General features: G+C 37.3%; 5 protein-coding genes, 2 long non-coding RNA genes, 1 other non-coding gene and 1 pseudogene across 15 annotated transcripts; 7 read left to right on the top strand and 2 right to left on the bottom strand.

Annotated features, from left to right (window-relative positions):
• Positions 1-21,878: 21,878 nt before the first annotated feature.
• Positions 21,879-22,089, top strand: LOC118490783 (annotated as a pseudogene).
• Positions 22,090-23,184: 1,095 nt separating this feature from the next.
• On the top strand, positions 23,185-23,380 carry LOC118490732. Its single transcript, XR_004889982.1, has one exon. It is a non-coding gene; the product is annotated as a U2 spliceosomal RNA (small nuclear RNA).
• A 2,184-nt stretch (positions 23,381-25,564) lies between these two features.
• Positions 25,565-32,415, top strand: LOC110929726 (protein TORNADO 1). Its single transcript, XM_022172911.2, has 5 exons — positions 25,565-26,420; positions 26,803-27,567; positions 28,403-28,812; positions 29,052-29,894; positions 30,866-32,415. The coding sequence occupies exons 1-5, from the start codon at positions 25,673-25,675 to the stop codon at positions 32,231-32,233; spliced, it is 4,134 nt and encodes a 1,377-aa protein (XP_022028603.1). The 5' UTR covers positions 25,565-25,672; the 3' UTR covers positions 32,234-32,415.
• LOC110929727 lies at positions 28,394-33,574 on the bottom strand. Its single transcript, XR_002587350.2, has 3 exons — positions 33,263-33,574; positions 32,562-32,677; positions 28,394-28,713 (listed from the first exon to the last, which is right to left on the bottom strand). It is a non-coding gene; the product is annotated as an uncharacterized LOC110929727 (long non-coding RNA).
• A 1,617-nt stretch (positions 33,575-35,191) lies between these two features.
• LOC110929725 (40S ribosomal protein S8) lies at positions 35,192-37,281 on the top strand. The gene is made up of 5 exons (XM_022172910.2): positions 35,192-35,346; positions 35,458-35,530; positions 36,180-36,510; positions 36,671-36,840; positions 37,065-37,281. Exons 1-5 carry the CDS (start codon positions 35,343-35,345, stop codon positions 37,138-37,140), a joined length of 654 nt encoding a protein of 217 aa, XP_022028602.1. The 5' UTR covers positions 35,192-35,342; the 3' UTR covers positions 37,141-37,281.
• A 1,449-nt stretch (positions 37,282-38,730) lies between these two features.
• Positions 38,731-40,184, bottom strand: LOC110929724. Its single transcript, XR_002587349.2, has 3 exons — positions 40,020-40,184; positions 39,190-39,444; positions 38,731-38,997 (listed from the first exon to the last, which is right to left on the bottom strand). It is a non-coding gene; the product is annotated as an uncharacterized LOC110929724 (long non-coding RNA).
• Positions 40,185-40,941: 757 nt separating this feature from the next.
• LOC110929723 (FAD synthetase 2, chloroplastic) lies at positions 40,942-45,325 on the top strand. The gene is made up of 7 exons (XM_022172909.2): positions 40,942-41,099; positions 42,331-42,448; positions 42,532-42,612; positions 43,170-43,228; positions 43,381-43,516; positions 44,358-44,533; positions 44,778-45,325. The coding sequence occupies exons 2-7, from the start codon at positions 42,399-42,401 to the stop codon at positions 45,275-45,277; spliced, it is 1,002 nt and encodes a 333-aa protein (XP_022028601.1). The 5' UTR covers positions 40,942-41,099; positions 42,331-42,398; the 3' UTR covers positions 45,278-45,325.
• A 3,570-nt stretch (positions 45,326-48,895) lies between these two features.
• Positions 48,896-56,662, top strand: LOC110929721 (sodium/hydrogen exchanger 4). 6 transcript variants are annotated; one of them, XM_022172908.2, is made up of 15 exons: positions 48,896-49,328; positions 49,485-49,621; positions 52,535-52,653; positions 52,746-52,843; positions 52,926-52,985; positions 53,272-53,318; positions 53,419-53,613; positions 53,742-53,788; positions 53,927-53,993; positions 54,109-54,209; positions 55,149-55,250; positions 55,612-55,756; positions 55,835-55,897; positions 55,977-56,060; positions 56,210-56,662. In XM_022172908.2, the coding sequence occupies exons 4-15, from the start codon at positions 52,792-52,794 to the stop codon at positions 56,498-56,500; spliced, it is 1,254 nt and encodes a 417-aa protein (XP_022028600.1). In that variant the 5' UTR covers positions 48,896-49,328; positions 49,485-49,621; positions 52,535-52,653; positions 52,746-52,791; the 3' UTR covers positions 56,501-56,662. The 6 variants fall into 6 exon arrangements, with proteins under 6 accessions (XP_022028600.1, XP_035844390.1, XP_035844388.1 ...); XM_035988497.1 differs by having other exon boundaries at positions 52,535-52,658; XM_035988495.1 differs by having other exon boundaries at positions 49,485-49,810.
• Positions 56,663-63,621: 6,959 nt separating this feature from the next.
• On the top strand, positions 63,622-68,342 carry LOC110929720 (rho GDP-dissociation inhibitor 1). Of its 3 annotated transcripts, none has more exons than XM_022172905.2 (6): positions 63,622-63,881; positions 65,708-65,876; positions 66,818-66,884; positions 67,053-67,271; positions 67,357-67,481; positions 67,994-68,342. In XM_022172905.2, exons 2-6 carry the CDS (start codon positions 65,721-65,723, stop codon positions 68,066-68,068), a joined length of 642 nt encoding a protein of 213 aa, XP_022028597.1. In that variant the 5' UTR covers positions 63,622-63,881; positions 65,708-65,720; the 3' UTR covers positions 68,069-68,342. The 3 variants fall into 3 exon arrangements, with proteins under 3 accessions (XP_022028597.1, XP_035844386.1, XP_035844387.1); XM_035988493.1 differs by lacking the exon at positions 63,622-63,881 and adding an exon at positions 65,363-65,445; XM_035988494.1 differs by lacking the exon at positions 63,622-63,881 and adding an exon at positions 65,471-65,606 and having other exon boundaries at positions 65,707-65,876.
• The last annotated feature ends 2,734 nt before the right edge of the window (positions 68,343-71,076 follow it).

Raw genomic sequence — 71,076 nt, 5'->3', positions numbered from 1 at the left:
GTTCGCCTCCTGTACTGGACTTAAAGGTCCTTCTTCTTGTAGTGGCGGGTAGTGGCTACTACTAGAGTGTCGAGGGGTGCTGAAGTGGAATTCCCCTCCTCGGGTGGACATACGAGCACCCGATCTTCTACGCCTTGGCGGATCAGGCATTACTGGTTGAACCAGTGGCGGAGGTGGTGGCGTAACTGCCACGAAACGTGGATCCTCGGAGGGATCTTGTTGTTGTTGCTGCTCGTGTTGCGATGTTTGATGGGAGGGTGTGAAGTACCACTCATGCTGGTTGAACAGCGCTTGAAAGCTATCTGGCCCTTGATAAGGTGTGCCATGAAAAGAAGATCCATCTGAGATCTCGATAGGATGTGTGGGCATACCACGAGCAGGTTCTATTGGATCAGTTTCCTCATCCATATGGTCTTCTGAGAAGTGATCCTGTGGTCCTAACGGGACAAAGCCTGCAGGTTCCTGAATGTAATCTGCTGGGTTAAACTGACTTCTGAAGTAAGGAGTGGGATCGTCAAAAGCACGGTGCGATACCGAACGCTGTAGAGGCATGTAGGAGGGTTGAGGGTTATTGGGATCATTTTCGGAATCTGGCCCGAATGAGTGACGGTACGATGGTGTTGAGCTGTGCGAGGTGGAATGTCTCGCAGGTTCGAAAAGGTTTCTCCGTCTTTGGGGTTCTTCACTCCTTGTGCTGGAAGGAGCTCGAGTGTTCGAAGGCCCAGCTTCGTGATGATTGTGAGTAATGTCCGTTCCTCTGCCTCTTCTTCCCCTTCCTCTTCCTCGGAAAATTACAGGTGCCATCTTTCCTGCTTTTAAAACTTTAAATAATAATAATAATAAAAAGACAACTTGGAATAACAATTCGAATTTGTCCTAGGTTCTTGTCTAGACTCAAGTATGTGCAATTGTGTCACTGAGATTAAACACATTAGGATAGTGTTTAATTCACTCAATGTTGGCTCTGATACCAACCTGTCACACCCCGATTTCCACGTGTCTCACCGGTGGGCCCGGTGGGGGATTACCGTGACGTAGTTGGCAACAATATAGTCAAACCACACAATTATATGAATGCACAGCGGAAGCATAAAAATAAATATAATTCATCCATTGATTGTAATATCGAATGTATCACAAATAGTCGAATGGTATCCACAGGGGATCAAAGTAATAAAAGTATTGTTCAACAGACAAGGCATCAAAAGCTTGCGAGACTCTTTAGGATGCTAAGGAGTTATAGCCAGCCGATTACGTTTAGTACCTGCACTTAATCTTTTTGGGGAAAATACGCCAGTTTACACTGGTAAATACATTCAACCGACACTTTTGTAAAATGTTTATTAAAATTGATTTGAATGCACTAGGCACAAACTCTTTTATAACTTGGGATAATTTATAATTAAATCTTGTAAAGAATTACATGCTTGCTATGCGTTCGGTCGCCCGGGTCGTGCCGGGTTAAAGTTTAATAGACACGCCACATAGCATATAACAACGTGGCGGGTAACCAACGGCTATGATTTTAATTAATATAGACATAATGCCGGGTGTACGCCTACACCGGGATGTCAAGGTCGTGGCCATTCGTAAATGCTGCCAAGGATATCCGGGACATGGTCATTAAGCCCCCAAAGGCGTTAAGCCAACAAAACAAGTTTTAAACGGGTCACATCGATAATACCCAACTACAAATGAGTTGGGGTCAATTACCCGACCAAGCGGTATTTTAGATACCGTAACCCAAGCCCGTAATACGGAAAATAAGTTAAAAGTATTTACCTTTGCAAGTACAGTCCTTAGTTGATTAAATCATAGATATCTTTTACTGGGCTCCTATTCTGGAACGAAGGTTTTAAAATAACCTATTAGAATCCTAACGGGTCCTTATATTAGTCGTAGCCTAGACCGGTCAGTTTCAAAGGATAGATACGGTTTAATCGCGTGAAGGGCGAAAACCGGGAATGGAATGTGATTCTGACCCAACAAGTTTGAAGGCTTGTTTTATATGGGTTTAATATTCACACTCTGGATTTTGGGGTCAAAATTGTATGATTTGACCCGTATCGGCTAATTTATGTAAACTAGTTACATAAGCCGAACCGTGCGCGCAAAAAGGTGCAACGGGTAACCGTAAGAGTCCTACACTGATTTCCTAAGTCAATATGCCTTAAAGAGGTTGTGGTATCAGTATGATACCTTCCGTGATGCCCGTAACGAGTTTAAGTTCATTTTATGCCCCGAAGGGGTATTTCGGTCTTTTTAAAGATTATAAAAGAGGTTTCTGAGTTCTATAGGAAATATGAGTTTCCCGATCAGTTTATAAAGTTCAAAATACTTTATTTATTATTTAAAATTAGTAGCAACTGGAATCGGGTCAAAAGACCTTATAGAACTCAAGTTATGGCCGAAAAGGGCATATTCGGTATTTACCGAACCGTTGCCATAACCGCAGGTTATGAGCAGGTTAAAAATAATTAAAAATATTTAAAAATCCCAAAATATTATTTTACATCAGTGAGTAAAAGGTTTGGTGTCGAAATCCGGGTTTAGATAGGCGTTATGCTAATTGCGCTATTTAATTACTAAAGTTTCGCAATTTGCGCTATTTAGCATAACTCCTATTCTAGACCTCGGATTGACATGAAATTTTAGGGACATGCTTAGAATTTAGTAAGCAAGGTTATGGTCCCTTCACGTGTCCGAAATACTCGTTTTATTTCGATAAGGGCGTTACGGTCAACTTTTAAGCAATTAACGGAAATGCGTAAAAGACTCGGACAAACAACGAACCGGTCACAGAGGGTGGTACCATCACGTGACCTGGTCCTAAGAGAGTCCTAAGGCATATCTACATTGCACTAAAACGGGTCAGAACTGAAGTCAAAGCAAAAGTCAAACTTTTGCGACATTCGGCTCCGAACCGGGTCAATATAGCAAATGGCCGAATCAAACGAGCTTAGACAAGTTAGTATACTTATTATCATGTTTTATGAGTGTTCAAACAGGTTACATATCACCTACATTACAGATTATGCAAGAATCGCAAAAATGGCTTTCTGTTAACTTTTTCTAAGCATGTTTGACTCGTTATTTGAACTAGCTAGAGTGGTGATCAGAGGGAACCCTTTTAGGAGTTTATTACCCACATAAATACCAACACATAACTACTTTTGATTCGACAATTCACTGGACCATTCGTGATTTATCGCAAAGTCAATCGTTAGTTACGACGGATTGACTTTTAGGCTAAACTAAGCAAAAAACAAAGCCATAGAAGGTTTGGCATACTTACAGAGGCTTAGTGCACGACTTAGGATTATAGAAGAACACTTGGGAGCTTCAGGAATGATCAGAAGATGTGTTTTGAGGTGTGTTTCAATTGTGAACTATGTATGGCCTTTTATAGTGCAAGAATGGCCTCTAGATCATTACAACTCAACCTATAAGTGAGCATGGATGTCCAGCAGGTGTCCTAAGGTGCTAGGGGTCAGGTAGAGGGCGCCCATACTTCATTGATTGCTCACAAGATCGTTTTGAAGCCAAATCATTGGAGTTGCCCATGTTTTCTGTTACTGTGTGGTTCACGCGGCCCGCATGAAAGTTCATGCATCTTGTACGCGGGCCGCCTGAGTTTTCATATCAGAATGCGTAACTGCAGGAGGCTCGCGACCCGCATCAACTTACCCAAGACCTTTACGCGGCCCGCATTAGGTCAGTTTTGCAAGATTTCTAAATCTTTTATAATCATTGACTAAATCTTTGTAATTAATAATGAAATATTTGGTAATTAATAACCTGACCTTTCGGGTTTGAAGGGGTAACTTTGCGATTTGGCCCTTGATTATTTACAACTAAGGGCTTCGTGTTATTTACCCGCATTGTTAAGTCCCCGGTTAGTTTGTTAGTTATCCGGAAAGCCTTAACTTTCATTGTTGACGCTTTTAACCCCTCTCATACGAATTTGATCATAACTTTCTCGTTTTAAAACGGAACTTCGCGAAATTTATACAGTACATTCTAGTGAGCGTATTTTACTGTTACAAAGCCTCGGGTACGTCAAAGGGTCACTCAGAGGTATAATTAAACATGTTGACACAGTTAACCCCTGCAGCTTGTAATCTCTCACTTTCTTCCGCGTTTCGCTTCCGTACGATCCATGATTTATTCGTTTGAAGGTACGAGCATCGTTTAGGGTTACTATACAGTATACTTACCCTTGTTTGACATTTATAACCCTCGAATTTACATACTTTCAAGGTTTGTCAACTTTAATCCTTTATTTAATATTAAATGCCACGTGTAAACTCAAGACACATGTCAATACATTATTGGACACAAAATTTCGAGGTGTTACACTGCAGGAAGATAAAAGATGCGACTTGCTATAACTGTAATGAGAAGGGGCACATTAAAAGCAACTGCCCTAAGTATGCCAAGAAGCCTGAAGAGGCCAAGAAGAACAATGCTAGAGTCTTTAGGATGGAGGCGAAAGAAGCAGTGCTGGATGACAACGTAATCACAGGTACTTTTCTCGTAAATGATATCTTTGCAAGAGTACTTTTTGATTCAGGCGCTGATAAGTCTTTCGTAGATCATAAATTTTGCAAATTGCTGGATATGCCTGTCAAAACCTTAAATGTGAATTACGAGGTAGAGCTAGCAGACGGCACAGTAGAAACCGTCTCCACTATACTAGATGGATGTGTGATATCCATTAAGAACCACTCTTTTCCTCTATCTCTACTTCCCTTTAAACTGGCTGGTTTTGACATAGTTCTGGGTATGGACTGGTTATCCCACAACCAGGCCCAGATCGTCTGCAACAGAAAACATATAGTGCTAAAGACTCCGACTGGTGAATCGCTTACCATTCGAGGAGATACGCAGTATGGATTGCCCGAGAACGTAACAATGCTCAAGGCTTCAAGATGTTTAAAAAGAGGCTGTGTCATCTACATGGCACATGTGATTATTGAAGAGCCTAAACCAAAGATAGAAGACATTCCCGTCATTTCGGAGTATCCAGAAGTTTTCCCTGAAGATCTACCTGGGTTGCCACCAGATAGACAAGTGGAATTCAGGATTGATATCATCCCTGGAGCAGCACCTATTGCTAGAGCGCCTTACAGGCTAGCACCGACCGAAATGAATGTAACAACCCGCACTTTCGTGCGTTGTTACTACTCGATACACTCGTTACGCCTAGCACCGGAGATTCGGATCATAATGTAATCATACCAATTTTATCGCTAAATCGAAGTACAATCGAATAATTACGCATATTCTATCGCTATTACAAACCTATTTTGCATAACACTCACGATGATGTCGAATATGGGCCTAAACTACCCTTCTCGATAAGCGTGAGGTGTCAAAATGTGAGTAATCAACGCTAACGAGGGTTATCGGGTGAGTACTATGACTCTAACCGTCATGACGATGATGGCAATATGAGTAAGTGGTGCCCCGATAATCATTGTGGCACATCACATCGAAGAACGCACTCGAAGGCACGCGTAACTCGATCACCGCACTGAGAATTGGATACATAAATACGTATATACGGCCCTTTTGTGATTAATTATAATAAATAAATTAATAATTATATAAATATATAAAAATATGGCTTAAACCGTCGAAATCGCACCAAAAACGGGATCAAAAGGCTTCCGAACGGATCAATTCGATCAGACTAGTCCAATTGGTCAGACCGGCCCAATCAGATAGGCCAGTCCGATCGGATGGACCAGCCGATCGGATGGACCAGCCGATCGGATGGGCCAGCCGATCGACTGGGCCAGCCGATCGACTGGGCCAGCCGATCGACTGGGCCAGCCGATCGACTGGGCCAGCCGATCGACTGGGCCAGCCGATCGACTGGGCCAGCCGATCGACTGGGCCAACCGATCGACTGGGCCAACCGATCGACTGGGCCAGCCGATCGACTGGGCCAGCCGATCGACTGGGCCAGCCGATCGACTGGGCCAGCCGATCCAACTGCTGTTTTGCCTTCCTTTCTCCTTCCTTGCCTATAAATACCCCTCCATTCCCTCCCAAACACTTGTGTTGCTGCTCCTAACCGACCAAGACGTTCCAGCCCTCAAATCTCTCGATTTCTTCCGATTCTTGTAAGTTTTCAACCCGAATCTTGTACTTTCTTGATCCAAATGCAATCCTTCATCTTTCTATCTTTCAAATCCCAATTTTCAACCGTGAAATCAACGGATTTGGGCTGTTCTAAGGTGATGTCACCCCAAAGTTCTTCAAAGGTGATGTCATCCCATGAAGAACAACTCAGATTCGGATGATTTACGTACGATTCTTCATGAATCTCAACCAAATCAATGTTTTTCTAATCAAAAGGCCACGGATTTGGGATGTTCGGATAGATTTCATCACAAAGTTCTTATGAACTTCAAGTGTTGACCTCATATCATCAAGAACAACTCAGATCCAGGGCATTTCCTAAGTAAAATCAAGGTTTTTACATCAGATCTAGTGATAAAATGATCGATTTCGAGTTAAACACGGAAAAACCGACAAAAACGACCAGTTCCGACGAACGGGGTGATTCCCGGCCGTTAAAACAGGTCGGAATTGACGGGATTTCAGTTGCTTAACACCTCATCGTAACGTCCTAACCCAAAACGCCGAAAAACGCTCGAAAAATCATCGAAAACAGCCGAACAGGATGGCCAATCGAGTGGCCCAATCGATCGAACAGCTAGTCGATCGAGCAGCTAGTCGATCGAGCAGCTAGTCGATCGAACAGCTAGTCGATCGAACAGCTAGTCGATCGAACAGCTAGTCGATCGAACAGCTAGTCGATCGAACAGCTGGTCGATCGAACAGCTGGTCGATCGAACAGCTGGTCGATCGAACAGCTGGTCGATCGAACAGCTGGTCGATCGCTAGTCGATCGAACAGCCATTCGATCGATCAGGCTGTCCGATCGATCAGGACCAAGTCCAACCGATCGACCAGGCCCACTCGATCGAGTGGCCTGTTCGACTGGGCCAGCCCAATTTCACCATTTTGTCCAATTTTAACCCAATTTCGCCCGATTTCACGCCAATCGATACCGTTTAACGCATAGTAACCTATCACTCATGTAAATTATCTGAAATCAGGATATTCTCCGGCACCGGTTCCGCTAACCTAATCGAATACGCACTGTGAGTATACTTGACCCCTTTTATCGAATTTTGGGTGTAACATACGTTCCATAAAAACCAAACTTATCAAACGAATGATTTAATTGGACTATTTATCACTTGCGAATAACTGTCTGCATAGATATACGTGATGCTAGTACATGTATGCTAGGACTTATACTCGTGACGTCCCACCAAGACTAGTATAGTACTATTTCGCCCGACGGGGTCTAGTTATGCCATCAAGAGTCGAGCATCGAGGACTTAGCTGGTAGTATCAGTTTTGTGAGTATATATGTCGTGTATTACGTTTATGCATGTGGAAATTCGCAGCACTTTTATTCTATCACACTATCACATATCAAACCTGTATACTCGCCAATACTTTTGTATTGACAAAGTTTTAACGTATGTTGCAGGTTTAGCCGAAGTTTACATCAAATCAAGCTAGGAAGTCTAGATACTCATCTAAATTATAGGTTGTCGGATTTGAATTGTTCGAGAGGACAAGAAATCTGTGATAACTTATGTGATTGTATTGTTTGTTAGTATGGGATGACAAATGTAATAAATATTATCGCAATATAGTTGTTATGGATTCTCTTGAGCAATCTGATTCGCCTAGTGCCGCACCCCGATGATTCCGCCATCGGTTGGGGTGTGACAGATTGGTATCAGAGCCATAACTATAGGGAATTAGGCAAAGTTTGAGACTCGACCTAGTCCGGGTCGATGTCTTATGAAAGTGACCTAGTCTATAGTCTAAGTACCAACAGGCCGACTCTTACGAACTCGTTAGGGTTTGTTTGGGCCAACTTGCTACTCTCGATCGAATTTGTTGAAAAGTTACAACTATTGTGTGAACACCGCATACTACAGCTTCACACAAAGAGCCTTTCCTAAGGCTAGAAGGTTACTTAGCCTTTCCTAAGGCTGACACAATACACATGTTTTCAAAACTACTCGCATAACAAAACCGAGTGATCTAGTCGAGACCAGGTGTGAAAACCAATAACTCTCGATAGGATCACTCACTCAGCGTATTTTTCTAGCACGAGAACTCTTCGTTGAGCTAGGAGTGACATCCACATCTCGACAAAAGGTCTCCATCTCGAAATTCTGGTGGAACTCTCGGATTTATTCGATGAGCACAACCACAAATGGGAACGAAGTTGTTAAGCCAGGGGTGAAACCCATACCTTAATCAACTGTTCCACTCTATAAAATGGTTTACAAAAGCTCTCACCAAGGACACGACCATAACAACGACTCAGGCTGCACGAAGACTAGAGAGACGAATGTTAGGAGCTGCATCCTAGTGGAAGCGTGAGTCCTCTAGGTCAACGCGTATGCCCGAACCTGTTGGTTATAGTCGGGTTACTTGGGTAGTCAACGCCTAAACACCCAAGGCATTCCATCTAAATTTTACGTGTATGGTTTACGTCTATGAGTTTTCAAATTTAAGCTTTACGATTTACCGATTTCTCGATTTATCGAATTTACGAACCTCGATTTACAAAGCGCACAACCTGCACAGCCATCGCAATCTAAAACAAAGACCGAATGATCGCAACAAAACAGACGCCTAAGTACTCGAATTCGCTTACGCTACTTCTCTTGTCGCGTCCTCGCAAATTCTGAATCAATATCTATGTGTAACCTACAGCTATACCTATACGTACTATATACAAAACGAATCAATTATGTGAGAGTTTAGGAACCTAGAATTTTCCTATGTGGCTCCTATGTGTTTAATTAAATTCTATACCGAGTTTTGATCGAATCAAATCGCATCAAAAGCTCAAAAATCATTATGATCGAATCTCATTCCGAATCCTTCTGTCTAGATGCCTTCCAACAACTCGATCTCGAGACGAGTAGCTAGGAGAAGAGCCCAACGACGCGCCGATAAGAGGATTGCCTCAATTGTGACCAAGGAAGTGGTCAAGCTCATTCCTCAAATTGTCGCGCAAGTGCACTCTCAAAGCCACTCTCGAGCCCCGGAAAACGTCAAGACGGAATCTGCATTCCTCTACAAACACTTCAAAGCCTGTGATCCGATGCCTTTCACAGGTGAAGGAGATGTTTCTCAATTACTCCAGTGGTTCGATGCCATCGAGGTTACCCTTCGTCAGAGTGGGTGCCCCGAGGACCTTCAAACTACTTGCGCCACCGGAGTATTCCAATCCCGAGCACTCGATTGGTGGACCGCCGAACGCAACAAACGTGGGATCTCCGCAGCTTACGCCCTCTCATGGGGTGAGCTGAAGGAACTCATGAAGGAAGAATATTGTCCTCCTCACGAAGTCCAGAAGCTAGAGAACGAATTTTGGGAAATCAAGCAAACCGAAGGTGACAATGCGAGCTATACAGCAAGGTTCAAACAGCTTAGCTTAATCTGCCCAAGTCAAGTCGACACTCCGAAGAAAGCTATCGCGAAGTATATTCGTGGCTTACCAGAGTGTGTGGGTGATTTTGTCGAAGCTGCAAAACCTACTACCATCGAAGAAGCCTACCGACTAGCCGCAGAGCTCAACAGCAAACGAGTCGTGGACGGATCCTTCTCCAAGAAGCCTGTCACACGAGCTCATCAAGCAATCATCATCAACTCATCCGACGATTCCTTTGGAGAATCGGTCGATGGTTCATCTGACCGCGCCTCGGAGGATTCTTCCAAGAATCGCTCCGACAATGCCTCCGTTAAATCGTCAGGCGAATCCGAAGACGACACTGCATCAACTCAAGAAGCCCAACCGAGCCGCAAACGAAGGACCGTGAGCCCAGACTCTTCAACAACTGGACTGCCGCAACCCGAACCTCTCCGATCAGTCCCAGTTCAGTCACAACGCGCTTACAATGGATCTCATCCCCTGTGTTTCACATGCACGTATCATCACCCGCTAGAAGCAAAATGTCGCTATTGCGCAAATTGCAACTGGTATGGGCATTATACGTCGCAGTGCCGTACAGGACCGTGACCTGGAAGGAAGTCATCAGCAACCGCCGTCTCCGCAAGTATCCACAACAACGTTATTTTGATCCTAATGTTGTTGTAATAATCCGACTTATCGCTATCATTTCTGGAACTTATTTCATATATCATCGTGTGTGGATTCTATTTCTCTTACAATCGAGCACTATCTAGACGCTAGCACTATGTACTATAATATGTATTTTATCCCTATAACACTCTTAGAACGAGGTACGGTATACGTGCAAGGGACAACTAATCACGGGTGCACACGGGATTATCTTGGTCAGTGCACGGAGATCGTAGTGAAGTTCTAATGGTGCCATAACGTTTAAAAGCACGGTCAAGGCCGTGTCAACAAAGTGTGACACCAAAGCACGGGGCATAAGTAGTAGGGGTGACGCGGGGGTACGCTTTACCATACTACCGAAACTTCGTGAAGAAAGTGCCATGTGGAGTTGGACGTTATTAGACCTATTATACTATTATGGTTAATTTGACACTCTACCATCAATCACAAGGCGTAACAAAACTAAATCGCATCACTGCGAGGCTTCACGTAAGTCCGCGTACACAAATTGCCACATCGATGAACTTAGGTAAGTTCACCCCGAAGAGCAATTGGAGCAACGCGAGACTGGTCGTAAAGTCTAGAACGCAACTTAATCGCAGTTTTGCCGGATCAATCTCGCAATCAAATCATTCGATAAGTGGCTCGAAATCGCAATCGCATCATGTGTTTGTCTAGAAATCTCTAACGCTAGTTGTTGTCAATTGTGTGAACTTCTATCAGCTGGTGTGGATCGTCTATTGTGGATTCGCTAGACGAGTATCGAGAATCACTCGCCGCCTTCCACTCTTAACGCGCCTCGCACCTAATCCACCAACTCGATACTCTTATCATGGTTCGCTATTACTTATCAATGCACGCATTCTACGTGTCATGTTAGCGCACAAGACCTCGCTTCACGAGACGAAACTAACAAGGTTGAAACATGGTGATGTTTTGACCATATTAGTTGACTTTGTGGAAAAAGGCCGTGTGGGCTAGCCTTAGTACTATTCGTGGTGTAATCAGTTCAATCAATCGTCTATCACTCGCAACGCAACAATCGTCTCTTATCAATCTATTGGAATCTATTGCCTATCGATATTCGAATGCTACCTGGAAGTCATCGTCGATCGTGTAACGTTAGGGAACATGACATCGCTTCACAAGATGAAACTAATATGGGAAACACGGTGTTGTCATATTAGCAAGTTTTGTGGAAACGTGCCATGCGAACTTTGTGCGGAATCAAATCGAAATCTCATTTACTCGAATCAAAATCGTGCCATTCGTTATCCAGCCAAGCATACCATATCAGCGTGTGTGACCGAACTACTCGCACCCGCTGTCTATGCTTGGTTTGCATCCAACTTATTCTATTCAAGACTCGGTCTAGCACCCTACCGCTAGAACCAAGGGAATCGAAATTCTGTATATGTCTTATCGGCACACATGACACTGCCTCATGAAACAGAGTTAATATGGGTAAAGCATGGTGGATACGCCGCTGGTACTTCCTATATATAAGTGTTTTAACCATACTAACGAAATTTTATGGGAAGGTGCCACGTGGGGCCCGATGTAAGTTATTTTTCCATAATATTAAGGAAAACCTATTTTTATAAAATTTTTACTAAAACCGTTGGACAAGTGAAATTCCTTACAACATGGAGAAAACATTGAATCAGTTTGGCTCCGTGCCCAATGGGAATTTCATAAGTCCCATTTTTTCTTGAAAACTTTTGCAATAACAGGAAGAAATCTTCCCGAGAGCGAGGGTTCGACAATCGAGTTCAGCTCGAACCCACGTTGTAGGAAAGTTCCTTAAAACTTAGTTTGCCGCCTAATTCTTTTAAAATATAAAACTCAAAACCTGTTATCAAGACCCTCCCTATAGCGCTGGTGTGGACATCGGAACGGTCAACACCGCGCCATGAGGAGATCTTTCTTTAATAACTTCGGAGATTAATCGAGTATTGGTAAGTTTAAAACTCTATAGAATTGCTTTTGTGTGTGTGTTATCACTTCTAAGTAATCGAATCATATGCTCTCTCTATTTTCACTCGCCAATTCGTAATCGATCGCTCGTTATCTAGACGCTAATAATCTCTACTCTCAATCGCATCAACTTCTACGACCCTACCATTGGATTAATTTCGGGACGAAATTTCCTAAAGGAGGGGATACTGTAACAACCCGCACTTTCGTGCGTTGTTACTACTCGATACACTCGTTACGCCTAGCACCGGAGATTCGGATCATAATGTAATCATACCAATTTTATCGCTAAATCGAAGTACAATCGAATAATTACGCACATTCTATCGCTATTACAAACCTATTTTGCATAACACTCACGATGATGTCGAATATGGGCCTAAACTACCCTTCTCGATAAGCGTGAGGTGTCAAAATGTGAGTAATCAACGCTAACGAGGGTTATCGGGTGAGTACTATGACTCTAACCGTCATGACGATGATGGCAATATGAGTAAGTGGTGCCCCGATAATCATTGTGGCACATCACATCGAAGAACGCACTCGAAGGCACGCGTAACTCGATCACCGCACTGAGAATTGGATACATAAATACGTATATACGGCCCTTTTGTGATTAATTATAATAAATAAATTAATAATTATATAAATATATAAAAATATGGCTTAAACCGTCGAAATCGCACCAAAAACGGGATCAAAAGGCTTCCGAACGGATCAATTCGATCAGACTAGTCCAATTGGTCAGACCGGCCCAATCAGATAGGCCAGTCCGATCGGATGGACCAGCCGATCGGATGGACCAGCCGATCGGATGGGCCAGCCGATCGACTGGGCCAGCCGATCGACTGGGCCAGCCGATCGACTGGGCCAGCCGATCGACTGGGCCAGCCGATCGACTGGGCCAGCCGATCGACTGGGCCAGCCGATCGACTGGGCCAGCCGATCGACTGGGCCAGCCGATCGACTGGGCCAGCCGATCGACTGGGCCAGCCGATCGACTGGGCCAGCCGATCGACTGGGCCAGCCGATCGACTGGGCCAGCCGATCCAACTGCTGTTTTGCCTTCCTTTCTCCTTCCTTGCCTATAAATACCCCTCCATTCCCTCCCAAACACTTGTGTTGCTGCTCCTAACCGACCAAGACGTTCCAGCCCTCAAATCTCTCGATTTCTTCCGATTCTTGTAAGTTTTCAACCCGAATCTTGTACTTTCTTGATCCAAATGCAATCCTTCATCTTTCTATCTTTCAAATCCCAATTTTCAACCGTGAAATCAACGGATTTGGGCTGTTCTAAGGTGATGTCACCCCAAAGTTCTTCAAAGGTGATGTCATCCCATGAAGAACAACTCAGATTCGGATGATTTACGTACGATTCTTCATGAATCTCAACCAAATCAATGTTTTTCTAATCAAAAGGCCACGGATTTGGGATGTTCGGATAGATTTCATCACAAAGTTCTTATGAACTTCAAGTGTTGACCTCATATCATCAAGAACAACTCAGATCCAGGGCATTTCCTAAGTAAAATCAAGGTTTTTACATCAGATCTAGTGATAAAATGATCGATTTCGAGTTAAACACGGAAAAACCAACAAAAACGACCAGTTCCGACGAACGGGGTGATTCCCGGCCGTTAAAACAGGTCGGAATTGACGGGATTTCAGTTGCTTAACACCTCATCGTAACGTCCTAACCCAAAACGCCGAAAAACGCTCGAAAAATCATCGAAAACAGCCGAACAGGATGGCCAATCGAGTGGCCCAATCGATCGAACAGCTAGTCGATCGAGCAGCTAGTCGATCGAGCAGCTAGTCGATCGAACAGCTAGTCGATCGAACAGCTAGTCGATCGAACAGCTAGTCGATCGAACAGCTAGTCGATCGAACAGCTAGTCGATCGAACAGCTAGTCGATCGAACAGCTGGTCGATCGAACAGCTGGTCGATCGAACAGCTAGTCGATCGAACAGCCATTCGATCGATCAGGCTGTCCGATCGATCAGGACCAAGTCCAACCGATCGACCAGGCCCACTCGATCGAGTGGCCTGTTCGACTGGGCCAGCCCAATTTCACCATTTTGTCCAATTTTAACCCAATTTCGCCCGATTTCACGCCAATCGATACCGTTTAACGCATAGTAACCTATCACTCATGTAAATTATCTGAAATCAGGATATTCTCCGGCACCGGTTCCGCTAACCTAATCGAATACGCACTGTGAGTATACTTGACCCCTTTTATCGAATTTTGGGTGTAACATACGTTCCATAAAAACCAAACTTATCAAACGAATGATTTAATTGGACTATTTATCACTTGCGAATAACTGTCTGCATAGATATACGTGATGCTAGTACATGTATGCTAGGACTTATACTCGTGACGTCCCACCAAGACTAGTATAGTACTATTTCGCCCGACGGGGTCTAGTTATGCCATCAAGAGTCGAGCATCGAGGACTTAGCTGGTAGTATCAGTTTTGTGAGTATATATGTCGTGTATTACGTTTATGCATGTGGAAATTCGCAGCACTTTTATTCTATCACACTATCACATATCAAACCTGTATACTCGCCAATACTTTTGTATTGACAAAGTTTTAACGTATGTTGCAGGTTTAGCCGAAGTTTACATCAAATCAAGCTAGGAAGTCTAGATACTCATCTAAATTATAGGTTGTCGGATTTGAATTGTTCGAGAGGACAAGAAATCTGTGATAACTTATGTGATTGTATTGTTTGTTAGTATGGGATGACAAATGTAATAAATATTATCGCAATATAGTTGTTATGGATTCTCTTGAGCAATCTGATTCGCCTAGTGCCGCACCCCGATGATTCCGCCATCGGTTGGGGTGTGACAATGAAGGAGTTAAGGACCCAGCTGGATGAACTGCTAGCTAAAGGTTTCATCAAACCTAGTTCGTCTCCCTGGGGAGCACCTGTCCTGTTTGTAAAGAAGAAGGACGGATCGATGCGTCTGTGCATCGACTATCGCGAACTTAATAAGGTCACGATAAAGAATAGATATCCCTTGCCGAGGATCGACGATTTGTTCGATCAGTTACAAGGGGCAAGTTATTTCTCAAAGATCGACTTGAGGTCAGGCTACCATCAACTGAAAGTCAGAGATGAAGACGTACATAAAACAGCATTTAGGACTCGCTACGGTCACTACGAGTTCCTAGTGATGCCTTTTGGGCTCACAAATGCACCGGCTGCGTTCATGGATCTCATGAATCGCGTCTGCAAGCCGTACTTAGACAAATTCGTCATCGTGTTCATCGACGACATTCTTATTTACTCAAAGAACAAAGCTGACCATGAGAAACACCTTCGTTGTATTCTCAAATTGCTGCATCGCGAGAAACTCTATGCCAAATTCTCTAAATGCGAATTCTGGCTTCGAGAAGTCCAATTTCTTGGACATGTCGTCAGCGAGCGTGGTATCCAGGTGGATCCCGCTAAGGTAGAGGCGGTCATGAATTGGCAAGAGCCAAAGACGCCTACTGAGATTCGTAGTTTCCTGGGGTTAGCAGGATACTACAGGCGATTCATTGAAAATTTTTCAAGGATTGCTGCGCCCTTAACTTCCTTGACCAAGAAGAAGGAAAAATTTGTTTGGGGCCCTAAGCAACAAGAGTCCTTTGATATTTTAAAGCAAAAGCTAAGCAACGCCCCTGTGCTGACGTTACCAGAAGGTACCGAGGAGTTCGTAATTTACTGCGACGCGTCACACACTGGCATGGGGTGTGTGCTCATGCAAAAAGGCAAGGTTATTGCCTATGCGTCGAGACAGTTAAAGGTGCACGAAAAGAATTACACCACCCATGACTTGGAGTTGGGTGCCGTTGTGTTCGCACTAAAACTGTGGAGGCATTATCTGTACGGAATCAAGTTTGTGATCTATTCAGATCACAAGAGCCTTCAACATTTGTTTAATCAGAAGGAATTAAACATGAGGCAACGCCGTTGGATGGAAACCTTAAATGATTATGATTGTGAAATCAGATATCATCCCGGCAAGGCGAATGTAGTCGCTGATGCCCTGAGTAGAAAAGAAAGGGTGAAACCCATCCGAATCAATGCTAAGAGCATCGAAGTAAAGAATAATCTGATTGAAAGGGTGTTAGCTGCACAGAGAGAAGCTGTGTTGGAAGCTAATTATCCTAAGGAGAAGCTGGGAGTGACTGAGGAGCAGTTAACTCTTAGCAAGGATGGAATTTTGCGATTGAATGGGCGAATATGGGTTCCAATTTATGGAGGACTACGAGATGTTATCCTCCAGGAAGCCCATAGCTCCAAATATTCTGTCCATCCTGGAGCAGATAAAATGTATCAGGATCTAAAGGCAAATTATTGGTGGATAGGCTTGAAAAAGTCTGTAGCCGCTTATGTAGCCAAATGCTTAACTTGTGCGCAAGTCAAGGCTGAGCATCAAAAGCCATCTGGCTTGCTACAACAGCCTGAACTTCCTGAATGGAAGTGGGAATGTGTAACTATGGATTTTATTACCAAGTTACCCAAGACGAGGAAAGGAAATGACACAATATGGGTTATAGTCGATAGACTGACTAAGTCAGCTCATTTCTTACCCATCAAGGAGACGTATAGCTCCGACATGTTAGCCCAGTTATACGTTGATAAGATTGTAGCCCTACACGGCATACCTGTGTCTATTATCTCTGATCGAGATACTAGATACACGTCTCATTTCTGGAAAAGCTTCCAGCAATCTTTGGGCACACGCTTGAATTTTAGTACGGCTTACCATCCTCAGACAGACGGTCAGAGTGAGCGTACTATTCAAACGTTAGAAGACATGCTGCGTGCATGTGCTATCGATTTGGGTGGTAGTTGGGATAAGAACCTACCACTAATCGAATTCTCCTACAACAATAGCTACCATACCAGCATAAAGGTTGCGCCTTTCGAGGCATTATACGGTAGGAAGTGTAGATCGCCTGTTTGTTGGGCGGAAGTTGGAGAGGTCCAATTATCAGGACCTGAGATAGTCTTCGAAACAACGGACAAGATTGTCCAGATTCGAGAGCGTCTCAAAGCTGCCCGTGATAGGCAGAAAAGTTACGCCGATCCAAAACGTAAGGACTTTCACTTCGAAGTAGGTGATAAGGTGTTATTAAAAGTATCACCCTGGAAGGGGGTGATGCGTTTCGGTAAGAAGGGCAAACTGAGCCCGAGATACATAGGACCTTTCGAGGTTATCGAACGTGTCGGGTCAGTTGCCTATAAGTTGAACTTACCGGAAGAGCTCCATGGAATTCACAATGTGTTCCACATCTGCAATCTAAAGAAGTGCTTCGCTGATGAATCATTGGTAATACCACATACGGATGTGCATATAGATGAGAGCTTGAAATTTGTGGAGAAGCCCTTGTCAATTGAAGACCGACAAGTAAAGAAGCTTCGAAGGAAACATGTACCGATAGTAAAAGTCAAGTGGGATGCCCGGAGAGGTCCCGAATTCACGTGGGAAGTTGAATCCACGATGAAAGAAAAATACCCTTATTTGTTTGAGTAAATCTTGGGCCGAGATTTATTTTAAGGGGGTGAGGATGTAACACCTCGAAATTTTGTGTTCAATAAATAAATGACACGTGTCGAATACGACAAAAATAATATAAACCCGGATTTAATTAAGATATACGGTAGGATTTTCGAATGTGTCGACATGTTAATTTTATACCTCTGAGCGACTTCGACATTATAAATCCCGAGACCCCAAGCAAATTTATAAGCACCAAATATATATTAAACGGGTCATTAATAATAATCATAAGTATCCAAGTTACTAACCTTGGGTGCTTAAGAAAATAACACAATCCAAATAATTGTTCTTTTTAAAACCCCAATGTGCAAGCCCATGTTACATGACAATATCTGGCCAAGCATGGGTTAAATAGGGCCTCATACTGACTTATCCCATACCCAAAATTATATAATGCAAGTTGACCGTTCAATGCATGAAAGGTTATTAGCATTTCTTTTTTATGTCTCAAAACCGCCTTTCTTTGTCTTTTGTGTTTATTTTTTTTGCCACTGATGATCGCTTACGGACCATAAGGGTTATGCCTTACGGACCGTAAGGAGGGTGAAGGGGTAAAAGTTTTCCGCCACAGGCTTACGGACCGCAAGGCCCAAGCCATACGGTCCGTAAGCGATGCCCAGCGACAGAAAGTTGGCTGTTGGCTGTGTAAAACGGTAAACAATAAATGTAGAGATCTTCCAAAGATATGCGCGACCTCTAAACACCTCCTAGGACCCAGGGGACACTTGTACATGATCTAGAATCATTTTAGGCCTTGTTGTCATGATCACAATGGATCAAAGTGCCTATAAAAGGCCTCATTGTGCAACAAGTTTCCTCACACCTTGTTCTGCCTTCATTGATCACTTCTGGAACTCAACATTCATCTCAAGTGTTCTCTAATCAAGCTTAGGACTTCAGTAAGTATTCAAGTCCTTTCTATTTTGAGTTTAGCTTAGTTATTTAGCTAGAAATCAAATCGTCGTAATTACGGTTTGACTTCGAGATTAGTCTACAATGGCTCAGTCATATCTCGAATTTAAAGTAGTTATAAGTTGGTATCTATGTGGTAATAAACCCCTAAAAGGGTCCCCCCTGATCACCACTCTAACTAGTTCAAATGTCGAGTCAAACATGCTTAGAAAAAGTCAACAGAAAACTATTTTGCGATTTTACATGTAATCTGTAATGTAGACGGTATACAACCTGTTGGAACACTCATAAAACATGACAATAAGTATATTAACACGTCTAAGCTTGTTTGATCCGGCCATTTGCTATATTGACCAGGTTCGGAGGCCGAATATCACAAAAGTTTGACTTTTGCTTTGACTTCAGTTCTGACCCGTTAAAGTTCGATTTAGATATGCCTTAGGACTCTCTTAGGACCAGGTTACATGATGGTATAACCCTCTGTGACCGGTTCGTTGTTTGTCCGAGTCTTTTACGCGTTTCCGTTAATTGCTTAAAAGTGGACCGTAACGCCCTTTTTAAATTAAAACGAGAATTTCGGACACGTGAAGGAATCATAACCTTAGTTACTGATTTCTAAACATGTCCCTAAAATTTCATGTCAATCCGAGGTCCAAAATAAGAGTTATGCTAAATAACGCAAATTACGGAATTTTAGTAATTTAATAGCGCAATTAGCATAACGCCTATCTAAACCCAGATTTCGACACCAAACCTTTTACTCACTGTTGTAAAATAATATTTTGGGACTTTTAAAGATTTTTAATTATTTTTAACCTGCTCATAACCTGCGGTTATGGCTACGGTTCGGTAAATACCGAATATGCCCTTTTCGGCCATAACTTGAGTTCTACAAGGTCTTTTGACCCGATTCCAGTTGCTACTGATTTTAAATAATAAATAAAGTATTTTAGACTTTATAAACTGTTCGGGAAACTCAGATTTCCTGTAGAACTCTAAAAACCTCTTTTTAATCTTAAAAAGACCGAAATACCCCTACGGGGCATAATATCAACTTAAACTCGTTACGGGCATTATGGAAGTTATCCTACTGATACCACAACCTCTTTAAAGTATATTGACTTAGGAAAACAGTGTAGGACTCTTACGATTACCCGTTGCGCCTTTTGCGCGCACGGTTCGGCTTATGTAACTAGTTTACATAAATTAGCCGATACGGGCCAAACCATATTGTTTTGACCCCAAAATTCAGAGTGTGAATATTAAACCCACATAAAACAAGCCTTCAAACTTGTTGGGTCAGAATCACATTCCATTCCCGGTTTTCGCCTTTCACGCGATTAAACAGTATCTATCCTTTGAAACTGACCGGTCTAGGCTACGGCTAATATAAAGACCCGTTAGGATTCTAATAGGTTATTTTGAAACCTTCGTTCCAGAATAGGAGCCCAGTAAAAGATATATGTGATTTAATCAATTAAAGACTATACTTGCAAAGGTAAATACTTTTAACTTATTTTCCGTTATACGGGCTTGGGGTACGGTATCTAAAATACCGCTTGGTCGGGCAATTGACTCCAACTCATTTGTAGTTGGGTATTATCAATGTGACCCGTTTAAAAACTTGTTTTGTTGGCTTAACGCCTTTGGGGGCTTAATGACCATGTCCCGGATATCCTTGGCATCATTTTACGAAATGGCCACGACCTCGACATCCGGGTGTAGGCGTACACCCGGCATTGTGTCTATATTAATTTAAGGTGTAACCGTTGGTTTACCCACCGCGGTTTTACGCTATGTGGTGTGTCTATTAAACTTTAACCCGACACGACCCGGGCGACCGAACGCATAGCAAGCATGTAATTCTTTACAAGATTTAATTATAAATTATCCCAAGTTATAAAAGAGTTTGTGCCTTGTGCATTCAAATCAATTTTAATAAACATTTTACAAAAGTGTCGGTTGAATGTATTTACCAGTGTAAACTGACGTATTTTTCCAAAAAGATTAAATGCAGGTACTAAACGTAATCGGCTGGCTATAGCTCCTTAGCATCTTAAAGAGTCTCGCAAGCTTTTGATGCCTTGTCTGTTGAACAATACTTTTTATTATTTTGATCCCCCTGTGGATACCATTCAACTATTTGTGATACATTCGATATTACAATCAATGGTTGAATTATATTTATCTTTATGCTTCCGCTGTGCATTCATATAATTGTGTGGTTTGACTATATTGTTGCCAACTACGTCATGGTAATCCCCCACCGGGCCCACCGGTGATACACGTGGAAATCGGGGTGTGACATAAACTTCCTGAGTGACCCCTTAGAGGGGAGGTCCACTTTACGCCCGGCAGACATCCTTGTGTTTGGATGGGAAGGGGGAAACACGCTTGTGTAGATCTAACTGGAGTCCCCCCCCCCTTGTCGGGCTCAAGGACAAGGGCTTTGTCGTAGGGCAAGCAGTGCTCAAGGCAGAGACAAACAAAGTGGCAAAACATGAGAAAGCCTGCCTGGAGAATCAACATGTGTTTGTCCCGTTTGCGTTTGATACCTTTGGTGGTCTTGCTCCTAACGCTGTGCGACTGTTGAATCGGGTTCAAAAAGTCGTTAATGGTAATTCTTCGTCGCTAAAGGTTTCAAACTTTGTATTTAGTAGAATTGGTTTTTCTATTCAAAAGGGGGTGGCGGCGCAATTTGTTGCCCGACTACCTGCCATTGCTTTGTAATTGCCCTTTTTCGTGTGGAATGATATTGACGATATATATATATATAAAATTCATATTAGCAGTCATATTTTGAGTAATCTTATTGTTGAATTGAGGAATCAATCATTTGAATATAAAATTCATAATATAAAATTCATAATTTTGAATTTACGAAATTTATTATTTATAGTCATTTTTTACTAAAATTTTTGACTGAAAAAATCATTTGAGTTCGATAGATGTTTAATCGATTTTTGTTTATAAACATATGTTTTTATAAACATACACAAACAAAAATTGATTAACCATTATCGAACTCAAATGATTTTTTCAATAAAAAAATTTAGTCAAGAAATGACTATAAATAATGAATTTTGTAAATTCAAAATTATGAATTTTATATTCAAAGGATTGATTCCTCAATTCAAAAGGATTCCAAAATCGTAAGCATTAGTCAAAATATGTTTGCTAATATAAATTTTATATTCAAGAAATTCAATCTTCAAATTCAATATATCGTTTGTTTTAGTCAACAAATGACGACAAGATATATTGTTTGTTTTAGTCAACAAATGATGACAAGTTTTGTAAATTGTGGGCCATCGGCCCACTCGATATTAATCTTATTTTTTATGGGAAAAGGTCGATCACAATAGCTTGCTATTGGGGTCTTTGAGTGTCGCCTTGGCGTTGCACTACTGCCTTGGCCTGGCACACCCCTCCAATTTGCAGTCAAAATTTATTTATCTTTTTTGGTGAGATTATAAATGGTTGGTTAAGGCAGCTTTTTGTTTACTTGTGAAATGGCTCCTATTGTTTCTGCTTTGATAAATCATGAATTAAAGAGCTAAATTGGGTTTTTTGGGCTACATTTTTTACTTATGCTGCTGTCGTAGTTTGGTTTAAATTGGGGTTTTGGGCTACATTTTTTAAACAAGCTGATCTGAATGCCCATAATCCCATAAAACTGAACTGTACATTGGATCTTTTGCGTAGACTCGGATTAAACAACATATTTTAACATACATGCCATTCAATTCTTAACAACTGAACCTGTCAAGGGTTGTAGTGAAGCTAGAATCAGTTTTACTGTTATAGGTAAGGCCGTAAGGGCAGAAAGTCTCGAGTGAGCACCGCAGGAGAACACATTAAAGTTGGGGGTGATTTGTATTCTGTGTTCTCTGCTTTATTCCGTATCTACAAAAGTGCTTCTTTTTATTTGATATATTCAGATGTAATTCTTCGTTTTATCTGCAGAATTCTTGACTTCTTTATGCTTTTACGGGCTACACTTAAATCTTTTTAGTACGTTCCCAATATACAGAAGCTTCAATAACGTCTTCCATGTTAGTTTCCTTGATGTGTACGCATGTGCGTTTTGTTGGTTATACACATTAGGACCTTGTAATCAGTTATCAGCTTGTTACAACATTTATACAAACATACTACAGAGTTTCCACCAATTGATAAGGGTAAAAAGATACTTTTGCTTGTCCTTTTACAATGTTGCCAATTTCTGACAAGAAAATGGTATTATCATAATTTCCATGTATTCTTATTGATGTTGAGCATGTGGATTCTGTACTTACTCGTACCATTAATACAGATTTGTCAACTGAGGTGCCTGCTTTACTCTTCAAATAGCTAGTATTATTATGATTTAGGCATTAATTCACACTGCTTTATTATGGTAATAAATCCTGAGGTGAGAACACAAAATGGAAAAAAAGGACTCTCACAATCCCACATCGGCTGAGTGAAGAATACATATATGAAGAAACAGCATACATAAACAGCAGCCCAAGAAAAGAATAAGCATACCTTTCTCGGCCTTTTGGCTAAGATCAAGTGTAGTATCTGTTCTTATCAGTTTAATATCTGATATGTGAGCCATCGGCTCACTTGATATTAATCTTATTTTTTATGGGGAAAGGTCCATCACAATAGCTTGCTATTGGGGTTTTTGAGTGTCGCCTGGGCGTTGCACTACTGCCTTGGCTTGGCGCACCCCTCCAAACCTTAGTTTAATTTGCTAGTATATGAAAGATGGGTCTTCTATTAAGCACTAGTGCTCTAGTTTTAAACACAAAGCATAGAAAAAAAAATACCTTTATTTTGCTCTACCAATACTCATGCGACTGGGATGTTTCAGTCTGGAATATATGCAATGCTTTATGAGCTATTATAGATCATTGATAATGTTCTATCGGTTCCAACAAAAACGATTATCAGCTAGAACCAGGCACAAAGTAACCGGTTGGTTTTGAGTGTACAGGACAATACCAATGAAAATGGTCAAACTCTTGCTAACTTGGACAACCGGTTTTAAGACCAGATTGACAACCAGTGAACCGCAAGTTCTGCTGATGGTCCGAATTTCAAAACATTGGAAATGAGTTTAATTTCAAGACAAAGGTCCTGTTTTATAGATCGACATTATCATTGGTCTGACATTATCTTTATTGACATTTGAGGGCTAGGAGTTTGACTTTTAATGTCTCACTCTTTCAGACTTCAGGGTGAATATTGACTTTGAGATAAAGAGAATAGTACGTATTTGATAAATTTGTATGCATCGAACAAAACAACGCACTTTAAATGATTTGTAGATTTACTTAACGCTTTAACAAAATGCATTTTTTTCATACGTAAAAAAAAAGATCAATTTAGTTTTAAGATACCAATTTAAACGTTAGAATTTGGTTTTAGAAGTTTGTAACCCCGTGCCTATGTATCATCACTTTTTTTTCACATTTCACCCCCACTAAAGGAGTCTCATGAATCTTAGATTTAGACAACCTTACCTCTATCCCGTAGGAATAGAGAGTCTGCTTCCAGTGAGACCCCCGGCTAGATTTTAGTTAAAGTACATAAATTCATTAAAACAAATCTGAGGTGTTGCATTAACAGTTAAAGTGGTTATGACACATGCATATGGTTCCAAATATATTTTATTACCACTAAAGAGAATTCAACTGTACCAGGAATGGTATAAATGCTTTGGAACATCCATCTCCTAGGCATCAAGGAATTTTTCATTTCTTTGCAAGCAAACATGCTTTTCAAAAAGTGATATTATTTTTTTTAATTAAAATAGGAATTACCAAATGGTAAGTTCTAAACATAGTTTACAAAATAGTACTAAAAGTTACATGATAGTCTTTAATTAGTGTAACTTTGGTAAAGAATAAATAAAAAACTAACCCGTATCAGTTATACACACAACTTAAGTGACTCGTCGAAACAATATTTAAGTATTGCTATACGATTATAGATTTTTCCAATGTAATAGTCTTCTTTACGTGTTTTAAGTTTTTCATGAAGAGACACACAACACATGGACATGTGAAGAATTGTGGTTACGTGAATTTGCCTTTCACATGATATAGTGTTTTGACCCCTTCACCGCAATTTGTTTTTCTTACATGCCTAATTATAACACGTAGCAAATGTTATTTATCATATTGTACTTCAATCAAGCAAAAAGTCACAAGACCAAGTTGTTCCAATTGGGCTGGTGAATTTCCCTCAACCATGGTGCAGATTCAAACTCTGTCGTGGGTATTTAGGTAGTGTAGAATCGCCGTTCCAAAAAACATATGTGTCAATTTTACTAATTGATAAAATCACATAATAAAGCACCCTGTCAAATTTCTGTATGAGTTTTGTTAAAATTATATAAAATCAAAAATCATGAATGTATTTTTTTTAATAAAGAGTTAATTACATAGTCCCTGTGGTTTGCACAAATTAACATACTTAAGTACTAATAGTTTAAAATCACATTCTAGGGTATTAACTTTTTATTTTGTAACATTTGGAGGTATTAACATTATTTGTAGGTTTAAAATCACATTCTATTAGTACCTAAGTATGTTATTTTATGCAAACCATAAGGATTAACTATGTTAATACCCTAGAAGTTAATACCTCCAAACGTTACAAAATGAAAAGTTAATACCGTAGAAGGTGATTTTAAACTATTAGTACCTAAGTATGTTATTTTGTGCAAAGCACAGGGACTAACTATGTAATTAACTCTTTAATAAAATAACATTCATTAAATTCCATACGTGAAAATGGCTATTTAGATGAATTTTCCTTAAAATATTTGTAGTTTTACCTTTTTATCTCCTTTTGTGCAACTTATTCAAACACATATCACAAAAGCAAAACAGTTAAAAGTGAAAGCAAATCCCATTTTCCGCCGAAAGAAACCACCTTCACAATATCCTATGTGAACTTACAATAATAATCTATGTTTTCCAACATAATTACCGTTACACCATCACATTGTCACCAACAATGGCATCCAACCAAAACTTAAGAGATCTTCAATGGCTTCTGCAATCAATTCAAACAGAAAGTCTCAATCTCAAAAGCATCTCATTCCATCTTTCACAACCAACATCATGTTGCCATCAACAAACTCATGATTCCATTCATATAAACATTTCCACTGCATCCCATTTCCAGTTTTCCAACATTCTCACCCTCCTATCATCATGCTCCAACACCCGATTTTCGCTACAAAATCTCGAGTTTTATCGCGTAGAATGGGATGTGGAAGAAGTAAGGAATCTCGAGATCTTACTCGATAATTCTTCGAATGTAAAACGGGTTGAGTTCAAGAAAAACAAGCTGAGTTTTGAGTGCATGGACGGGTTAGCGAAAATCTTGAAAAAGAATAATGTGATTAAAGAGATTGTGTTGTCTGAATCAAGAATTGGTTCATATGGAGCTTGTTTGATTGCTTCTGCTTTGAAGGTGAATACTTGTTTAGAAGAGCTGCAAATATGGGAAGATTCGATAGGGTCAAAAGGGGCAGAGGAGATTTCGAAAATGATCGAAGCGAATTCGACGTTGAAGGTGTTGACTATCTTTGACTCGAGTTCGATCACAGCCACCCCTTTGATATCTGCAGTGCTAGCAAGGAACAGATCCATGGAAGTTCATGTATGGAGTGGAGAACATGGTAAGGACAGTAGCTCGAAAGTGGTTGAATTTGCACCAGAAAGTAGCACATTGCGGATATACCGGCTCACGGTTTCAGGTATGTGTTCATCGAATCGGGTTTCAGGTTATTCGGGCCTTTTTGAAACTGAATTTGAATTCGAACCGATTCGGATTCAGGTCAAAACTGGGTACCGGGGTTTTGAACCGGTACCGTACTAGTACTGAATCATTTTCGGTACCCATTTTTTGACGTTTTCTTTACGGTACTTTTGGTTTGGTACCGGTTCGTTACGGTACTGGTATTTTTCCGATTTTTACCTTTAAATACCTACAGTACCAATTTTGGTAATTTTTGGTACCGAAACCGAGCCCATCCCTAATAAATACACACACGAATTCAAAGTCATTATTCGAATTTAGTTCGGATCGAATTTTGGGTTATTCGAACCCGATTCAAATACTGAACAAATCTACTTCAGGGGCATGCAGGGTGGCTTGTGCTCTGGGGTGGAACACAACGGTCAAATCTCTTGATCTAACCGGGGTCCGGTTAAGATCGCGGTGGGCGAAGGAGTTCCGTTGGGTTCTAGAACAAAACCGGAGTCTAAAGGAAGTTTACCTCACCAAAACATGCTTAAAAAACAAGGGTGTTGTTTATGTCGCTGCCGGACTTTTCAAGAATAGAAGCTTGGAAACCTTGCATTTAGACGATAACCGGTTTAACGGGGTTGGTGTTGAACACTTGCTCTGCCCGTTAACCCGGTTTTCCACTCTTCAAATTCAAGCGAATATAACTTTAAAATCGATAACATTCGGAGGGAAAAGAACGAAGATAGGGAGGGTCGGTTTGATTGCGATTTTGCAGATGTTGAGCAGTAATCAGACTGTAACAAGATTGGGTATATATGAAGATCAAAGTTTAAGACCACAAGATTTTATAAGAATTTTTAAAAATTTGGAGGGAAATGTTAGTTTGAAGTGTTTGTCTTTGCAAGGTTGCAAAGGGGTTGATGGTGATTTGGTGTTGAAGACCATAATGGAGACTTTGCAGGTCAACCCTTGGATTGAGGAGATTGATATTGCAAGAACCCCACTTCAGATTTGTGGGAAAGCAGAAGAAATATATCTGAAATTAGGTCAAAATGCGAAATCGGAACATGAACCTGAAGTTGATTTGCTCAAGGATATGCCTATGACAGTGCCTAAAAGCTGTAGAATATTTATTTGTGGACAAGAATTTGCTGGTAAGTTTGACCATGCATGATCTTCATGTTATAAAGTTACTTACTTTCGAGGTGCTAAATGGGTCGTGTACTTGTGTTCGTGGGGCGAACCCGACCTGAACCCGAAAATCGTGTTAGACACAAACAACCATGTTTAACCCGAACCTTTTCTGAACATATAAATACTTTGAACTTTGAAGTTACAAATTTAAAACAAAATATACAATTTTATATAAAAAAATTACGTTTAAAGTTTAAAATCGGAGATCATTTTAATTATGGCATAAAACATATTATTTTACCTTTTTGTAAGAATAAGTTGTTTAAATGGATCAACACAAGAACCCGTCAGGTTGACCTGAACACGATCCATTTAAATATGTTGGTGGGTTTGACCCGAAACTAAATCCAAATGTGTTAGAAATTTACAACCCAATTATTATGATTACCTGATTGAAGTATGTCTCCTCTTTTAGGGTAAATTACTTTTTGAGTCCCTGTGTTTTAGTGGTTTTAACTAGTTGAGTCCAAAAGCAAAAAATTTAACGACCTGAGTCCCTATAAGCATTTTCTTTAACCATTTGAGTCCAAATTTTAACCTTTTGAGTCCAATTACCTTTTGAGTCCAATTTTTTGGACTCAAATCGTTACAAAATGAACAAAATTGGACTCAAAACGTTATAAAATAAATGGCTAGGGACTCAGAGCGTTAAAGTTTTTGATTTTGGACTCAAGTGGTTAAAACCATTAAAAAAAGGGACTCAAAAAGTAATTTACTCCCTCTTTTATGCAATTTGTTCCTGTTTGATAAATTTATGATATAATCAAGAACTCAAGATTCTTCATCTTCATGCAGGAAAAACCACATTATGCAACTCCATATCACAAAACCTGTCTTCTCCAAAGCTACCATACATTGATCAAGTCAAAACCCTAGTAAATCCAGTTGAGCAAGCGATAAAAACAACAGGAATGAAAGTAAAAACATTCAAAGACGAAGACACGAAGCTTTCGATATGGAACCTCGGAGGTCACCACGAGTTGTTCTCCGTTCACGACCTCATGTTTCCTGGGCACGGGAGCGCTTCGTTTTTTGTAGTCGTTTCCAGCTTGTTCCGTAAACCAAACAACAGAGAACCAAAATCACCATCAGAGTTGGAAGAAGACCTGCAATATTGGCTCAGGTTCATAGTTTCCAATTCGAAAAGAGCAGATCAACAATGCATGCTACCAAATGTAACCATGGTGCTAACCCACCATGATAAGGTTTGTTAGCCGAGTTTATTATCTATTATATTTATTATTGTTTAATTTATCATACAAAGGTTTTTTTTTGTTAGTCATTATTCTATATCTAGTTTAAATATTAGAATAGTTATTGACGCTTTATCATTATCCTTTTCATTGTTATTTCTCTATATAAAAAGATCTTGTTTTCATTTATTCAACACACAGAAAATATTGTTCACCAACATCGTTTTGCTCTTATTTTGAATTCTTTCAAGGTGGATTCGACATCACTGGATTTCCAGCATACCGTAAACGCTGTTCAGAGAGTTAGAGACAAATTCCAAGGGTACGTCGATTTCTATCCAACGGTATTCACAGTAGACGCAAGATCATCCGCTTCAGTGAGTAAACTCACTCATCACATCAGAAAAACCAGCAAAACCGTCCTGCAAAGAGTCCCAAGAGTCTACGAACTCTGCAACGATCTCATAACAATATTATCCGATTGGAGGTCGGAGAATCACGAAAAACCAGCGATGAGGTGGCGAGAATTCAGTGAGTTGTGCCAGATTAGAGTCCCGTCTCTACGAGTTCAATCGAGAAGCAGTCAAGTAGTAAAAAGAGTAGAGATGCGGCGAAAGGCAGTAGCCGCGTGTCTTCATAGTATAGGAGAGGTGATATACTTTGAAGAATTGGAGTTTTTGATCTTGGATTTCCAGTGGTTTTGCGGTGAGGTGATCGGTCAGCTAGTGAAGTTAAACGTTAGAAAAACAAGCTCTAATGAAGGCGTTAAAGGTGGATTTGTGAGTAGAAAAGAGTTGGAGAAGATTCTGAGAGGAAGTTTACATAGCCAGATTCCTGGGATGGGTTCCAAGATTTTTGGGAACTTGGATGCTGGTGATCTGGTGAACATGATGCTGAAACTGGAATTGTGTTATAGACAAGATCCATCTGATCCGGAATCTTTGCTGCTGATTCCTTCTCTTCTAGAAGAAAACAGAACACGGATACCGATATGGCAGTTGGTTACATCGGATTGTGTTTTTGCAGGAAGACATCTTGAATGCCATGATTCGAGTCACATGTTCCTCACCCCCGGGTTCTTCCCAAAATTACAGGTATGTTCTTGATTATATTTCAGGGTTGAGAGAGTTGGGTAGCGGGATAAAATGTGTGCGGGTCAAAACGGGTAAGTTTTAGTACGGGTTGAGTTGAGTTGACCCACAAACACTTTTTGTTTGAGTTTTTTAATAGAATCTATCAAGATAATACTCTAAATCCCTCAATAAAAAGACTTATGGATATGGGATCGATTTAGGTAATCGGGCTGGCATTTAGTTCTCATTCATGTTTCATTTGACAAATTCTAACTACTTGAAAGAGTTAATTACACAAATAGTCCATGTGGTTTACGCAAAATAACAGGTTTGAGAACCAACTTCTTTTAGTGGCATGTTTGGGGTTTACAGTTTCAATTTGTTACGAGTTTGCGTACTATAAACCCCAAACATGCAACTAAAAAAGTTAGTAATCAAACCTGTTATTTGGCACAAACCACAGGGACTATCTGTATAATTAACTCCTACTTGAAATTTTATAAAGAGTAAAGTACATGGATGGTCCCATGGTTTTCAAAAATTTTGAATTTGGTCCCTAACTTTCTAAAAGTACACAGATGGTCCTTGTGGTTTGCACTTTGTAACGCATTTAGTCCCAACTTTTTTTCCAAAAATACATGGATGGTCCTTGTGGTTTACACTTTATATCGCATTTAGTCCCTAACTTGGACATGCTAAAACCTTTAGATTTGTTGGTTGGGGACTAAATGTGTTACAAAGTACAAACAACAGGGGACCATCGTGTATTTTTGGAAAGCTAGGGACCAAATCCAAAATTTTGGTAAACCACAGGGACCATCCGTGTACTTCACTCTTTTATAAATAATCATAATCAACTACTTCTAATTAATTATCTGACCATTATTAGAAACTGATAATATGTGACATGAAAAGGCAAAATCAGACAATAACTTTCAAATCAAAATTCCAACAACCTTCTAACTAATTTTCTTATATCCTTCTGGAAACAGGTTCAACTACACAACAAAATCATAGGACTCAAGAGCCAACACGGAGCAACGTACAGTCTAGAAAAACACCTCATCTTGATAAACATCAACGGAATCCACATCCGAGTCGAGCTAGGAGGACAACTCGGGTACTATATTGACATTCTCGCTTGCTCAACCAAAAACCTAACCGAAACCATTAAGCTCTTTCGAGAACTTCTTTACCCACCAATTCAAAACCTCTGTCCGGGGTTGACTTTGACCGAAAACGTCATTCGTCCCGAATGCGTCAAAAATCTAACACCCCCACGATACCGAAAAACCCAATATGTACCACTCCCTTATTTAAAACAGGCTTTGCTCTCAGTTCCAGCAGACAGCATGTATGACTATCAGCATACTTGGAGCCCAGTCTCAGATTCGGGTCGACCCGTATTGGGATCCGGGTTTGACTTTGCTCGAGATCTACTATCCGACGATGACTTCAGAGAAGTACTTCATAGAAGGTATCATGACCTTTATAATCTAGCTGTGGAGTTACAAGTGCCTACCGATTCGGACATTAATCGTCCTCAACAAGATGAACCCGGTAAAGTTGACCCGTCATTTGCGGGGATTGCTAAAGGGGTAGAAGAGGTGATTCAGAGGCTCAAGATCATCGAGATGGAAATCCGAGACTTGAAACAAGAAATCCAAGGGCTGAGATACTACGAACATAGGCTATTAACCGAGCTTCATCGAAAGGTTAATTATATAGCGAATTATAACGTTCAAATAGAAGAAAGAAAGGTTCCAAACATGTTTTACTTCGTGAAAACCGAGAATTACTCGAGGAGATTGGTAACGAATATGATATCTGGGATGACTGCGCTTCGGCTTCACATGCTGTGTGAGTTCAGAGGCGAAATGCACGTTGTTGAAGATCAAATGGGGTGTGAAATGATGCAGGTAGACAACAGAGCAGTGATTTCTTTAGCCCCGTACATGAAAGGGTTCATGAAACTGTTGACGTTTGCATTGAAAATAGGAGCTCATATAGCTGCAGGAATGGGGGAGATGATACCGGATTTGAGCAGAGAAGTTGCGCATTTGGCGGGAAACCCGCTTGTATATGGGGCAGCGGGTATGGCGGCAGCGGGGGCGGTTGGGGTGGCCGCTGCTGGCGGGAGCAGCAGCAGAGGGAGGTCGACCGATATTCAGCAAGATATGAAAGCAGCACAGCAGTGGGTTGTGGATTTTTTACGGGAAAGAGGGTGCTCTACGGGGAAAGATATTGCGGAAAAGTTTGGACTGTGGAGAGTTAGATATAGGGATGATGGTCAGATTGCTTGGGTTTGCAGACGTCATATGTATACTCGAGCAAATGAAATATTTGAGGTACCAATGTGACAAAAAAGATGGAGATAGAGGGTTTGGTAGTTTCAGATCACACCATCTTTGTATTTATCTATCCTTGTATTTGATACTAGCACTATGTAATATAAATGCTCATTGCATAAAGATCAAGTAGAATGTCCATCAAGTTTAAGTTCTTAAGAAGTGAAATAGCTAATGTCTCATCTTTACGATAACAGCAGGGTCGGTTCAACCATTTGGGGGGCCCAACACGAAGTAAAAATCTAGACCCCTTATCCAAAGTGTTATTATTTTGTTGTGATATATTAATTAATAAGTTAGATTGTCATTTGGGCAAAAAAAAAAAATTCTAAAAGAATACCTTCTCCAATACACGTGACGCCCTCCGAACATTTCCAACGAGTGAAATAATTGTTTTGTGCTGAAGGAGATTCACTTTAGCAGTTTTTCAAGTTCTTCTACAACATGATAACGTTCCTGCACAAACACCACTTTTTTATGTTTATGCTAAACTGAAAAATATGCATATAGAGATGGTATGCAATTATGCATTACTTAACTACACAACTGATGAGAAAATAAAATAAAAAGTTTACACAAATTGGAAGTTATTGCATATCTCCTACTGAACATCTTACTACACTACAAGCTACTAAAATTACGTTAACCGTCTCCAAATCTCAAAATCGATACTAACTTATGCTATTTTTAATATATGGCTAACTGTTTCTAATAAGTAATAATGACCATGAACCTATTGGCAATAACACAAAGCAATTAAGCAAGAAATATATAAGCACATTAATCAGTTGGCTTTCAGAATCGACAATGATCCACCAAATGTTAACATGCCAGAAATCGAGGTCTGAAACAAAACCTAAAATAAATCAAAATCTTAAAAAATTAACACACAGCAGAGGAATTACATGAAACAGAACAATTAAATGTAAATAAGCAACTGGTAGATCTACACAAGAAGAAAACAACATAAAATGTAGTATGAAAACATGCATTATGTGGCTGGCATCAAACATTCTGAATTGGAAAATTCTGAAAACAAACCTTGTTTAAAATACTGTGGCATCAAACCTACCATTGTCAGGCTCAAAATCAGAATCGATGTGAGAAAAAACATAGTCCGATTGGTGAAATAAAACCGTATAAACCCCACTCGAAATCGGTTTGAAAGCATAGAAACCGATTTGGTGCCGACTGAACCCGCCAATTTTGAACCGGTTTGCGCATTCTACGAGAGAACCGGGTGGAGGAATGGATGCTACGAATCGGTTTGGGACCGGTTTTCCAAGGTTTCAAAACAATCATGGGCCATAGCGGCTAGTAGGCTGAAAACGGATTGAACCTTTAGCGAACAATCAAGTAATGAATCATTCGGCAAGAAGTTTATGTTGAGGAATGTTCGCTAACAATGTTAATTTATGTTTGTTTATTTGTGTTCAGTAGTTTTTTTTTTTTTTTTTTTTTTTTTTTTTTTTTTTTTTTTTTTTTTTAAGGTGTGAATTAGTCGCGAATGTCGAGAGGTCTAACATACATTGTCTTAACCGGGTCCGTGCTAAAGAGCCCCATCGCACAATAGATCCCCAATCTAAACTCTTCAATGAAAAACCCCTATCACCTAGACTCGAACTTGAGACCTGGAGAGGAAAACTCATAAAATTTTGTCAGAGTTATAATTTGTATATTTTATGCAAATACTTTAAGATTCACACTAATAAAATATTTTCTAAATACTATGTGTTGCATATCACATACCTTTTAACAATGAGGTTAGTACATTTTAGGTGGATCTACATAATGTTTGTGATGAAAGATGTCGACTACATTCGAAATGTAATATGTGTTTGTTTTGTGTTTATGAACACTTGTTTGTGTTCGTTACCTAAAACTAATGAACATACAACTGAACATGGATACATTCATTTCCTTAATGAACGAACACGGACATAAAATCTTGTTCAATAAGTGTTGATGAACACATTTATTTTCTTAATAATTGAACACGAACATGGCCATATTCGCATTCGTTCGGTTTGTTTGCAAGCCTAGCAGCTATGATATAGCATTATATAAACTAAGCATCGACGTTAGCTTCGGAATCCATCCTCTTTTTCCCTTGTTGGCATTGTCTTATCATATAAAAGAGCAAGGCCCACTCTAACGAGAGTGGAAATATACATTTGTTCGAAAAATTACTGACAAAACAAATATTAGATAATTTAAGCTTCGAATACAAAATACAAGTGGAGGAAGTAAGGCAGACAAAGGAGGTAGCAAATGGACAATCATCTCCCTATTCGATGAAGAATTCCTGTATATGATCTGTTGATATGCATAGGAAACAATATTGACGTCAAAACATAAACCATAAACGATGACTACACCGAAGATGATGAATATAAATATCAAAATATAACATGTAAGTCGCATCGTAAATTCTAATATGTAGTTTTGTTACTTTTAAAATTAACAAATACGTAAAACTATGAATTTATATAGTTTTTATTATGTATTTAATTTTTATTTTAAGAAACTAAATCAAATGTAACCGTATCCTAATTCTACAACTTTATGTTTTGTTGTTTAAAAGAGATGAACCTTATTTTATTAATTGTATACATATTCATGAAAAAACATTTTCTTTACCAATCGGTTTCTAAACCGCTTTTGAACATGAACCAGTCTTAAACCAACCCAATCTGGTTTTCATTAGTCAGCGTTTTTCAACAGCTCAAATCGGTTTTGACCCAACCCGGACCCTTCACCCGGTTATGACTCAATTGACCAAAACCAAAACCGATTCCAACTTGAACTGATTTAAGGTTTGAAATACCAAAACCCGAACCGCTTCCAACCCAAAGAGATTTAAGGTTCGAAACCGTTTCTTTCAGTTATAACTCTAAAGGTTAAGCCCATAGCTTAATCCATAACCCAAAAGTTCAAAATACCATAAAGAAACCTTGTTGGACCATGATTCTGTTTGGGCCATTCGAATTGTATATTTAACGAGCCCAATAACAACCACTGGACTAGGGTTTTGAACACATCTTATTAAAGCATTCTCTAACCGAACCCTACTCTTCTCTTTGTCGAGGTAGGCGGAGGAGCATCCCAGTGATCTGCAAACATGGGTAAGTTCTTCAATCCCTAACGTTTGAACTTCTACACTGTTTCCTCCTCTTCATCTTCGTTATATTATTATTATTATGAACGGTCTACTGACAATTTGGTCCTATTTGCAGGGATATCCAGAGACTCGATGCACAAGAGAAGGGCCACTGGTGGCAAGAAGAAGGCCTGGAGGAAGAAGCGAAAGTAAGCTTTCATTCACACCAGTTTCTGTTTCATTACAATTATCTGGTTTGTTTTTCATGATTATGAAGCTTTATATGTATATGATTGAGATATAGCAACTACTTATATAGTCTGTTATGTTTACATACACCACTTAGGGTTCGTATAGTTTCAAAACCTGATAAAATGCAACACTTTATGAAATTGATTGGTGACATACTTGTTTGCATAGCTGTATGATGATATTAGGGCAGTTTGGTACATTTGCATCTTATTTTGATAACTAGAAATGGATGTTTTATTGACTTCATGTTATTCATAGTTTCATTGTTACTAGAAAACAGTTTGAAACCAATTATAGGTTTCTAGATTGATTTTTTAAAAACTTACAGTTCATGTTATTTGCGCTTCCATTGTTATTAATGATTAAATATAGTAAGAAACTTCATACATTTTTGTTATACTTAATAATCTTGTAAAGTGTTAAAGAGTTGAAGTCATGTATATGAACTTTTTTTGCTTGAAATTAGTTCTACTAAGATTATTTTTAAACAATTTTGGAATCAAACATTTTGTTTGTTAAAAGTTTTCTAACTGGCTAAGGGACCATTTGTGCTGCAGATCTTTATACACATTATTATTCATGCTTATATATTTTATTGCTGTAAAGGTATGAGCTCGGAAGACAGCCAGCGAACACCAAAATTTCCAGCAACAAGACTGTTAGAAGAGTCAGAGTTCGAGGAGGTAATGTCAAGTGGCGTGCTTTGAGGTTGGATACAGGTAACTACTCTTGGGGTAGTGAGGCTGTAACCCGAAAGACCCGTATTTTGGATGTGGTTTACAATGCATCCAACAATGAGTTGGTCAGAACTCAAACTCTTGTGAAAAGTGCAATTGTTCAAGTTGATGCTGCACCATTTAAACAGTGGTACTTACAACACTATGGTGTGGAGATTGGTCGCAAGAAGAAAGCAGCTGCTGCTAAGAAAGAGGGAGAGGTAGGTTCTTTTTTATCAACTCTAGCCGTATTTCTATATAGGATATACACATCCTATATATTTTCTGTTAACAGGCTTTTTTAGGCCGTGTATCCAAAACCTCAGTGCAAACTTTTGCTTCCACTACTGACCAACAATATAAATTTTAATTTATTTGTAGGAGGCAGAGGCTGCCACTGAGGAGGCAAAGAAGAGTAATCATGTTGTGAGGAAGTTGGAGAAACGTCAAGAGGAGCGCAAACTTGACCCTCATGTAGAAGAGCAGTTCTCAAGTGGTCGTCTTTTGGCTGCTATTTCATCACGCCCCGGTCAATGTGGACGTGCTGATGGGTATGCGTTTTTTTTTTCTAATTGGTTTTTGTTTTTTTATCTATATTTAGATTTTCATTTGCAAGTATTCATTTTATTAATCGTCAAACATATGATTTGTCTTTGTTTGGTTATATCTTTTAATTTATCCGTTTGGTTTGGTAGAGATAAGCATAACCCAACTTTGACTCTTCTTGGTTTGTCACTAGTTTTTATTTTTTTATTTTATAATTTTTATGTTGCAGATATATCTTGGAGGGTAAGGAGCTTGAGTTCTACATGAAGAAACTCCAGAAAAAGAAAGGAAAGGGTGCTGCTTAAGTTTTATTTCCTTTTTTACTCTGCAAGGCATGGGACTGAAATTTTGATGTGTTTGTTTGTTAAAATGCCGACTTTATGAATGTTTTGGGTCTTTGTAAGCTTTATCATCCTTTATTAATACTAGCACTATTGATTCAGTCAGATCGTTTTCTTTATATTTTCTACGCAAATTATATTTCATAATTTTTAAAATGTATCTTAATTTTTTGTCGATATAATTGCTATTAAGAGGTCCTTCAGTGCTTGGTTTAGTCAGATTTGATAAAGATTATGACCTTGACATCAGTTTTGGAAAATGACATACCGCTAGATTGGGTTAGTTGAACTAGCCGAGTTAAGGTTTAAAGGTTTTGAATTTGGTGGGTTGAATAACTTTTGTTAGTATGTGATAAAAGTTTCAAAAAGACTGTTCTGCAACTTCAAACTTGCAAAAACACTAAAACCACTCGTTGTAAGGCTAAAATTGGCCTTTGTTTTCCTCCATAATGCCCCTCACTCGGCCCTCTGGGGTGTTTTTTCGTCATAAATGGCTAGGGCGTGGGCTTGAGGACGCCCGAAGGGAAAATTTTGACCAATGCCTTTGGAAGAGAGAACGACCAATGGAACATTTTTGATAAGTTTTAACCCTCAAGGGAGGGGCTTGAAATTCAAGCCCTGTTACACATGGTCTAACAAATGCGTGAGTTAGTATTTTTGAAAGTTTGGATGATGTGGCAACATTGTACCCTTTTAACTGTCCGCAATACCATGGGCCCCCTTTTAACTGCATCTGGTATGGAGCGTAAAACACGTGGATGATGTGGCAACATTGTATCCAAAGCAACAAGAAAGATGGTGTTCCATTCACTACCCCTCTTCTTTGAATAGTCAGTCATCTTATGCCACCTAACCCAAGCATGTCTTTTTTCTTCTTCTTTAATATTGTTGTGTTTCACCCCTCTTTCACATATCCAATATATTTTTTCTTTAATATTGTTGTGGGATGGATGGGTGACTGAGATGAAAAAAATGGATAACCCCACTTTTACAATGGAACAATGAATTGAAAAATATATATATGATATGACGCTGACGTGGAGAAGAGAGGGTTATGTAATAAAAAAGAAGAAAACTAGAAAAGGATGCCTTGTGGCTTAAGATCACCGTCGATGGTCTAAGGATAAGTTCATTGTTACAACAAACTAGCAGAATTCTTCCGTGCTCCTTTGAGTGTTTGTATGTGCAGTTTAAAAGAGATTTCGACTTGGATAGTCATAATCAAAATAATCAGTTTGGTTGTCCTTAAAGGATATGGTGTAGTGGTAATGTTAATCCTGCAACATGCATGTATACGAGTATTCAGAAGTATGTTAGTTTGCTTATCTCTAAAGGGTTGTTTGGACTGGTATAGAAACCTGTGGATTTTTATATTACCGTCAAATGGTTTAGAATAGACAGCTTTAAACTATTAATCTAAACACTTGCAAGGATAAACATTTCAAATGTTCCAATATAACTTGAAGCTATGTGGTTTTGTATAGCAATCTAACAACCTCTAAATCATTTGTAAATCTAGTTACTTTGATATTAAATTATTAAAAAAAAAATTAATCAAATCAATAATCACTCCTGTGCATTTACATCAGAAATCTTAAGAAAGCTACATGTATTTACCTGCACAGTGATCAATAATCTAAAATCCAACATGTACAGAAAATAAGGGTTCTGTATCACTATCCAAGTCTTTCTCTTATATCTTTTACATGAATGATTTAATCTTTAATAATGAAAAAAATATATATCTTTCTTATTGCGGTGAAGCATCCATGCGACTGTAGAATCTACCAAAAAAGGCGCTGCATTGTTGAATTGATCAAACTGCAATCATTATGATAATACAGGGGTGATTCAAATAATCAACAGAAATGAAACAAAACAAACGATAATGAAATCCATCTGAAATATTAATGTTATGTCCTATAGTTACGGGTTCTGAGCGAGATTCCATTTGAAATTGAAAATGAAACTAGTAGTAAAGTAACTTTCAGTAAACAATAATACAGAACATACCTGCATCAGCATCATCATCAAGTAAACTTAATCTTTTTTGGGCTGGGTATTATACATGTCATACCCATATTTCTTTTTCAACCTATCTCTTACATAATCATTTCGTGCTTGTATCCGCGCTTGTTGAGGAGCAACATGTACATAAGAAAAATACAAACCAACACCAAATAAGGATGAACCACCCAGGAACAATCCCACAGTCATCAACAACTTTTGGGGCGTCGAGGGAAAGCACAATGCCATTTGGCCCTTTTACTAGAAATTATCAAAAAAATAAAAATAAATAAATAAATAAGTTACAAAAGAACTGACACAGTAACACACCAATTATCATGTATTCAAGCCGTAAAATACACAAACTTCAATTACTAGAAAAGCAATATCTAAGCCAACATTGTTCAGAGTTGAAGAAAATATAGCACCAATATATTTTTCTTAAAAGATTTAAAATTTAAATTTACTATAGTCAAGAAGGTAGCAATCAGAGTATATGACATCAACATCAATAATAACCTAACCTCCAGTAGTACACGGTACACTAATCAAAATAAAGGCTCTTATGTATGGATGGACAGTATGGATTCAGTAGATCCTTTCCCATAACTGCCCCCAACTAATTTTATTTCAAAGTAATTCTTACTTTTTGATGGTTAATAAATGTAAGTTCAAATGAATTTCTAACTGGCATTTCGTCGAACATGTCATAGGCATTTTCGGGGACGAGAATATTTAGCGATTTACTAAACCAAATCAAGAGAAACAATCGTTCAGATGAAAATTTATGCATTTTTATACGTATACTGGGAAAATAAGAGATCAGGTAGACATACCCACTTTGAGTTGCGTTTGCGTCTCGTGATTCCGTGTCTGAAGAAGAGGGGTTTGAGAAACTGTACATGTGTTTGGTTTGGGCTTTTAGAAGGAGGGGCCTGATTGCTATTAAAAATTTTGGAGAGTAATTACAATTTGGTCCTTCGAAAATGATTTTGTTTTCTAAATATGAAAAAAATGTTTTAGCTATGCTTATTTTATGTTGAAATCGTCACGCTTAATCCTTTACCGTTAAAAATTTTCCAAACAATTCAATAAGCAATCATGATCTCGCTTCTTTGACTTCTAACATGTCTTTCGTGTTTCAAATGATTCTAAGTAAATCAACTTGGTTTTGATGTACAAAAATCTAAAAACATGAAAAAGAATTCTTACGAATCTTTTATATATGCTTGATAGTATCTTCATATATGTTGTTTTGTGTTACTTTGCATACCTTTTTTCAGTGATTTAACACCCGAGCTTCTATGTTTCCATGTTCTTACATGAAAAAGAGGAGATACATGACAAGTTGGGTTGAGATCTCATATTAAGAGTATAAAGTACTAGCCTTTCAATGCCATCACTCCATTCATATACCATTAGGCGATACGTAGAGACGTATGTCACGAACTTGTTCAACGAGCATCCTAATATACTCGCAGACTAGTCTTCTGTCCAATTTATAATTATATATCATTAGTTTTGCATGTTGCTATGGATTTCAGGGGCGGAACCATAGTGTTAGGAGCAGTAGCACAGACTATGGCCTAACCCCGTGTTTATAGTGGCTTTTTTTCGATTTTATACAAAGAGTACTCCTAAAAAAGTACGAGGGACCATAAGTTTGTTAAAACATAAGTTTGTTAAATGTTTTAGGAGGGACCACATATGAGAAAAGCAACTTTGAGGGATGAAATAAAATATCAAAGAATAGTTGTAGGTAATTTAGCCTAAAAAGATAGAAAACAACAGGAGGCTATTGAAGAACGTTGATGATACCAAACTTCCTGCTGCATCTATCTGCAGTCGTAGCCGCAAACCGGAGCTCGCAGTAACCAAATCGGAGCAGACCCGTCACTCACCGGACTTCCTTTCTGGTCAGTCTTGATTAATTCTTCTTGCTTAATGTATTATTTTCATTTGCTCAAAAGCATTAAGTCGGCACTTGTTTTGACCTCAATAACTGCAGTAGTAAATGAGTGTGAATTCTTTTTTGTTTTCCGAGTTGAAGGCTTAACTAGTTATGTGCACACAATTTTGGTATCGCTGTATAAACTAGACTATCGAGTTCGGATTTGCAATTTTGTCATCATTATTTAGACTAGGAAATTAAGAACAATAATAAGTTGTTAAAGCCATGTATGTATAGTTAGGTAAATTACTTCTCGAGGATTAATTTCTAGGCAAGTTTTAAAATCTGATAATTTTAACCTAAATAATTTGAAAATCAGAACCATAATATAATCACCTTTTGGTTCAGATATGGCATCAATGTTTATAAAATTTTAGGACGGCTCAAAAACTGCGTGTCCGTCTTAGGAACCTGTAAATCAGGCTATTATGTGATTTTTGAAAATGTGAATTAGGGTTTAGTTTGTAGTCCATGATGAGGTCTGTGGTTTATTTAGAAACAAGCGAGCAATGTGGTTAGCTTTTCTTGATGCGTTTCAATGCACTGGAAATAAACGAGGCACCCATTGCAACGCTCCAGAATATATGCATCTTTGTTGGTTTTCTTGATGAAAATTTGTTTTTGTTGCTGAATAAACAATTAAACATAGCATTGACTTTGGTCCTCAGATTTGGTGGACGTTTTAGTCATTTAACTGATAGTCAACACACTTACATGAAACTATGTGCATACTTGATCATTGCATTTGTTATGGGACCGGAGGTGTTCACTATAGGGCGTTACAACATATTTTCCAAGAATTATTAGCTTTTTTAATCATTGTATTTGATTTCCCTTATAAACGAACAGCCATTCGGAGGTGTTAACTATAGGGCGTTACAACATGCTTTCCAAGAATTATTAGCCTTTTTAATCATTGTATTTGATTTCACTTATAAACGAACAGCCATTCTTACGAAAATGCTAAAATAAAGTAAGAAACTTTGTAAAGATTAAGCTGTATTGGACAAATAAATTCCATGTTGCAAGGAAAAGCAAAGTATGATGGTCTAAAAAGTCGATAATTCCATTTATACCCTCTTCCCTAAGCCCTGCTTGTTGTATCTTTGTTATTCAAGTTCCTTATTGAAAAACACTATTTGAGGTTATAATTGTCTTACCATAATCACACTCTTTTTGACCGTGAATAATGGCAGCTTTCATGGCCTTTGGGATCACACCTGTGGTAGATATTGCAATCTCATTCTAGCGCAGTTTGATCCGTATGAAACACACAATGCTCATGAATCAGAAGTTGTTTGTCCACGTGAACGGGTAAGTTTAATTTGTATGAACTATTTGTCGGGAGTGGTATATAAACTAAATTGGTTATTGGCCCACTGTTTGCATTTGTTTAGGGGTATAAGGCTACCAATTACAGTGCAAGGAGCTTCTACAAGGGTTCTCTCTTTATCGTCTTCAGATATGAAAGCAACAAGGTATGCATTTCATAATTAACTTTCTTTGGGTGGCAAAATGGGTGGGTCGGACCACATAGGTTCAAAATGGGTTGAATGATTAACATTATTTTGTCTCATTTTCTTGGTGATTTTATAAATATACAGTTTAAATTATGTTTGCAAACTATTATAGAAACTAAAAAGTATGATATGTTTTTAATGAACAAAACAATATAGGAGGGTGTATACATGAGTATACTTTGTTTGACTTTTAAGTTTAAACCCATATGCGCTGTTATCGTTTTAGCTATTACTTTTAGTCTTACGAGCCTGACCTGTTATCAATATAGTATAACCTGAAATTTGACCATTTTTTACATAAATGGATTGAAATTGCTTCCTATATGTACAGTTGTCACTTTGTTTTGCCTTTTGATTGATTCTCTGATTGAGAGTGTGCATTGTGACATTAAATATTATGATTATAGCTTTTTTTTATATACATGCATTATATTGTCCGCGTCACTTCGTTTCACCTTTTGTTTTGTTCTTTGATTGGTGTGTGCTTTATGTTTCTAATCTGTCTGTTTAATTAGACAAAGCCAACAGGAAAATGATGGCACATCCCGCTCTCAACAGTTATCCTCCGTGGCAGGTATTATTAATATTGTTAATAGTAATTTGTATTTTTGAATAAATGGGCTTAATGTCGTATTCATTTCTTATAATGTCATGTTAATAAATAACAAACCTTGATACACATACTGTGTTCTTGTTTATTCTAAGCAGTTTAATTTCAATTTCTAGGAGGGATAGTAGCTTTGGGTAAGTTTGATGCGTTGCATATTGGTCATCGTGAGCTCGCTATCCAAGCAGCAAAGGCAGGCACTCCATTCCTGCTATCGTTTACGGGAATGGCAGAAGTTCTTGGCTGGGAGCCTAGGTATATCGATCCATTCATATGAAGACGGATCAATTCGGTTTGTATTTATTGATAACGGGTCAGAAGTTGCCTAAAGTGTATTTTTAAATGTTTACAACCTTTTAAACTGTTTTATTTAAAAACTTTCTTATTGGTATTTCCTTAAACTATATAATACATTAATAATTTAAGTTTTTTTGAAAATTGGACAAAAAGTGTTGACGGATGAACCAACCCGGCCTTGACCTGACCCGTTCCTCAACCCAGGGGTGCAAACGAGCCGAGCCGGGCCCGAGCTCGACCAGGCTTGAGCTTGATTAACTTATGAGAGCTCAAGCTCGGCTCGGTTCGACCTTTGTTTTTAAAGCTCGAGCTCGGCTCGCTTATTATCTACTAATTAATATATTAAACAAAAATAATATAAAAAATAGAGTCGTTTATGCTCGTGAGCTCGATAAGTGAAGCTTGGGCTCGGGCTTGTTTATTAAACAAGCTTATTTTTATGTTCGGGCTTGGCTTGGAAACTAGTTTAAATAAGCTCAGCTCGTCTCGTTTACTAGACAACTTTAAATAAGGGGTAAATGTTATTAAATATTAATAAAACTAATATTAAACTAAGGCTCGACGATCCTGACGAGCCTCACATACCAAGCTCGAGCTCGGGCTCGATAAATAAACAAGCTTTGTTTTAGGCTCAAGCTTGGTTCAGGCTCGATAAGGCCCGGCTCGTTTCGAGCTTTTTCTCGAGCCGATCTTGAGCAGCTCACGAGCCGCTCGGCTCGTTTGCACCCCTACTCAACCCGCATGTTTTGCCACACATCTAAATGTCTTAAAAAGTCTGAAATATAATTGTTTTAAACAGGGCTCCTGTAGTAGCCAAGTGTGATCGTGAACGGGTGCTTTCATCATGGTCTGCTTGGTGTGGAGAATTGACGCCAACAGAACTTGAAGTCGAGTTCTCTAAAGTTAGAAATCTGACACCACGCCAGTTTGTGGAGAAGTTATCAAAAGAGCTCGGTGTACGTGGTGTCGTGGCAGGTATGTACACTTGAATCTATTAAACGGGTGTTTGGATGTGGGTTTGAATATTAATTATCTAATTCGGCTTTCGATATTTGTTTAACCTACTTTTGCTTAAGATCGTGCAAATGTTTAGGGGTCAGATAATATGAAATAATGAGTTAAATACCAACTGCAACAGAACTTTTTATCTAAATTTATACATTCCTATAACATGTTTGACCTTAAAGGTCTAACCGTAGATCTTATTACATTATGGTAGGCAAAAACTATCGGTTTGGTTACAGAGCTGCAGGCGATGCATCTGAGCTGTCAAGGTTATGCGAAGAGTACGGTATAGAGGCATACATCATAAACCCAGTGATGGACCAAAAACAGAGCATACTAAACAGAGAATTCACCAACAGTAAAGAAAGAGGACAGGTGTCATCTACCCGTGTTCGATACGCACTATCAGAGGGAGACATGAAGTACGTTTCAGAGCTTCTTGGTCGCCACCATCGTCTAATATTAATGCTAAATGATGACCAAAGTTTGACCAGCAAAAAGAACACGACCTCGTTTCCCAGATCATGTTTATTGAATCTTCCACCCAAAGAGGGTGTATACGAGAATTGTAGTATCGTATATGGTAAAGAAAATGTTGTACCTTGTAGAGTAGTCGTCGATACGGATAATATTTGTTTAGAGTTGGTAGAGATAGATTGTATTGACATTCCTTCAGGAGACTCACAATACCTGAATATTGAGTTTGGTGCCTGAAAACATTTATTGAAAGTGGAATACACGGTTGCATTTATGTTCTTATAACTTATTAATTTGTAGCCAGTTTGTAGATTTTGTTAGAGGTACAAGGTTCGGTTCGGTTCGGCTGATTTGGGCTTAAAAATCCTGGTCCAATCAATAATTATGGTTAGATAAATTTCCAAACTGAGTCAACTGACTTAGGGGCTGTTTGGCAACATCGAATGGTTAAGTGCTGAACCAGTAAGAGGTCTGAACTATTAAGTGCTGAACCAGTAAGAGATCTGAACCATTAAGAGTAAGTATAATGCTTAATCGTTCAGAGGCAAATGTCTGACCAATTCAGATTAGAGGTCTTAAACATTCAGACTCTGTATAATGCTTAACCATTCAAAGGCAAATGTCTGAACCATTCAGACATCTGCTTGCGAAACAAACAATCTGAACCATTAAGTGCTGAACCAGTAAGAGGTGTGTAAACAAACAACCCCTTAGTGCTATAAATTGGCCTGAAGTTTGCTGCTTTGAGCATTTGATTTTGGGTTGAATTTTGTTATTAGTTTTTTTAAGTAAAAGAATATGTAATCAACCATGTTCAGAGATAAAGATTGCTGAAGTAGGAAAACAGTTTTCACCAATTTTTTTTTTTAAAGAAACAAACTCGTAAGCTAATATAACCAGTTGAACCCGATATGAATTATGTTTCTGAGCTTCTTGGTTGCCACCATCGTATAATATGAATGCTAAATGTTGAAATTTTAAAAAACCACAGAGACTATCCGGATATTTCTCTTTGAAATATTTTCATTCTTGAAGAAACCAAATATGCATGTTTTTTTCAAATAAATGTTTCTAACTATGTAAGGATAAAATATGTGAGGGTGATATGTGAGCTCTTTCACAAGTTTATTAATTCAAAACTATTTGACTAAACATGATATTGAGTTTTATGATGTACCCACATTGCCTAAACAACAAACCTAAAATATGAACTTGGATATCTTTATCAAGTACTACTTGAACACGAAATAAGTTAAATTATTACTTGTAGCGGAGACAAAGTGAGCCTAGCCTAGATGGCTCGATTTATGAATGAACCAAGTCCGAACTCTAAATTTCAGTTCGGTTTAAAATCTTTAAGGGCCTCTTGTTTCACTAACACATGAAATGCCATCTCAGCAAATTAATTAATTAATTAATTAATTAATTATTCTAACTTTATAGGGAGCATGCAAGATGTGTGAGTGCATATAAAAATTCCTTGAGTTTGTTGCAATTTCTCTCCCTCATATTCTGTCTTCTTCTCATCTCTTTCTTGGTTATTTAAATTCCATATATGTAGCCCTAAATCTTCATTTTATTGCTTAAATAATCACACACTTCACCATTGAAATATTTGGAACGGATGTAAACACAATTCTATTATGATTCTGTCATTAGGATTATGTAACTTTAGTTCTATAATCATATGATGATACGAGACGTTAGAAAATTATTTATGTATTTTTAAAAACATATCGTGACATACAAGAATAACTCCAAATTCTAATGGTAATGTCATTACCAATAAATTGTATAATGACTTATACAATCCTACACGTCAATAATACATTTAATTTTACAAATAATTTATTAAATTGTTTCCATAAAGAGTTTAAAATTTCCTTTATTTTATCTTGTGGTTAACATATACAACTGCAAATCTTATTTTAAGTAATCTTTTTTATGGGATAATTTACAAAGTGTACGTTTTACTAACATTTAGTATAACGTATACAACTGTATATCTTACTTTAAGCATCCTATTTTTATGGAATAGTTTGCAAAGTGTACGTTCTACTAACATTAAGTAGTTGAAAATGATGAATTTATTAACGCTTATTTAAGACTCCCCCACCATTTTAACTCCCATTCATCTTTCAACCCAACCCAACCCAACCCAACCCAACCCAACCTCACCTCACTCAATCAACATCCCAACCACCATACGATTAACAACCACCACGATCGCCACTCCAAACTGCAGCACCATGAGCTATCACCACAAATGCCCATTTAGCAATTTATAATGGTCTCGGTAATCACTGTCCGCATCCAGTTCCGCGGGCTTTTCAGCTCCCCTTACTTACCCCTTGCGTCCAACTTATCGTCTCCCGCACAGCTGGTCCTCCTTCATTTGCTTATGCGGTCTCATCTCTGGGCTGATCGTCCAACTTATCTTCGTCGGGTTGGACGACCAGCCCCACCGCAAAATATGAGGACCAGCTGTGTGGGACACCAATTAGTTGGACGTACGGAGTAAGTAATGAGAGCTGAAAAGCCCACTCGAACTGGACGCCGACGAGGCCATTATGATTTCCCAAATGGGCCTTTGAGATAGCAGCGGTGTACATTCTCGGTGGTTCATTTGCTATATAAGTTAAGAAATGACCTCTTGACGTTTGTAATTATTTGATGGTAAGGGATTTCAATGTTCTTACTGATTTATCACTTTTTTGTCTCATTATTGTTTTTTTTTTACATTTTTGATTTTGTCTAGATTGGAGTGTTAATGATTTACATATAGGAATTTTGGATTATTTCACATTTTTTATTCGTGTTCGGGTTTTTATAACGATATCTAATGACTTTTTATTGTAGCATACATCAATAGTCTCCAATCTGTCTTATTTTGTAGCGTTATCATTTATCAACAAGCTAGCTACTTGGATCATGTGTCGTGAGATCAAACTTGTACGCTCGTTTTGTAAAGAAGCTTTCACAAATTTGACTCATTGTAAATCCATACCAAAGATGAAATACATGCACACACATTTATATTCTTTAACGTTTTTTTTATAAAACTAGTTTTGAATCTGATGAGATACTACAAGTTGTGTAATAACACGTTATAAATAGTATAAAAAAAACAAGTTGTGGTTAATGTGTAGCGTCTGTTAAATCATGTTAAAATAATTTTTTTTTTTAATTTGACTAACTAATTTGGTATTTGTTTATAGAAGCCCACTTTACTCGTATAAAAGATCATAGAAAAAAAAAACAAGGAAACAAGCAAAAATTGCAATTCCTCAAGGTGATATGTTTGTTAAAAATTGATATTTAAGGGCATGTTTGGGTAAGCTTGTTGAAACAACTTATTGGCTTATTGGAAAAGTCAGGATTCTATGACTTATTGATTTATTGGCTTTTCCTCCTCACATACACCCTCTTTGCCAAACATCATTTTAGAGCTTATGACTTTTCAAAAAGCCAATAAGTCAATAAGTTGTTTCAAAAAGCTTACCCAAACATGCCCTAAAATGAAAATTGATCATAACTAATTTGACTAACTAATTTGGTGTATTTTTATTACTTTGGAAATAGTAGATTCTGTAAGATTTAAAGTGAAAATTGATGTTTTAATTTTGTTGTATCAAAGAAAAAGGGTTATTGGATTTTATCACCTCCAACTATTGGCCGTTGTCACCCTCAACTAACACTTTGACACTTTGACATCATTCAGTTAAATCTTTACTAATTGGGTTAGTTTCTGATCCTACGTGGCATAATCTTGATTACGTGAATAGGATTATGTGGCGAATCTTGATTACATGGCACATTATGTGGATATAAAAACCTGTATCTTCATATCCTTTTCTTTCTTTCAGACCAGAAAAGAGAGAAAGATACAGATTCAGATATATACATACATACATACACTTTTAGGGCTGAAAGCTCTGGTGACTGAAAGCTCCGGTGAATCTCCGGCTGTAGGACTCTCCGTTCGTCTGTTATAGACGCCGTTTGTCGGTGATTTTAGGCATTTTCTCCGATCTGATTTTCAGTAACTGAATCTCCGGCGGTAGGACTCTCCGCTCGTGTGTAATACGACGCCGTTTATCAGTGATTTTAGGCGTTTTCTTCGATCAGATTTACAGTAATTGAAAGCTCCGATGAATTTCTGGCGGTAGAACACTCAGGTTATCCGTAATACGACGCCGTTTTTCAGTGATTTAATTTGAACAACGAGCAATGAAGATATCGGCGAACAGTTCCGAATCGAGTTTAACAACTGCGATTCCAGTTGGAGGTGAGTTTATCATCTTCTCTGATTGATTTTCCGTCGAACCTATTAAACTTTTGTAGCGATTTTGATTACTTTTGTGATGAATCGAGTTTGACTTTTGTGATTTTCCGGATCGAGTTTAACTTTTGTGAGTTTATCATCTTCATGTTTTGGAAGCAGGCGGAGAGAAGAACAGGATAATCAATCCGGAATATGGCAGGCCTGTGAATACCAGATGTTTATGAGGAAATTAGGGTTCGATACATGATCTCTGGTGTTATAAAGAAGGAGGTGAGGTTTATGAAGAAGGAGATGAGGTTAGTGACACGTCAATTGCCACCTAATCCTGTCCATTTCAGCAAGTTTGTGCCACGTAGGATAAGAAACAAACTCGGTTAGTAAAGATTTGTTAGAGTGGTGCCAGCACAAACTAAAAGTCAAGTTGGGGGTGTCGGGTGTCAAAGTGTTAGTTGGGGGTGGCAACGGCCAAAGGCCAATAGTTGAAGGTGATAAAATCCAATAATCCAAAGAAAAATATGATTTGTTGCATTTTGCTATATTAATTTTCGCAACATTATGTAACCATAATTCTTAAATGTCATGGTGATTTTAATTTAGATTTTTTTGAAAACAGAGTGTTGTATTAAAAATCAAGTATATCGTATGTTATAGCAATTGACATTATTATTGTGGTATCATGACAAACTCAACCATTTATGAACGGATAACATCGGTGTCAATATTTTTCCATATTGGAAGCGAAAGTTTTCGCTTTTAACATTATGTGTGAATGTTTTGTTTAAAATCAGCTCCTCGTCCCGTTGAGCGGCGTACAGTCGTTAGGGGGTAGGGGTGCCCATCACTCACAACATCCAATCAAATTCCGCCATGTCATCGAACATTATACCATCACTAGTGATTGATTTTAGTGGAAACGTCCATCACTCACCACACCCAACAATTTCCCTCACAACCCAACAATTTCGCTCACACATTTGCAACTTCTTCAAGCGTGATAGTGGCCACGCGTTTTAATCTTCACACGTTATATATAGAAGTGGCGACGGTGTCCCACGTTCACCATGCGTGAACAATAGGGGATCACGGGGCGCCCCCTCCCCGTTAGAGAAATATGATGAAAAGTGAAAAAATATGATAATGACACTTATGTGTCACACAAGAAAAACAAAGGATATAAGACTCCCTGAAGCGCACGTGTAGCATTTGCATCCAGCGTCTCTGCCTCGTGTCAACTCCTCATGCATCCACCCCACTGCCACTTCCTTTTTCCTCCCCAATTTTCCCGGAAATATCTCTCTCACACACACACAGTCACCCCGTAGCCCTAACTTTCCAACGGAACCATCGATCGAAGAAACGAATGAAAAATGGAGCCGATTCATAATTCCACATTTTATTCTGTTGCAGCAGCAACGAACCTTGAGAGTACTCATAGCGATGTCATTTCGATCACATTGTTCATTGCCGTACTCTGTTTATGTTTAGTCGTCGGACATCTGCTTGAAACCTATCGTTGGCTTAATGAATCCATTGCTGCAATCCTCATCGTAACATTTCTATATTTCTTCTCTTCTTCATTTTTTATTATAATTTATCACCTCATCTTGATCGATCCATGTTTATACAATTCAGATCTAATTTGTTACTTGTTTCATATATTTATTTATTGCCTGCGTCGTTACTAGTTTTCACAACTCGGTTGAGATCCGCATGGATGTGAAATGAAATGTCTGTAAGCTTTTACTAAACTGTTAGTTACTTGAATTTTGGAGTAAATGAGGAGTTCGTGCATACATAGAGCCTTTTAAGAAGCTTGTATTGCAAGAAATGTAGTCTAGCTCTTGGTGTTTGGTAGGAGGTGTATGGTGAATTAGATTCGTTTTTAAGGCAATAGCTGATGCAATATAATGATAGTAGGGATCTGAGGCAGGAATAACCACTTGACAATTTCTAGTAATCAAGTAAGACCTATGGCGCCGGCGCCCTTGATTACAAAAAGTTTCACTCACGCCCGTTAACCCTATGGCGCCGGCGCCCTTGACGCCTGGTAACACCCACTCCATCCGGAATGGTGTTACCTTCAGGCCAAGGGCCTAGCTTACAAGGGGGCCGGGGCCGACGTTTCGGTTAGTAGTGTTAATTTTCCGAATTTTCGACCGAAATTTTTATAAATATAGGGTTCCCACCAATTATTTTGCCTAAAAATTCCTGGCCCCTACCAATTTTCTTGTCAAAAGGTTTTATAGGTATTGTCGTATTGAGTTTAAAAAAACTTGAAGAATGGGGCTATTAGTAAAGTTTTATGCTTTTTTTTACACTTGAACCGGGTTTTAATAAAGTTTGAAACTAGTTTTTATACTAATGAAACTTGAATGAATAAAGATTAATTAGATATTTGGAGTTATTATTGTTTGACCCGACCCGAACATATTACCCGAAACATAGCAATAGGAATAAAAATTGGGTCCCATAACTTTCGGCCCCCCCTCCGGCACTGCTTCAGGTGCTGAGGTGGCTGGGATTTCATGGCCACTACACTCAGTCCAACCAAATTACCGACAAGTGGGATACAACCTGTTGCCTTTTGGATAGCCAGGACATCAAAGAGTTCCCAGAAAACATGCATAATCAAAAAGAACATGGTGATTCTAAGAGGATAAGTTCTGAGAGAGATGCGTGATAATAAGTAGAACATGCCCTCAAAGAAGACTTGTCAAACGAATGTTGCGATACATAAGCAACTTAATTTGACTCTCAAAGTGATCATATCACAAGGTGTGAAATTTAGATGCAAATAATGGAACTATATTGATAAGTATTCTGGCAGCCAAGACCCAGAAACTTCAAAATGGGTTGGGAAGTTAGCTTGATATCTTATGCTGGCAACCTTGAGAAGGTGTCAGGTGTGGATTTAAAATGAGTTATGAATCCCGCGTAAGCTGTTTTTGCCTTTAAGCTCTCATAGGCCACCTGCCCAGAACTACTGATACCAAAGTTTGTTCAAAACACGTCAGTTTCTGGATTAAGAAGTAATTCGTTTGACCGTAAAGGTCATTTTTGTGTGTCTAAACAAGAGTTCTATAAGTTATTCACTTTGCAGATATCAGACAGATTAAAAATTTCTTTCGAATCATTAATGAAACATTTATAATAAGGAACTTTTATATGTTGTACGTTGCCGTTCTCTCATTTACTGATATCATAAACAGGGGTCTCTTGTTGGAACAATCATCTTATGCACAACCAAGTGGAAAAGTTCTAAGCTGCTTAGATTCAATGAAGAACTGTTTTTCATATATCTACTTCCACCCATCATTTTCAATGCTGGGTAAGGTCGGTGCCCACCTATTCGGGCTCTCCAGTTACCAATTAGCTTAACTGGTTGTTGTATATGTGTAACTGACTTTAACCTTTAAACAGCTTTCAAGTGAAGAAGAAACAGTTCTTCCATAACTTTTTCCCTATCATGCTGTTTGGAGTCGCTGGTGTTCTCATATCAACATCTATAGTTGCAGCTGGTATTATGTTATAATTTTGTGTTTCGTTTAGTTCCGTCTTTTATTTGTATTGATTTCTGGAATTTGGTGCTTGGTGTTGTAGGCAGCTGGTGGCTGTTTCCAAAGTTAGGGTTCGACGGTTTGTCTATCGGCGAGCATCTAAGTATAATAATCTGTCTAATCTTTTTTAACATCCCTCGACTCATATATGGAACCATATTTAAGTAGAGAGCTGCAAGAACCGCATGATCACTTGTACCTATTGTTTTAATTGTGATGCATAAAGCGATTATGTAACCGCTTACACCAATCCTCTCTCTCCAATTATATCTTTTCAGCACTACGTACAAGTGACTTACGTGACTTTGACAGTTCTCTACTTATAATTGGTTATGTATCGAACGTGCCCCGTGACTCACAACTGTTGTAACGATTAATTGTACTTTAAGGTATTGGGACCATTTTCTCCTCAACAGATACTGTATGCACATTACAGGTTGGTCAGCATATGTTAAATAAGTTCCTTATTAAGAATGTTGTATTTTTGTGGTGTACATGGTTTTAGTTACTGTCGCTTATGAAAAATCTATGTGAAGGTTTTGAACCAAGAGGAGACACCTTTGCTATACAGCTTGGTTTTTGGTGAAGGGGTAGTAAATGATGCAACATCGGTCGTACTCTTCAATGCGGTTCAAAATATTAGCGCAGACACACTTAATGGCAAGACAGCTCTTAAGATATTTCTAGATTTCTTGTATCTATTTAGTACAAGCACGATTCTTGGCATTGCGGTTAGTTCATTTTCTTGTCCTGTCAGTTCAATGAAAAACTCATATAAAACATCAAAAGATACCTTTCAGACTCATTACCTTCAGGCAATTATATGTAACCAACAATATATATGACTTGTTTTCTGCAGGCTGGCCTTGTGACAGCATTTATTCTTAGAGGCCTGTCCTTTGGCAGGTTAACACTCCTTGTGTATATGATAATGAATTTACTTGGGGAAGCGTGACAAGATAATATTCCTTTTCTAAAGAGTATACACATAGAGTATATGTAGATTAATAATTCCATTTGCCTTGCATAATATCTCTTTAACAGGCATTCAAGTGTTCGAGAAATCGCTTTGATGGTTCTAGTAGCATATTTGTCCTACATGTTGGCCGAGGTAAATGGTGTATACACGCGGTCACTTATATCTTGTTGCATGATCATATATTCATCTAGTTTATATCCTTATACGCATATTTATCCTCAACGTTATATCGTGTTGCTTTTTGCAGCTATTTGAGCTCAGTGGGATTCTGACGGTATTTTTTGCTGGCGTTTTAATGTCTCACTATTCATGGCATAATGTGACTGAAAGCTCAAGAATCACTACCAGGCATGTATGGTCAAATGCGTGTAGTTTAGTCAATTGTGACCCACTCTCAACTCTTTTTGCAAATAGGAAGAAATTAAATGATCAAATTATGGGATAAAATCATATAAACATTGTTTTAGTAAAGTCATTCATACTTTTTTCTAACTAGAAACCACTCAAGTTTCAGTATTGTCCTCTTGCTGTTAAATTTTTCATGAGTGTTTATACTGAATGACCTAAATGGAACAATTACGAAACTCGGTTATTATTTAGCAACTTTTTTTTCTTCACACATGCCTCCTATTTGAGGTTAACTTGAAAAGAATAATCACTAGGTAGTAGCCAAGTTTCATATATGTTTCATTTAGGTCACTTAATTATAACATCTATAATGAAATTCACAACAATAGCACAACATTGAAACTTGAGTGGTTTTTGTATTTAGAAACAAAATTAGTCATCATCATCATCATCATAATACTCAGTAAATCTCACCAATAGCAAAGCTAAGGTAGGGTCTGAGGAGAGTAAGATGTAGACACCCTTACCTTTACCCCGTAGGAATAGAGAGGCTGCTTCCAGTGAGACCCCCCGGCTCGATAGTAGTTTTGCATCAAGCCTTGGACATAAGGCACATAACACTCAGCAATTGAGACAACTGCCAATTAGTGCATGTACCCCTTGTCTTTCAGCTATCAACGTCACCACATGATGCATGATTAACCATCCCCCTCTTTTAACGTTATTTTCTCGAAATTAGTAAAATAACGTTAATATTAGTGCACTTTAGAAACAAAATTAGTGACTTTAGTAAAACAGATAAGAAAATTGATTACTGCTAGGTGATATATCCTGTCAAAGTAACTCCAAAAGTACTCTAATAAGTTGCAAATTAGAATTTAATAAGTATTTTAACTAGAGGTGCCATTTTACTTATGTTAAGAGTTGTATGCTTCCCAGGTACGCATTTGCAACATTGTCTTATATCGCGGAAACATTTATATTCCTATACGTGGGAATGGATGCTCTGGACTACGAGAAATGGAAAACGAGCACATTAAGGTAAACCCACATAGCGCGTATGATGTGGTTCCAACCGATAATTGATTGGCCAAAGAAATAGAGAACGAAACTAGAAAGAAAATAGAGAGTTCTTGAATCAATTTTTCTGCATATCCATTTCATGGGGAAAGATGAAACCCCACTTTTTTTTCCTTAGTTGAAGGAAACTAAAAACAAGGATAACATAAAATAATAAAAATAGGAACACTAATAAATGTTAATAAGAAATAGTCAAGATGCATGCATGCTTCTTCCGATATGAGCGTGAGTAGAGGCGTAGAGCACACATCAGCGTATCATATGTTTTCTTTTTATGTTATCATAGTTGGTTTACATGACATAATTTCATTTTCTGTCACAGTTTTTGGACCAAAATGGGCCTTTACGGCATTGTGATGTTTCTGATAGCCATTGGGCGCGTTGCTCTTGTGTTTCCACTTTCCATCATTTCTAATTACTTGCACAAGAGTGGGGGAGAGTCAACCAAGATCTCAGGACACCACCAGGTTGATACACACACACACATCGATCTATATATGTTATGAATTTATAATTTACTTTACGTTTTGTAATTTGTTTGTTAGATGGTTATTTGGTGGGCGGGTCTGATGAGGGGTGCTGTCTCTGTGGCCTTGGCATTCAAACAGGTATTTTGTTTCGACATTTTTTTCCGATTGTGATATTTGGTTCAATAACTAACTTGTTTATTTGTATGGGATTATCTAGTTTACTCACTCTGGAGTGACGTGGGACCCAAACAATGCGACAATGATCACCACCACTATTGTGATTGTGCTCTTCAGTACTGTGGTAAGTATTTTTCGGGCTTTTTTTTCTAACAGAAATAGAAACTTAACGCGAGTCAGTTAACCTTTTATATGCGACTCAACTGACTAAAATCTAATATGCTTAGTTCTTTAGTGTTGTTCAGCTCCTTAGTAAATAACCAACTATTTCAGGTGTTTGGTTTCTTGACAAAACCGCTAGTAGATCATCTACTTCCTGCAAGTAGTTCAAATACCAACACTCGGAACCCCCGAGACCCCGGATCTCCAAAAGAGGATATGACACTTCCATTACTATCTTTTGACGAATCTGCTTCAGAAAATATGTCGAGAGCAAAGGAAAATATGTCAATGCTAATGGACAGACCCGTGTACACGATCCACTCGTATTGGAGAAGGTTTGATCATGCTTATATGAGACCTATATTCGGTGGTCCATCTAGCGACGACTTGCCCATGGTATAAAACATAAATAGAAGTGAAAAACTGATTTTGGGAATCCATAAAGTCATGATTTAGATCGAAGTCAGAGAGCTAAAGATTTAAGTCTTTCAATGTGTTGACTGATGGCAAAAAATATATGTCCATGATTTAAATCTCAAGATGCCAATGGTTTAAATTTGATTAGCAAGCTTGCAGGTCTGATGTGCTATCTCTTATGATTCCAAAACTTATTATCACTCATGTGATGAAAAGCTTCTTTTGTTGTTTGGATTTTTTTGCAGAAACTAAAGTTTTATCTTATAATGACCTTTTCAAACACTTTGTTTGTAAACATGATAGTTATTTATAATCTTGCTCATTATGGTAGAGATTATATATCAAGTTAAATGCCATTTTAGTCCCTGTGGTTTGGCCATTTTGCCAGTTTAGTTCAAGGGTTTGAAACGTTGCTATTTTAGCCCAAATAGTTTCAAACATTGCCATTTTAGTCCACTGGGTTAGCTTCATCCATTTTTTCTGTTAACGAGATGGGCAATTTGGTCATTTTATATATTAGACAAGTATTTATAAGTATTGTTTAGTATTAGTCACAACTCTCATAAGTTCGGTTTCACCCTTTCCCCCCACCAATTATGGTCAATGGAAAACCATGCTACACTCGTTTCTTGTCACAAACAAGCTAGACGACTATGTTGATGGCACCATTCCTTGCCCAGAGCCTGTTCTTATCGTCCCACCAGCCGAGAAAGACCACCAAGACAAACCCTAATCATGCTACATGGGTCGCTAATGATGCTCACATCCGTATGTTGCTGTTATCTACAATCTCACGTGAGTACACCTTTAAATCTCAACTTTTACGTATCAAGATGGAACCTGATGAAACTAGTTCTATATCAATATGTTGTGCGTGCGTCCCTGAATTGCGAACTCGTCTCTTTTCTGCAACTAAAAAGGCGATGTCTTTAGACTTGCGAAAAAACCCCAAACATCAAAAACATCAACCACTAGAATCGGTTGCATGGGCATCTCATTCTGCTAGGAGATGCTCCTAATTGTTGACATCTAACACAATTCCTAGCAAACTCAAATGCATCCTTGAAAATTTTTGGCCAATATAGCCCACACGCAAGCACTTTATGCCCTGTTTTCTGCCTGCTGAAATGTCCACCACACGCAGATGCGTATAAATGCTCCAAAACACACTTGATCTCCTCATCCGGAATGCAACGTCAGATTATCTGATCAGCTCCAACTTTAAAGAGATCCGACTTATCCCAAATGTAAGTTTCAGCTTGAGTTACAAATTGCTGCTTCTTTTTCTTAGGCCAAAACTCCGGAATAGCACCTGTAGTAGCAAAATTAGCGAAATTAGCAAACCAGGGTGTAGTTGAAACAAATAATAAATGTTCATCAGGAAATGTTTCATTAATTTCAATATTTGGTGCATCTATCTCATGCATCACCCGTGATAGATGGTTGCCACTACATTCTCACTACCCTTCTTGTCTTGAATTTTAAGGTCAAATTCCTGCAACAAAATCCATCTAATTAACCTTGGTTTAGCATCATTCTTCTCCATGAGGTACCTGACAACGCTATGATCAGAATAAATAACGACCTTACTACCCCAAAGATAGGACCTAAACTTATCCAAGGCATACACAACTGCAAGCAACTCTTTCTCAGTGGTAGTATAATTTGTAGTATAATTTAACTGAGCATCTGAAAGAGTCTTACTTGCGTAGTAAATTACTACAGGTTTCTTGTCAACCCGTTGTCCCAACACCACCCCAACTGCATAATCGCTCGCATCACACATGATTTCAAAGGGGAGCGACCAATCCGGTGACTGTAAAACAGGGACTTCAATTAAGCATTTCTCGTAAAACACAAATGGGACATAGCAAAAGATTGCATAATGGTTTAGTGAAAACAGAAAATCCTTTAATGAACCGTCTTAAAACCCGACGTGTCTTAGAAAGGAACGGACGCCCTTGACATTAGTGGGTGGAGGAACAAAAAAGTAATTTATACTAATAAAATAATATTATTTACTAATTTTAATTTATATCATACTAGGTTAAAAAACCCGTGTATTACACGGGTTTGATCAATAAATTATTAAATAGGTATTAATAAGCCGGAAAAATATACAACATAGTTTAAAAATAATAATTAAATAAATGAAATATTCATAAATAGTTGAAAAATGGTGGTTTTAATACAAAACAAAATAAGTCTTAATAAAAAAGGTTGCTTGAAAATAAGAAAGTATAGTTCTTTTTCTAGGTACAAACATCTCATATCTAGTTTGAATCTATCTCAAGCCACATTTGAACTTAATCTCTCACATGTATCGAAGAATTTTCTCGTATAAAATCTATACTATATAATAAAACCTCTTTTGGGACACTTGTCATTCTCTCATTTAATTGATTAAAATTATTAAATACTTAAAATAATAATATTTAATCTAATTAATACAAATTCTTATTATTAATAATATTTAATCAAATCTAAAATATAATAGGCTCTTTCTAATCATCCATATTCTAATTACATCTTCATCGTTCAAAAAAAAATCCATCTTCAGTGACCTTTTAATTACTCATCTCCAAATATAAATAACATCTTTTAATAATACTTTTATTTTAAAATTTATCATCGTCCAAACATTTACTTAAAAATAAATAACATTTTTTAATAATACTTTTATTTTAAAATCTATCTACTTATATTAATTAAATAAATAATAAATTAATATTAAATTTTATCATACTTTAATAAATATTATCCTCAAATCTAAATTATTAATTATTCTTATTATTAATAATATTTAATCAAATCTAAAATATAATAGGCTCTTTCTAATCATTCATATTCTAATTACATCTTCATCGTTAAAAAAAAATCCATCTTCAGTGACCTTTTAATTACTCATCTCCAAATATAAATAACATCTTTTAATAATACTTTTATTTTAAAATTTATCATCGTCCAAACATTTACTTAAAAATAAATAACATTTTTTAATAATACTTTTATTTTAAAATCTATCTACTTATATTAATTAAACTAGGTTAGAACCCCGTGTATTACACGGGTTGCATAATTTTAACATAAATAGTCATCAAGATTTATCAAACGGGAACGTTTGATTCCTAATTTACCATAATTTCAATCATATTTATTCTTAATTATTTTTTTTTTGTTTAAACTTATTATTATTATTATTAGAGTAAATTACGTTTTTGGCCCCTGTGGTTATATTACTTTTACTATATTAGCCCAAAATAAGAATTTTTAACATATCTGCCCACATTGTCTCTATAACTAACTATTTTGGCCCCTAAGTCTAACCATTTTGGCCCTCATGGTTTCTATAACTAACCATTTTGGCCCCCATGATCTCTATAACTAACCATTTTGGCCCCCATGATCTCTAGACTTAGGGGCCAAAATGGTTAGTTATAGAGACCATGGGGGCAGATATGTTATCAATTCTTATTTTGGGCTAATATAGTAAAAGTGATATAACCACAGGGGCCAAAAACGTAATTTACTCTTCTTCTTCTTCTTATTATTATTATTATTATTATTATTATTATTATTATTATTATTATTTACTATGACAATAATAAAAATAAACGTTTATATTCTTATCTAACTTTTTGTTTAAAATTATTATTCTTATTATTATTTAATATACTCATAATAAAAACAAACGTTTATCCTTATCTAAATATTTATTCTTATCTAGTATTTTTTTTAAATTATTATTATTTAATATGAGAGATAAATAGGAAAATAAGATGAGAAAGCATCAGAGGGTGACACATGTCCAAAAAAGATTTTTGTTTATTAGTATAGAAAGATAAATAATAAATTAATATTAAATCTTATCATACTTTAATAAATATTATCCTCAAATCTAAATTATTAATTTAATATATTTTTAAAACAAATACCTCTCTTTCATACTTATCTTATATTAAATATATAAATAATAAATTAATATTAAATGTTGTCCAAATTTATTAAAAATATAACTTTTATATTTTTTTGGTATACAAAATTATATTTATTCAACTCGTGTAAAATGTAGGGTTTTTGAAAATATATATTTTTTTTATTATTTACTATACAAAGTTACATTTATATAACCCGTGTAATACACGAAGTTTTTAGAGATATAACTTTTTTATCATTTGCTATGTAAAATTAGATTTATTCAACACGTGTAATACACGGGGTTTTAAGGATATATTTTTTTATTAATTGGTAGATTTTTCAACTCGACTATACATGAGTTTTTTAAAGATACGATGTTTTTAGTATCTAATTAATTGGTAGATTTTTCAACTCGACTATACATGAGTTTTTTAAAGATACGATGTTTTTAATATCTAATATACAAAATTAAATTTAATTAATCTGTGTAATGCACATGGTTTTTAAAGATATAACTGTTTTTAGATCTATTTAACACGTGTAATATATACGGTTTTTAAGAAAGTAATTTTTTTATTATTTGGCTGATTTATTTAACCTGATTATACATGGGTTTTTTTTAAAGATACGACGTTTTTAGTATTTAGTATACAAAATTCATTTATTTAATCTGTGTAATACACATGGTTTTTAAAGATATAACTTTTTTTATTATTTGATATATAAAATTACATTTATTTAACCCGTACAATATACGAGCTTCATAAAGATCTAACTTTTTATTGTTTAATATATAAAATTACATTTATTCAACCCGTGTAATACACAGGGTTCTAACCTAGTATATGTATGAAATATAACCAAACTCATTGAGAAACCAAACTTCGGTTATGAAACTGATTTTTATGGCTCTATAATTATATGTATAAATAACTAAATTAACCGAACATAACCAATACTAAAACCAACATTTATTTCTATAAATAACATGGTTTATGCTTTTAAAATTTTGGTATATGCTATTCATAAAGGGGTAGCGGTGTAGCTTATTGGTCGTTTAACTTCTATCCTAATACAATTAACTTAATTGTATTCGGCGCAATTAACTAAATTATATTCGGTCAAACCATATGAGAAGTAACAATGATTTGAATCTAACTGTGCAGATTAATTGTAATTTTTAAAAGTAACATATTAGTTGTTGTTTAATCTCTTTATTAATTAATTAAAAGAATTGATAATATTTCACTTGTTATAAGATATAATTTTTTTAATAATTGAATTTGACTTGCTTCCGCTTAATAATAGAATAAGGGGCTGTTTGTTTACCTCTTAATGAGATTTTTAATGGTTCAGACCTCTTACTGGTTCATACTTAATGGTTCAGACCGTTTGTTTTACGAGCAGATATCTGAATGGTTCAGACATTTGCCTTTGAATGGTTAAGCTAAGACCTCTAATATGAATTAGTCAGACATTTGCCTCTAAACGGTTAAGCATTATATTGGCTCTTAATGGTTCAAACATCTTACTGATTAAGCACTTAATGGTTCAGACCTCTTATTGATTCAGCACTTAACCATTCAGAAGTTGCCAAACAGCCCCTAAAAATCCCGTACAAAGTATTTTATCATACAAAACGTACGAATAGTATGAAAAAGTAAAAAAAAAAAAAAAAAAACACGGTGTCATTTTCGTAATTATTTTAATTGTAATTACCATACAAGATCGTTTGTAGAGTAATTATAATACTCTACAAAATTACCCTATAAGATCAAAATGACCCTACTAGATCAAAATTACCATACAAGATCGTTTGTAGAGTAATCATGATACTCTATAAAAAAAAGTTGTACGGCCAACAAATCCTCCAAATAGGCTACTAGCGAAATTCACCATATCGTGATACACTCACCTCCGAACCGGGGAAAACCCTCACCTAGGGCCGAAGCGCGTGAACACTCGCCCGAAGGCACGATAGTGCATTGAGGTAAAACACGCTCAATTCAAGGATCGAACTAGTGATCTCCGCCTACTCGCCTAGTCTCCCATCATCACCAGGTGCCGCAGAAAATAATGAGGAGAGCAGGAATTAAACTTGGGTCCCTTAGAACACCAAGTTTCTCTCATACCATTCCCCCACCAAGTTTCTCTCATACCACCCCACTCTACAAAATTACCCTATAAAATCATTTTTTTAGAGTAATTTTGATAATTACCCTACGAGTAAAATAATTACGAAAAATGTCACCGTATTTTTTTTACTTTTCCACTCCATGCGTACCTTGGGCATGTTTGGCTAAGCTTATTATAGTTAAAAATGACTTTTGGAAAAGGACTTTTGGGAAAAGGACTTTTTGAAAAGGAGTTTTTAAAAAAAATGTTTGGATTAGCTTATTGATGTAAAATGACTAAAATGGGCATTCTTTTAGATATAAGGGGGTAAAGAAGGGGTATATTGATAATTTGTAGTTTGAAAAGTTAAAAGCTGGCCAAAAATCACAAAATTTTGACTTCTTGAAATCTCCTTTTTTTTCTTTGCAAAAAGTTATTTCTAAAAGGACTTTTGGCTTAGTCAAAACACAAAAACAACTTACTGGCTTTTTGATAAGTCAATAAGCCAATAAGTTGTTTTGAAAAGCTTAGCCAAACATGCCCCTTGTACGATAAGATATTTTATATTTGATCTTTTCTCATAAGATATAATCGTGTTTAATAATTGAATTTGACATATCCCCCACTTGTGGCCTAGTGGTAGGAGACTTGGGTTTTTCAATGGAGACTCAAGTTCAATTCCCACTTGTGTCATATTTGGGTGGATATTGGGCATTGATGGTGACAAACCCACCGAGGGGGGTTTGATCCTGAGCCGCACCCCGGTTTTCATCCGGCTGTTACTTCAGCGAGTCAACTCGTGTGGAGGCAGTACGGTTTCCGGAGGAACGCCGTAACCAAGTCTGACCAACCCAGCGCGGGCCCGGTTAAGACAACGTAAGTCTGGGCAGACTTGGCTAGGGCCGCCGATTAGGCGGTGTGACATTGAGTCACTCAAAAAGAAAGTCACCGTTCAAAAAAAAAAAAATAATTGAATTTGACACAGCCCGGTGCGACCAGACCCGAACCATTCTAGTGTAGTAAGAGATCTTAAAACCCGAAAAACACTACACCCTCCAAAAATTCTAATCGTGTAGTTAGGGCCATATTTGCGTTGATCATCACCATATTTGGATCACCACACGACCATTAAATTAAGCAAGTTTGACCCCCTTTTTTCTCCCTCTCTTCTTCAATCAAACAATCATTTCCTTTCTTCCCCCAATTTCTTTCTTTCACCCGATGTTAACTTCTAAACAAATAATTCATCATCATTTTTCTCAGTTAGTCAAGGCTTCTTTCGTATAATCCATCATTACATCCTGTCCTGGCTGGTTCTTTTTCATCTTTAGAGGTATCTCATCATTCTTCCACCAACCCACAAAATTCTTTTCTGTTTATTATTATTTTTGTTTGTTTGTTTGTTGCATTACTAGTAAATTTTTGTTGGTTTTTGCTCGATTTTTCAATAAAAACATCTATTTTGTGATTGATTATTTGCATTTAGATACAAATTCTATGTGTTTTTAAAAGATTAAAGTGTTTTTTGGATTGATGGTTGACTATTTTTAATTGTTGTTGCCTTTTTTTGGGTTAGTTATAGGTTGTTTGACTTTTCTTGATTATACACTTCACCAACCCACAATAAATTTGTGTTTGATTATAAAATTTTCTTTCATTTTGGTCCTGATTTTTTTGGTTGGTACCTTTAATTTGTAGTTTTCACTGTTCATGACATGCATCATTCATAAAATTTCATTGACTTTCTGTGTGTTTGTTTGTGTGTATAATAATAATATATATGTATATCTAGTTTGGAGATTTTTTTCCTATATAGAAGCTTCAATATATTGTACTTGATAGATATGATGTTGTAGCCTGTCTGTAGATATTCAGAAAATTGGTATTTTTTGGGATCATTATTGGAATTTCCCTCTTTACCACAAGTTTTCTGCAGTGGGTCAAGATGTAGTTGGGTTGACCCGTCAACATTTTCTTTGTTTAATAAATAATAATTAGTACAATAAATTGATTCAATTAAAATGTCTTGTTGAAACAAATAACAATGATCCAACTTTGCATGAATATAAGTATATAGTTTGGGTTTTTTTTTTTATGTTAGGGGATGCGGAGTGGTTTCGGTAAACCACCTTTACCGATTCGGTAAAGTGTGGCCACCCCACCGCCAACATATATTTTGCCGATTCGGTTGGGTAAATCGGTGATGGAACACCGATTCGGCAAGAGGGAGAAGGAGAGAGAGGGAGGGTATTGTGGGTGGGGTCCATTCCTATCTCATCCAATCACACCTTTTTCCTTTTTTTTTTAAAAAAATAGTTTACCACTTCACCAAGTGTTTAAACCATTGCCAACATTTTTCACCAAAGTTTAAACACTTTTGCCTAATTGACATGGCGCGCTCTCATTGGTCGGTTTTTTGGTTTGCCACTTTAAAGTGTTTAACCACTCCCTATACCCTTATGTGTTATGCTCCAACTTTTACCTGTTGATAAAAAAAAATGTATCAAATTTATTATTGTATAATAAGTAGGTTGCAAAATCCATCATTACTTGCTGTTATTTCTGACCATGAGGAATGTCTAGATAATGCTTCCACCAACCCACCATATCTCATTTTTATCAATTTTCTTGGCATTTTGTACCTTTTAGTTGTATTTTTCACTGTTCATGAAATTCAATGACTCACATGGGAATGCAGAATCTTGGTGTGTGCTTCTCAATATTAATATTTTTTGCCTAATTTTTCATCATGTCTAACCTTCAATTCATTGCATTTATATATAGTTTTCATCACTAAACTCAATGACTCACTGGAGTTCTTTTTGTAATATCATTAGAATTTCCCTCTTCATTTTTCATGCATTTTTTAATTTTTAATATCAATAAAGGGCTCTTTGGTATAACCCCATCATCACTTGTTGCTTCCTTTTTTAAGTTCTATCTAGACAATATTTGGTCCTTATATATATAGTTTTCCACTATTCATAACAACACATTACTCATAAACTTCATGGGATTACATAATCTTGGAGTGTCTCTCGCTAAATATTAATCTTTTTGGTTAATCTTTGCCTTGTAGACGCTTAAATCCTGCATTTTTTAACAATATTTGTGCGTATGCATAACATTGGAGCGTTATTTTTTTGTTTTTGTTTTCAGATTCTGAGACAATATGGGTGGTACGGATGATAAAGAAGCACCGCCATCTGGATCTGCAGTTCATGATGATGCTGCATCCGAATCTTCTTGTTATGCAACCGATGAAGAAGACACCCAAATACATTTGGGTCCCAAGATTAGCATCAGAGAGCATCTTGAAAAAGACAAGGTTCTTACTTTCTTATTACATTTGCATACCGGAACGCTTTCTTTATTCTTACCTTATTAGATGGAAAATATCTAAGTTTGTTGCTTAAAGTCGTTGACGTGTAGATTATCTTTAGTCATAGCCAACCCAGCCGGCTAAAATCTTGGTTTTTTCTGTATCCTTGTTGTAACAATGTTTTTCTTTTCTTAATTCATTTGCATACGCGATAAAAATCTTGTTTAAAGACCCTAGGCAATACCATTCATTATAAATTGTTCGGTTTGGATTATGTTTTAGCTTTAACGGGTCAAACATGTTAAATAAAAACGATAGTTAAAAAGGAAATTGTTAAATAGCTCAAACATGTTGAAAGTTTCCTGAAGTGTTTTTTTTAACACATAAATCCTTTTGTCATAAAATTCAATTATTACTGAAACAATATAACTATGTGATCATATTTGACACACTAATTGTTTATATAACATTAAATTTGTGGTCATAAAGTGTTTTGGTTGACCCAACCTGATTGTTTCAACTCTACAAAGAAATTTAGCTATATTTCCTGTTTAACATGTAACAGTCGTGTATCCAAATGTGTTGTTAGAATTTTTCCTACGGTTTATCCTCAAAAATTCCTAACAACGTGTCCTTTTTGTGGTAATTTATATGTCGTTGACGATGGAGGAGTCAGGTTTACTAACCAGTGTATGCACCGCCATTGAAAAAAATTCTTATTTGCATTTTTGTAAAAATTATTTACCTTTACGCTGCAAAAAAATAAATAAATAGATTAAAAAAAAAGAAAAAAACTACATTAAAGTCACACTTGGGCAACAAGAATCCTAGGTTGTTTTCATTTTTCAGTATTTTTTTTACTATTTACTGATTGATCTCTGTGGCATCAACTATCTTGGGATAAAAGGTTTAGCGTCGATGTTCATGATAATGTGTTATCGGTTCAGGATGATGAGAGCTTGAGGAGGTGGAAAGAGCAACTTCTTGGAAGCGTTGATGCCGCTCAAGTCGAAGGTATTTTTTTTCTTTTCTTTTCTTTGATTTATTTATTTTTTCTTATAAAATTTGGTTCATACGTTCTATTATTTTTTTTCCGAATGGAAATGAATATTATTCTGGTAAAAGTATAGAGCATAGCCTCCATCTGATATGTTTTTCTGGTACCATTTACGTATATGACAGAAGTCCAAGAACCGGATGTAAAGATACTGAGCCTTACTATAGTTTCTCCCGATAGACCCGATATCGTTCTTGAAATCCCAAATACCGGGAACCCAAAAGCCCCATGGTTTACCCTAAAAGAAGGAAGCAAATATAATTTGAAATTCTCGGTTAAGGTTAGCAATGACATAGTTTGTGGGCTAAAGTACACCAACCATGTCTGGAAAAAGGGCCTCAAGGGTACCCTCGCTCTCTCTATTCACAAAAGTTTTTTCTTTTTCTCATCTTAGTCGTTTGCATGAACTGTTGAACTTTATCGATGTAGTTGACAACTCAAAAGAAATGCTCGGGACCTTCAGCCCGCAACCAGAGCCGTACACACATGTAATGCCTGAAGAGGTTACTCCCTCGGGTTTTTTAGCTAGAGGAAATTATACTGCAAAAACCAAGGTAACTTTTTTAACGGCCATTTTTTCCCTGAGGTTTGGTCAGTTTTGCGGCTTTCGTCCAAAGGTTTGTTTTTCCGTATTTGGATCCAAAAGGTTTAAAATCTTGCCATTTTCATCCGGCTCGTTAACTCTGTCAATTTTTCTTCGTTAAGTCAGGGTTATTTTCATCTTTTTTGTTAACTCAAAGGGCAATTCGGTCTTTTTCAGGGGTATTCGGTCTATTTACATATAGTGAAAAAAGACCCAATTGCCGTTTAAGTTAGCAAAAAAGACGGAAATACCCCTGATTTAACGGAGAAAATGGATGGAGTTAACGGGCCAGATGAAAATGGCAATATTTCAAACCTTTTTGGATCCAGATACGGAAAAACAAACCTTTAGACGAAGGTTGCAAAACTGGCCAAACCTCAGGGACGAAAATGACACTTTACTCAAAATATAATGATTTAGGAGGTTACTAGCTTTCGACCTGTTTCCTTTAAAACTTATATCTGTTTGTATTTTGTGTTTTAGTTTGTTGATGACGATAATAAATGTTACCTGGAGCTTAACTACACTTTTGACATCCAGAAAGACTGGGCCAAGTAGGATCCAGATTGTTGCCGAACCGATTTATGGTTATAATGGAAATTCCTTTTTCGCGTTCTTTAGGAAATTTTTGGCTAGTCTGATGTTACGATCGCAAGTTAAGGTTTTCTTAACGTCTTTGTGTTTTCCTTCTAGAGTGCAAACACATTTGTTTTGTTTTTGATTCTTGCAGTTCATTTCTTGTTTGTCTTTATTGACAGGTTTATATGTTGTCTTTGATATCACTATATCTTGTTTATGCCAAAAAAATATATAAATGATCTTAATTGTTCAAGCAATGCAAATGATTATTTACAAAAGTCATAGAATTTTGAACCGGTAAGCATGATACCACTGTCTAAATAAAATGTATATTTTTTTTTTGAACGGCCAACAAACTCAATCCCAAGCACTCTCAGGGCACCCACTGGACAAACGGAGTACTCCGAGAGTAACCCGAGTCCACCACCAAGTCGGGGGAAAACCCGGTAACCCACCCGCCCGTAGGCACGACAGTGAAATTACCGGTAAAACCCATTTGGCTCAAGGATCCAACCCAGATTTCCCTGGGTCTCCTATCATTGCCCACCAGTGCCTCACTCTGCACCAAGTGGGAGTCGAACCCGCATCTCTCAAGAGAAATGCAAGTCCTCCACCACTTGATCTAGAGATCATTGGCTAAATAAAATGTATTACGTTCTTTATAAGTATGGAAAATGCACATACTCTTGCAAATTATGGAATGATAAGAGGGGACCCAAATCTCGATATAACAACTTGATTGAGTATGGATCATATGTTTACTTAAGAGTTTCATTTTGGATTGGAATTGCAAGTTTTTTTTTTTTTTTTTTTTTTTTTTTTTTTTTTTTTTGTAAAAAGGTCTTTTTTTTTGTAAAGAGGTCATTGTTTGACTAAAATGGTCAACCAGGTCAGTTATGGAAATTAACTTGGGTTAGATTAAAAGTTGGGTTATTGGATTTTAACAATTCTAAGTTTCACCAGTTGGCCGATAATAATCCCAATTTTAAAAATTCTCTCCAATAATCCCAACTTGTAAAAGTTTTGCCGCCATTGATCCTTTTCAAACATATAAGAATTTGGTCTCATCAATAGATTCAATTACAGCTAAAGACTCATTAATTGATTTAAGTACACCTATGTTAGAAAAGGATCAATGGCGGCCAAACTTTTACAAGTTGGGATTATTGGAGGGAATTTTTAAAGTTGGGATTATTATCGGCCAACTGGTAAAACTTATGATTATTACAAACTAAAATCATATCTAATTTAACTTCTAATAAAAAAAATATTCCAACTAATATTACGCTTGTAATATTCGAAAAGTGACAATAAGAAAATAAATAATTAAAATCTTTGTTTTTTTTATATGAAAAGGAAAATTTCAGTTATAATGTTTATACAAAACAATGCATGCATGGGCATGTTTAACGTCAGTACCGTTCATGTTTCTGTCTGCATGTCTGTTTTCGTTTACTGTTGATTTATCCGTTACTGGGCAACTTTTTTGCTCAGCCGTAGTTTCTTTCTTGTGTTTGTCTTATGTGTTTGACAGGTAATTTGGGGAAACGTGGGGAATAAGTGAATAGTGTTCTGAAGATAAAGATTTTTTTTATTTCGGTAATGTAATGAAAATGTAATTAGGATCTTTTGGTTTCAACGTTATGGATTGGTTTTAGTTTTGATATCTGTGTGAGTGACACGTCAACCTGTTCAGGTTGGGGTGTTACAATGCTGACACTCTTTCCTTCAACCTCACAATTTTTATTTTAATATTTATCTTTTTAATAATTAATATATGTATATCACTTATTATAAATGCATAAATAATTCTTTTCTGATAAAGTAATAATGAATATCAAAATTTTGGGTAAGTCAAATATTCAATATCGTATTTTATGGTAATTGATATCATTTACCTAAATTATTTCCGAACTAACTTTTGTTATTATTTATAATATAATTTTGATTATATGATTGCAAATCATCCTATATAATCCTCTTTTAATAACAAGTTTACTATTATCCTATATATTAAAAAACAAAGCTTATGAATAGTAAATATACATAACTTCACGTCATCTTTTGTTGACTTTTTTCCCCTATACTCTTTTTAAGTGCGTATATATATCAATTTTCTTTAAAGTTAGTTAGATTATTCATCATGGTGGAGTGGTTTTGTGGTTGTATGTGTTTTAAAGAGACTCAAGTTCAAATCATGGGGTCTTCTTTTTTTTTTCCATTTTATGCTTACATAACTTCACGTCATCTTCCTTTTTCTCCTCTTTCACACGTTTTTCTGATTGTATTTATACAATTCTTATTCCTTATTTGTTGGGTTAGTGGATGCTTAGACACCGCAATAGTCGCCATCGCCAGGAGTTACTAACTCGCTTGCTACCAACGGCTCTGTTGTATGAAAACTCCACTTGTCAACTTAAAAATTAGACACTAAATAGCACAGCTTTAATAACAACCAAGTATTTAGTCGCAATAAATAGTTTTACAATGACTTAGTTTTGCAGCGCCGCAACGCGGCGCACAGCATTAAAACCTAGTTAATCTTAATATTATATTTAGGTTACATAAAAATGTATAGCAAAAAAATCAATTTAAAAAAAATCATTAAATATATATACTTTTTCATTTCGCATTGTATCATTTATTCAGCCCAGTGTAATACTCGAGATTAAAGAAGATAGTTTTCTCACATTGTATCTTTCGCTTCGCGATGAGGGTAAATAAAATTCAAGGACATTCGTTATATAGCTAGAGTTGGTTTGTGACATTCGTTATATATCTAGAGTTGGTTTGTTTTTAAAACAACAAATGTTTTCATATGTTTTGTACAAGAGTCCAATGTTGTCTACAAAGAACATTTTAGAGATTTGTAATTTATCTTTGTATTAATAGATTTCTAAATTGTAAGCGGAACATTAATTTATAGATTTTTATGGCAATTTCATATATAGACCTACAAACATGCAAAATATACCCTTGTAAAATTA

This window comes from Helianthus annuus, chromosome 3 (assembly GCF_002127325.2).
Source record: "Helianthus annuus cultivar XRQ/B chromosome 3, HanXRQr2.0-SUNRISE, whole genome shotgun sequence".
Taxonomy (NCBI): domain Eukaryota; kingdom Viridiplantae; phylum Streptophyta; class Magnoliopsida; order Asterales; family Asteraceae; genus Helianthus; species Helianthus annuus.
Note: the sequence above shows the minus strand (reverse complement) of the source record. Positions and strands in the feature narration are given on the sequence as shown.

Coding starts and splice junctions, on each gene's coding strand:
- LOC110929720 (XM_022172905.2), top strand. CDS start 65,721: ATGGGTGGTACGGATGATAAAGAAGCACCGCCATCTGGATCTGCAGTT. Junction 67,272..67,356: donor CTGGAAAAAGGGCCTCAAGG/GTACCCTCGCTC, acceptor TTATCGATGTAG/TTGACAACTCAAAAGAAATG. Junction 67,482..67,993: donor ATTATACTGCAAAAACCAAG/GTAACTTTTTTA, acceptor TTTGTGTTTTAG/TTTGTTGATGACGATAATAA.
- LOC110929726 (XM_022172911.2), top strand. CDS start 25,673: ATGGCATCCAACCAAAACTTAAGAGATCTTCAATGGCTTCTGCAATCA. Junction 26,421..26,802: donor ATACCGGCTCACGGTTTCAG/GTATGTGTTCAT, acceptor AATCTACTTCAG/GGGCATGCAGGGTGGCTTGT. Junction 29,895..30,865: donor GGTTCTTCCCAAAATTACAG/GTATGTTCTTGA, acceptor TTCTGGAAACAG/GTTCAACTACACAACAAAAT.
- LOC110929725 (XM_022172910.2), top strand. Junction 35,531..36,179: donor GCCTGGAGGAAGAAGCGAAA/GTAAGCTTTCAT, acceptor ATTGCTGTAAAG/GTATGAGCTCGGAAGACAGC. Junction 36,511..36,670: donor CTGCTAAGAAAGAGGGAGAG/GTAGGTTCTTTT, acceptor ATTTATTTGTAG/GAGGCAGAGGCTGCCACTGA.
- LOC110929721 (XM_022172907.2), top strand. CDS start 50,693: ATGGAGCCGATTCATAATTCCACATTTTATTCTGTTGCAGCAGCAACG. Junction 53,789..53,926: donor AGAGGCCTGTCCTTTGGCAG/GTTAACACTCCT, acceptor TCTCTTTAACAG/GCATTCAAGTGTTCGAGAAA. Junction 53,994..54,108: donor TGTCCTACATGTTGGCCGAG/GTAAATGGTGTA, acceptor TGCTTTTTGCAG/CTATTTGAGCTCAGTGGGAT.
- LOC110929723 (XM_022172909.2), top strand. CDS start 42,399: ATGAAACACACAATGCTCATGAATCAGAAGTTGTTTGTCCACGTGAAC. Junction 43,229..43,380: donor ACAGTTATCCTCCGTGGCAG/GTATTATTAATA, acceptor TTCAATTTCTAG/GAGGGATAGTAGCTTTGGGT. Junction 43,517..44,357: donor GTTCTTGGCTGGGAGCCTAG/GTATATCGATCC, acceptor TGTTTTAAACAG/GGCTCCTGTAGTAGCCAAGT.